This window comes from Camelus ferus, chromosome 8 (assembly GCF_009834535.1).
Source record: "Camelus ferus isolate YT-003-E chromosome 8, BCGSAC_Cfer_1.0, whole genome shotgun sequence".
In the NCBI taxonomy this organism is placed as follows: domain Eukaryota; kingdom Metazoa; phylum Chordata; class Mammalia; order Artiodactyla; family Camelidae; genus Camelus; species Camelus ferus.
In genome coordinates, this window is record NC_045703.1 from 2,142,930 (window position 1) to 2,215,018 (window position 72,089).

The 72,089-nt window shown below is 41.5% G+C and overlaps 1 long non-coding RNA gene across 1 annotated transcript; it reads right to left on the reverse strand.

The window, feature by feature from the left end:
* Window positions 1-33,304: 33,304 nt before the first annotated feature.
* LOC116665511 lies at window positions 33,305-53,037 on the reverse strand. Its single transcript, XR_004322184.1, has 3 exons — window positions 53,028-53,037; window positions 49,117-49,122; window positions 33,305-33,536 (listed from the first exon to the last, which is right to left on the reverse strand). It is a non-coding gene; the product is annotated as an uncharacterized LOC116665511 (long non-coding RNA).
* Between the last annotated feature and the right edge of the window lie 19,052 nt (window positions 53,038-72,089).

Here is a 72,089-nt window from a genome sequence, read left to right on the forward strand (position 1 = left end):
AAGTATCCAAAATGGACCCCCTTGCCTCCTCCTTCAGCCCCCTCCTCTCACCCCTAGCTCCGTCTCCTGACTGCCTTTCTGTGATCAGAATCGCCGTGCTTCCAATCACGTGAGCTCAAAACCTGGAGTCACCTTTGGTCCCCTCTCCTTTTCTGTCCCTCCTCTTGTGGAGTCCTTGAGACTATTGCCACACACTCTCTTCCAGTCTCTCATTTCCATTCACATTCCTTAGCAACCAGCTGGACCAGACTCATCACCCCTAGCCAGGCTCTTGCAATACTCTCCTTAACGAACGCTCTTGTCACCAGGCTCTCTGTGCTCCAAACCACCTTGCGCGTCACTGCCAAGCAATCTTAAGAAACAGCTTCAAGCCTGTCTTCCCTCTCCTACATCTTCTGTGCCTGTTACTAATGATATCTGGTCTCCTTCCCTGGAGACCCCCATGACCTAGCATTAGCAGGTCATCTTCTCCCCCGTGTTACTGAGCTCCCTGCACAGTGGGCCCTGTGATGGAGCCTCAGGGCGCAGCCCTCATGGCACAAGAGGTCGTGAAGGGGAGAGCAGAGCTCGCTGGGTTACAGACCCTCAGGCTTTAACCTGGCTCGGGGTTCTCATTAAGCCAAACATTAAAGAATTTTTTGGAATTAACCAGGAAGAGGAAAAAGTACATGCTAAGGCCTGGACATTAGAAAGAATGTGATTCATTCAAGGGTCTGGAAGAAAAGCACACGCTGGATCCACAGCGGGAAAGGACAAGCTCAAAATGGTGCCAGGGAGGAGCTTAAGGCAACTTTCTTAAGAACGTGGGACTTAATTCTAAGAGCAGGGGAAAGCCGTGGAAGGATTTTCATTGGGGATGTGAAATGATCAGATTTTCCTTTTGAAAAATTCATTCTAATTGCTATAGATTTTAACTATTAGTCATCTCTCTTTTATTTCCCCCTAAAACTTTCTCTAACATTTTTAGCCCTGGGTTAGTTTTTATCTCCATGGAAGTTGGCCATTCCAAAACTTACTTGTCAAAGAAGCTATTTCACATAACATCTCTCATTCATGCCCTGTGTGCTTTGGAACACAATTTTAGAAATGCTGACTTAATTTCCTCCACCCAGGATGCCTCATTGCCCTATTGAGATCCAGTGCGTCTCCCCAGATTCAACCCATCTTCCCAGTCCTGGCACCAGTGTCTGGAGCCTCTCCCAGATCTCACTGTCAAGTGTAAAGTCAGCTTTCTTCATCCCTTAAGGCGAGGCTCCTTCCAGATCTTAAATGCCTACAACTCTAGCGTATCAGAGAGCTCGGTCTTTTCTGAAATCCTATGGTGCGTCATCGCTGTATCTCCTGGACACTCGTCAGTTGACTGTGTATTAGTGCAGAATGTGTGTGTGTCTTAATTTCCCCTTGAAGGTGAGGGTTGAGGGGTTAGTTTCTGCATCTCTCTCATACTCTTATTTCCTTGTCCAGAGAAGGAACTTGATTGCTGTTTCATTAATCTTCATCCCTCTAGAAGCCATGCTCCCACAATTCTAGGCCATATATAAATACAGCTTCCCTGTATCGTCAGCAGTGCTGCAACCCTCCCCACCCTGTCCTGGGATCTGCCAGTGCCTGTGCCTGCAGGCGTGCTGGCGGGGAGAGCTCTCCCCACGCTCAGTCCACCGGGAGCCCGAAAACCTTGGCAAACTCCTGTCACCTCCCCCATACTTTTATCCTCAGACAGAGACCCTGGAATGCTTTCCAGAGATCCCCAAGGACACCGGGAAAGTACAGATCAGGATAGGCATGCGAAGGACACATTCCTCTCCGCACTTAGTGCTTTCTCAGCTTCCCAGTCCACGGACCAGGGCAGAGAAGGTCTGTTTCCTGCCGTGCCTTTGGGTGTTTCTCAGCTTGCCTAAGAACAGGCACCCTTTGGTCCAAAGGGCATCCCAGCTGCGTTTCTCCTTTTGTGCGAGCGCGTGTGCTGTGAAGGCGGGCGGGGAGCAACGGCTTTTGTCAAGGAGTCCGTCCTCCTCCACGTCCGCGTTGCCTCCCCTTACCCGGGCTTGTTCCTCTCACTCCTTGTGGGAAGGACTGTCAAAGGATGTCAGGATAAATTCTCTGCTCCTACTTGTGCCTTTTCTTTCTCTCTCCCTCCTCGCTTTTGATTCTGTCTTGATGTCATCTCTTCAAAGTATACTACCTGTAAAATATTGATTCACAGCAGGCTGCATCTGCCAGGATCAGATTTCTCTTCTGCTGGCAGCAGTAATAAACCACCCCCGACACCGCAGACCTGGTGCCAGCTTCATCGCCACTTCACACGCCTCTGTCTGTCTCCTGCCCGACTCTACATAATGAAACAGCGTCCAGAGACATTTCAGAAGTAGAGGAACCAAGTAACAACCAGCGGGGACATAAAAGACCCGGAGAAGCCTGCAAACAGAGGGTGTAAGAGGCATCACCCCAAGCAGCAAATGAATCGGAAGCTCCCTGGTTTCCTGACTGGAAAAATAGCAGCGGAAAACAAAGCCCCTAGTTAACTGCCCAGGGGAGCGGAATGGCGTGGTCCTCCGCCTCCTTCTGGCCTCCCCGCTTTCCCCCGGCATCTTGGGCCAGCTGGTGGAACTGCACCTCGAAACACTGATAACTTATGAACCCTGCCGGGAATATCAAACCTAGAGGAAACTCTGATGTAATAGGGACGTGAGTTTAGTTGATGTAGAAAAAGAGAGTTAATGGTGAGGCCAAGGGCAGGGTGTTGCAGAGCTTGGACTCTGGACCAGAGCCCGGGTTGGGTACCTGGTTCTGCCACTTACCATCTGTGAGATCTGGGGCAAGTCGCTAAATCTATGTCCCACTTTCCTTGTTGGTGTAATGGGATTGTTGTGATTAAGTTGTGAGGCGTTTAGAACAGAGTCTGGCTTATAGCGCTATTGAAATGTTTAATAAATACGCACGTACAACTTCCCCGATGAGGAGTCAGACGCTCCAGTTCAAGGGAACAGTGTGGACATTCCTCTTCCCTCTGAGGGATGTAACTCATCATCCAGAAAGGCCCCCGGAGCGGCTTGGCGGCCGGGGGCAGAGCACATCCCCTGGGGCAGCCTGCACGTTCTCCTCTTGCTTTGTCTGCACGTGTGTACTTGTTTGAAGGTGTCCCACTCTCTGAGAAGGTGACTCTTTATTTCCAAGCCCAGCAGGTGTGGGAAGAGTTTTCTGAACCTCAGTGGCGTGTGTCTGTGGCATTCGCATCCTGGCTGGGGGAGGAAAGTATTAAAAAGAGAAGCGGCCATCCGAAGTCAGTAAATCCGTCATCAGAGATGACAGCTGTGGGTTTGCATCCTTGTTTTACTGCGACTTTGAGCAAGTTGGTGAAGGTGGCAGAGGCATCCAGCTCCGGCCTGTGAAGAGTTATGATTTCCTAGTGTATTAGCTACTGAAGGGACCCTGCCACTTAGCACCCTCTGGGGAGCCTTCCCTTTTGCAGTGCGGGGAAATTTACCCCTTGTGACCAACTGTTAAGCTTCCTTTGAAGCCTCTTTTAATTCAGTTTTGGTTCAGCTCACAGTGGCTTCCGAGTCAGTGGGGAAAACGTTTACGATATGACAAACTAGCAATCTGTATTTTTTACGTACTGTTAGAGAAATCATGGGTCTTTTATACGTGCGTCCTTTTGCTTTTTGTTGGAAGAGATGTCCTCTGAGACCCTTCAGTTCCTCACTTTATATTCTTTCTCCTCTTCGAGCCTCAGAGCCTCTGTGCGCAGTGGCAGGCCTCCCTTTGAGGAGGCGGGCTGGGGCAGGTTTCATCGGAAGGCCCCCGGAGCCCAAGGTCTGCAGTCAAAAGGGAGACTGCCGAGTCAAAGGAAGCATCTATCCCACCCCTGGGAGGTCTAGGTCCTCCGAGCAGGTTGGCTTATTTCCCATCCCTAAAGGCCTTGACGGGCACTGTGATCACACAGGCCATGGGCAGCCCAGTGTGCCCAACCCGTCACCCTCACCACAGCATGCTTCCAGAACTGTCTTGTTCTTCTTTACGTTGGGATCCTGAATGACCGCGCATGGGTGTCCCTTTCAGAGATAAAGCAGGAGATTAGCACTGGGCAAAGCTTCTAAAGGTGGGGCTGTGGGAGACAGAATGAGCACAGAGAGGTAAGCGAAGTGCCAGCAGGAAGACACGGGGGCTCAGGTGTTGACCCTGAGCAAGGGTTTGTCAAAGACACGACGTGGAGTGTGAATGTCCCCTCTAAAAAGGAGGTCCAGGGAGGGTCATGTGGAAACCACATGCAGGGGTACAGTGGTGTGATTAACTGCCTGGGCTTGGGGATCATTTCTGCAGCCTGTGGCCTTGGGGAGGATGACTGCACCTCTCTGTCTCTCTAGCTCATCTTCAAAACGGATCGTTACGAGGATTGAACGTGATAATCCATGTAAAGTGCTTAGCGCAGAGACGGATATATATAGTAAGGCTCAGATGAATATCAATAACATGTTGATACAGAGAAATATTGAGAGTAAGGGTCTCAGGATATAACCTCTTGGAAACACGATGGGAAAACCAGGGTAAAGGGATCTTTTAAAGGCCTGTTAATTAAGAACTTAAAACACACCCTTAGCTTTATCCACACTCTTCCTCCTATTTACAGCCCCTGGTAAGCAGTAGGCACATCATAAATATTTTTTTAATAAATGAACAAATATTCAGTCTTATATTTCTATCTGTGAGTCCAGTGATCATCAGGCAACTACAAATTTCACCGTTGACTCCACTGACCTGATTGCGATTTTATCGCTCCTTTCAATTATAGAGAAATCTTCCTGTTATCTGTTGTGTTCTTTTTCACGCCTGAGCCTTAGGAGTCTGTGTTAATGTGTCGTCTGCATTAACCTGAACCGTGTTAAGTCCTTTCTATGCATTTACTTAACAAATATCCCATATTTCACTAGGTGTCATGGTTCAGTTTCTGCCTCCAGATCTGAAGTCTATACCTTGATAAGTATTAAGACACATATAAATAGAAGCTGCTGTGGAAATGCAAAGGGAGAGAGCTTTGCCCACCTCGGGACTGTGTATGCATGTCAGGGTGTAGGAGCTCAGGAAGGAGTTCTAGAGATGGTGGCGTCTCACCTTCTGATAGTGACGTGTTACATGTCAGTGCATAGGTGGATACTATGGAGAAAAAGTGTTTGTAGACTGACTAAACACTTAGTGAAATGCACTCTGGTACAAGGGAGTGAAAATCCTCAGAGTGTGAATTCCATATCCAGCCCTGTGAGGTGTATATGTATGTGTGTGTGTGTGCGTGTGTGTGTGTGTATAAATTCCTGACTGAATGTCCCTAGTGTGAGTTTCTGAAACACTGCTTCGTTTGTCTGTTCATTTTCCAGCCTGATTGAGATATAATTGACATCTTTAACATTTAAAAGCTCTTGGTTCTGTAATTATCCTACTGGAAGGTCAATGAGGATGTGGGGAGCAGATTGATGGGGAAAAGTGAGTCTTCTATGATGAATTCCAACAACAATTCCAGCTTCCGGTGGCAGGAACTAACCGAAAAAAGCAAGAATGCTACGTAGTGCATTTCTTTCGTAGTCTCTGTTCCTGAAGAGAGAGAACAAGAGAACTTTATTTTAGATTGACTGACGAATATCTGTCAAAGAAGAACAATGCCAAGAGTTAAATAGAAATATCAGTAGATCACTTTTACTAATAACACTGAAATGGGACGCACAGTGCCTGCCGTATTACTTAGGAAATTGCTTGGATAACAAAAGCTCTTTTACTTCACCAGTAAACACAGACAAGGGTATATGAGTCACGGCGAAGCTAGTTCGGGTAATGGCCTGGCATTCGCAATGGTAAAAAGGAATGATGAAGGGTTGAAAGGCAAAGGGAAAACTCATTTGAAGAGGGAGAATCAATAATGTTAGCTAGCATATTTGCTCATCTGTCAAATGAGGAGTTTGGGGCTGGATAAAGTCCAAGTTTCTTGCCATCTTTGACACATTATGGACCTATGGATCCAATAAGGATCAGACAGGCTGCAGAGGGAACTGACTGGCTTATTAATTAGAACCGAGTATGCTTTTCTTCTCAAGAACGGAAGGTTCTATAAACAATGTTCAATTCCAGGGCATTTTTAAAGATAAAAATGAAAATATAAGAAAATACAGGCAAAAATTACAGAACATAAGTAAACGTCATACTATCAAAATGATGCTTCAGTATGCATGCTGTATTCTCTGGGAGTGAAGCACATGGGAAGTTCATTAAATCTTTGGGATATTGGATCACATTTAGTACAGCATTTCTTTATTGTATTAAAAGTATCCCCCAAACCTCAAAGAGTGAAGAATTTTAGAAAAATTAATTTATAGTCATGGTGTAGCTTTGATAATGAGAGAATCTGCTTCAAAATAGAAAATGAGATCAGTGTTATGTCATGGGTTCATGAAAATTTCTATGTTCAGTTGGACATTTTGGAAGAGAGAGAGATATATGCTCCCCAGTCACAGGATTGTCACTGGAAAGTGCTTGCCCAATCATGGACATCTTTGCCAAGACCCTTGCTTCGTGGTAGGATCGTGTGACTATTCTTGTCAGGCGAAATGGTGTACATCATTTCTTGGCCCAGGATATTAAAAACAGAGAGTGTCTTCATCAAAGTCTCTCTGCCCTTATGATTGGATGTGGAGAAGTCTGTAATCCTAGGGAATGGCAAAATCATATGATGGAAGAAGCCTAAATCTCTCACTCACTGAATGGAAGAAATCTGCCCATCTACCAGAAACACTGCACAGTGCTGTTCAGTGAACAAGAAATAAATGTCTATTGAGCTTTTGAGGTTTATTTTTTATAAAAATTATCTGATTGATACAGGCACCAAATCCCTTGATCTTTACAGGATGGTAAATTAGTTCATTGGAGAGAAATACACACACACTGATTTATGGGTGATGGAGCCTCTTGGCAATGCTGGCATGTGCTGTGGTCTAAAGCTATGAAGAAAGAGAAATCAGTATTTTATTTATGTATTTGTTGGTAATGTTAAGCTCTAGTAAAACAACTGGAATGTTACGGCTTTTTTCTTGCCTAAGTCAAGGCAGAATATTTTGCTCCAGCCATTCAGAAGCATCAGAGGGTTGCTTCCTGATAATTGCCAGTTTGATTTCAGAGAGAAACACAAGCTTCTGACTTCTTTGGCCACACTTGGTGAAAGGGGACAAGTATGATTAGTATGAGGTAGGCAAAAAAAAATATGGTTAAGACTCTTGGGAAATAGCCGAAAATACCATTTACTTTTATACTTACTATATGAGCTGAGAAAAATGGGCCATAGAATCTCCAATTGTCAATAGCCACATACTTACATTTTCTGCTATTGGTAGCGTTAAAAAAACACAATGGACCAAATAACACATGTGATAAATATATCTGCTAGTCAAAGGAATTTCCTGTTAAGACTCAGTCTTCCCCTTTTTAATTGGTACTCACTGTTCTTTAGCTGTTTGTGGTCAGTGTGCACTTGAAGTACTGAAGCTGCTATAATATAAGCCCAAGACTTGGTGAACAGCTCATGTGGTCTTAAAGACAAAACTCTATATATTCTCGTGAAGTTTAAGAGGTAGCACCATTGTAAAAATTGCTAGAAATGGGTCATCACGAAAACCTGGGCAAGGAAAAATTAATCACTATAAAAAATATTGTGTCGTAAAGCTGTTTAATTAGTATGATGACAAGATGAAGGAAAAAGGGCAATTACAGTCCAATTGTTATATTCATGTCAATATATTAAATACACTAGCTAGTTTGGGCAGAGCTAATAAGAACCTATCTCCTGGGACGGAGATAAATGTTTCTAGATACCTCTCCGTTTTGAACACGTCAAACAGTCCTGCTCTCTCTGGGATGACTGTTTTGTGTGTGTAATTCACAGAAAGGTTTTATCAGTCAATGTCTACTTCACTCAACTCCCTGTTTGTGTGAAGATTAAATATTTAATCATTACTCTTTGAAAGTCTCCAAAACAGCTCAGTACACTTTCTGGTAGACTATTAAAAATTTATGTTCGTTTTCTTTTTTAATGATTGGGGATTACTTAGAAATAACAAGTTCCACCAGGGCTAGGGTGAGGGAGTGAGGCAACTAGGGTGTGAAATTGAAGGAGTCACTCACTCACACCCTTTATTTGCATGACCCTAAGAGTGAGTTCTTCCTTAAATTTGGTGCCCGAGTCACTTCCCTTGCCTTGCCCTAGTCCAATCCCTGAATGCCACTGATGAACTAGTGTAAAAAGAGCATATCTGAGGTGTGCAGAGCAACCTGGGAATGCTTAAGCCTAGTTTATGACTGAGTTTCGGGTATCTGGTAGTAACTTCTTAATGAGAAATGCAGGAAAATCAGCTCCAACGTCAAGGTGAGTTCCTGCTGAGCAAATGACACTGGGAAAGAAAAGCTCCTCTTTTGGTCCTCGCTTGAATAATAATAATAATAAAAAAGACCTATAATTGGATTTCCTTAAAGACTTGGAGAACTCACATCTTTATAACTTTTCAGATTGAAAGGTAGTCCTTTTGAATTCTATTAACTTTGCAGCCTACATTTTTTCAAAAGCAAGATTATGTAGCTTCTGAAGGAAACTAGGAACAATGAAGTGAGCAATATTTGCATTCACAAGTTGTTCTGTGTTGGCAGATTGTCATCTTTTGTAGAAATATCACAATTTTTCAAAAGGACCCCTTTGAAGATAAAGAATTATATTTAATCATTTTTTTTGTTGTTGTTAATAAAAAAAGTCATTTCGAACTCTCACTTTGACAATCGAAGTTCCCCTTGCTCTTTAACATGGTGCAGCCCACTTCAGGTAACCACACTGCAGTCAAGGGCACCATCTCCTGCCACCCTCAACTCCGAGTGAATAATAGCCCACGGGCACATCCCTGCCATCTAAGTTTCTAAAGATTCCCCTTGGTGGAGGAATAAGAACCTTGTCATCTGGGAAATTTCAGTAGCCCAACATCTAAAGAAATGGCAGCTAATAGCTACAGTAGAAAAGAGTAGCTACCAAATTTCATGGATGGGTCAGAATACTGTCTTTTTATATTCCTATCTTAGTTTAAAATCTTAAGCCTCAGTGACCCGTAACTTGTGAGAAAGAGTTGGCTACACTTGGGTCACTGACGAGAAAACAAGAGCTCTGCAGAGGATGCCTTTTTATTACTTATAAAAAGTTCGAGGGATCCAGATTGGTAGAGTGAATTTTCTCTCTCAGGAAACTGTAGAGTTTCACATCACATGAAAGATGGTGGCGGTTTTCATGAACATGTAACTAGGTATAGCGATAGTTACGGTCAGAGTCAGGGCTCAGGAGGTGATCATAAATGTAACTGCTTTGCCGAGTGCATGGCTTTGAGATACGGTAGAACACTAGTCTGGATTTGCTTCTACTGCTCTTTTAAAATCTAGGCAGTGAGGACAATCCTTCTCTGTCCTGGAGAGAAGATCCCATGACTTTTATGCTTATTCTAAGGTAAAAGATTGGTATATGATCCCTTTAAGCCAAAAATAAAGTCTTAACTCAGAAATTAGATTTTCTGGCCCAAATAGTAAATTATTATTTTTTAAAAAAAATTTTTATTTTTTATTTAAGTGCAGTTGATTTACAATGTTATCTTCAGATGTACAGCAAAGTGATTCAGTTATGCATATACATACATACATACATATATATATACACATATACATATACATTTTTTCAGGTTCTTTTCCATTATAGCTTATTGAATATAGGAGTTTGGGATTATCAGATACACACTACCATATATAAAATAGATATAAACAACAAGGACCTACTGTATAGTACAGGGAACTATATCCAAATGGTAAATTATCTCTTTTATCCTCTTGGAAAGATAAGACTTCAGTGCTGAAACCCCGCCCCCAGGCTCAGGTCTGTATTGATGGCTTTTGTTTCCTACTTGCTTTCTGCATTTCATCTCCACTGGGCCAAGTCTGTGGGGGGTGGGTGGGGGGTGAAGAGGAGTGAAGGCAGTGGTCTTGTCCCTTAGGGCGCTTTCCTGTTCTTTAGAGAGTCCCATCACTGGGTCCTCTCACCGGCAGTTCTCTCCATGTAGGCGGAGTTCAGGTGGCCTCTTCCTGGCTCCCGGGCAGTGGTGGGTCAGCTCCAGCCTGCTCCTGTTGAAACCTAGGACCCAATCTAATCTGGCTCCTTCGTGGCCTCTTTCCGGTGCAGGGGGAACAGTGACGCTGCACGTGCAGACTGACAGGCAGATGCTCATCCCGCCACCGCGGTCCTCGGGCCTGTCGGGCACGGCTCTCAGGAGCTCCCCGGGGCTTGTGTCAATGCCGCAGTCAAAACCGAGGCCGGAGGGTCCCCATTTTAACACCGTGCTACACACACAAAAGAATCATCAAGAGACTTTCTATCAAACAAACAGGATTTATAAAATGTCTTAGGATTGAATGAACTTTTTGTTCGCTTAATACGATCTATTTGTAAAAATCTTTGGCTGAATCCTTCTCTGTACCAGCCGGGATGCAGCTCGCGCTCCACTGGAAGGTGCGGAGTGTGCCCATCTCGCTAACGAACTTCCATCCAAACACCGAGTGCTGAGACACATGCTCCCAGTTCACCGGGGCCAGCCAGGACCCGGTGTCCCCGCCTCAGTCATTCCCTGGCTGATTTTAGGCAACTGTGCCCAGTTCTCAGAAACTGGAGGTGCTTTCTAAATGTCTCTTTCTTTTATATGGCAATAAATATTTCCCCCTGTTACCTATGTTAATCTAGAACTATGTTAAATCTCTGTTATGTTAAATGTTAAATCTATGTTAAATCTATAACTCACAAAAACCAATTTCATGACCTATTGGCCTAAAACCCTTCACCCACAATTTAGCCTCCTCAGGGAGGGATCGGGTCGACTACGTAAATACTCTCGCTCCATCACCGAAGCTGCCGCACTTGTGTGTAGGAAAGGAACGGCGGCCCCACCCCGGCGGTCCTGGGGCGGCAGGTGCAGCCTTCTCCTCTTCCGGCGTTCTGGAGGGAGCCCAGGTGTATGGCACAGAAGGATTATAATCTAGGAAACCTGAAGAGGCGACACTAGTAGCCGGCATCTAAAGAACTTTCCCCCTTCATACTTTGCTTCAGTTTTTCCCTCTTAGTTTTGGAGCAGTAAGTCGGAAGACAGGACTCGAGCGTGCTGGGGCTGAGGGAAGAAGCGGAAAGTGCTCCTGGCTGGAGGCTTTCAGCAGGCGGTCTGCGTTTTCTTACCAAGCTGTTCCCCTCGGCTCACCAGGGTGGGAAGTTGACGGTACTGCAGAAACAGAGAGAAGCGAGCCTGGCCTAGAATACAATTTTAAGGAAAACTGTAATTCACATCAGTATTCAAACCATATACTTTCTGCCCGTGAAAGCTTTAGTGCAGGCAAAAAATCTTACAGAAGCAAAATATTTGCCTTAAAAGGAAAGTATGAACAAACCAAATGAAGTAATTCCTTGTAATTTTCTATTCTTTCCAGTAGACAATTCAACACATTTTACTGAATATCTTCTCTATGCTTACAAGGGAGACATAACTTTAAATAGGATGCAGGCCCTGCCTTCCAGGAGCTTACAATAAAGAGGATGTTAACTGGTATTTGATAGTTAACCACCTATTGCTTTAAACCCAAACTGGTTTTCAGAGCAGCAATGAAACTACCAGTTTTCTCTTATGTGATGATCATGACAAGGGAAGCTATTTCTAATGTTAATAATTTCTCCTACCCAAAGAATTTAGGATTGTTAACAGCACAATGGCGTCTAAAACCAAAAGCCACTTAGTCCCTTCTTTTATTCATGAGAGGAGACTGAAAATTTACCTGAGAAGAAGATGCGTAGTCCCTCTTTCCAGGCACTCTTTTTATTATCTTTTAATTCCAACAGAAGCTTCCCTGTCTCTGTGATTTAAGCAGAAAGTTATTTCTTAAAGCTCATCCTCAAGGCTTATTCTTTCATTTACTTGGTGAACCTTGTTTCATGGCACACAGCCCCCTTATCCATTCTACAACTTAGCATGTCATTTTACTCTTAAGCTTATCCATCGTTTGTTTGGTGTAGAGCAAATTTGTCTTTCTCTCCAGCACAACCTTTTTTTTTTTTATTGTAGTATAGTTGATTTACAATGTTGTGTTAGTTTCTGGTGCACAGCACAATGATTCAGTTATACATAATGCTGATGTTTCCTTATTCAATTCACTTCAAAAATGTATGCTGAGATTCAGTCCAGTTGAGCCTTCAGATGACTGTAGCCCTAAGCCAGCATCTGACTACAACCCCAGGAGGGACTCCAAGCAAGAACTAAGTAGGAAAGGGGGGTTTCTGGTCACCTATTTTCTCAGTAGCCATGGAATTTCTTTTCAAAGGAGTCACTAATATCTAAGGAGTTGTTCAAGTTGGAAGCGAATAAGACAGAACTTCTTGGCTGACGCTGTGAAGGCTGGTGTTCCCAGGGTTCTGTTCTTGACCATCTCCTTTTCTCTGCACATTCTCCCTGAAAGATCTCATACTCCACCATGATTTCAATCACAAATTTTGTGTCTATGACTTCCATATCTTTTAGCCCTAGGAAGTCCTGAGCCCTTCCTAAGTTCCTGGCTTGTGATATCATTAACAACACAGAACGATTACTTTTCACCACAAAGTTTTGGAGTAATTTGTTATGCAGCAATAGTAACCAGAATAGGGGATGATCTTCATTCCTCTTGTCCCTTCCCTCACTAGTGCTGCTCCTGCAGCCTAGGGGCTGGTGGCCTCCCCTGACTTTATCCTACAGCCCCTTACTCTTGGCCCTGTCTTGACCTTGACCCATCCTGACCTTCCCACTGAGAATCTTGATTCTGAATAGGCTGGATGGCATCTCAGATGTGGGTGGATCTAACCAGTCCTGGTGTTCTCAAAGCTCTTCGAGTGGTGATACACACTTTTGCTCTTTTTCAGGGTATTACAATGAGAAGAGGAGAGGCATTGGCACAGGGAAGAATCTATACAGTCCTTGATTTTCCCTTCATTCTGATGGTAAAAAACAAAAACAAAAACAAAAACACTTTAGAAAAGCTTTTAAGAATCCATGTACTGGCTTCAGATTTAGGAACATGGCAGCATGCCATTGCTCTGGCTAATTAGCTTGCCTTGGCAAAGAATCAGTGCTGATGGACAGTGGGAAATATTGTTAGGATAGGCTGTGGCCAGGATGGGAAGGACTTTGAAGATGAGGCTAAAACATTTCAACTTCATCCTGTGGGTGGTTGGGAAACAACATTGTTTTAAGCATAGGGAGACATGACTATAAGAAAGCAGAACTGGAGTTAGTTGTGGGGTGGGGTGGATTCTAAGGGTATCAAGACTGGGGTCAGGATACTATTGCAATAGTCCAGGTACCAAGGTGAAGGGAATCTGCAGTCAGACCTGGCAACAGGATGGAGAGGAGGGCAAAGATGTGAGAGGCTTTGAGAGGACAAAGAGGACCTAGTGGCCTTCTACGTTAATATATGGGACAGGCAGTGGTGGAAAAGAGACCCAGCATTACACCTCAATATACATATAACTATTCCTACGAGTAAGCATTTGCACAGTATGTACTATGTGCTGAGAACTTTACACGGATACTTTTATTAATCCTTATGATAATCTTGGAGGCAAGGACTCTCAATATTACCATTTTACAAAATAAGTCACTCAAGCAGAGAAGTCAGTGTCCAGAGTTTTACAGCTTTGGGCAGAAAGCTGGTAAGTGGTGGAGCCAGGGTTTGAACCCAGGCCATTCACCTTCAAAGCTGATGCTAGTCACTGTCATTCCTTATCTCCTCTACTTATTTTCAGAACTCCCAGCCTTCTTTCTTTTAGTCTGATCACACTTGGAGGGCTTAATAAAACATTATTTGATGCTGAACCTCATTTTTCAATTGCTAATAAATGACCACCCTTCCCTGACCGAGGAAATAAATCAATTATATTCTGGGTCTATAGGAGCATTTTCTGAAATAGGGTCTGTGTGGGTCAGCCAAGAACATATTAAGTGGTATAACAGTATCATTACCAATTCTTTCACCACTCTGATTCCGTATTGCTAGATATTTGCAACAATAATTGCTCTATAAATCCATATGTGAAATTTGCTAGAAAGACACACACACACTCACAGAAGAGAGAGAACCTCAAAAAATCTGACTTCCATAGAGTTCTTTGTATGGAGTACAAACTTCCTTTTCAAGGTGACCTACTCCAATAATAGAAATATCATTCATGAAAAAGATGATCAAAAGCACAACTATACGACAGAAACAACCTGAAAACTGTGTTGTTAAATATAATATAAGGAAATACATTTCTATTGTTCCTTGAAATTTGTGAGCTGTAATTCAATAAACCAAAGCACCTTAATGATGAGAATGTATGTGTTTTTTTTTTTTTTTTGGAAGTGGAGACAGGCGAGAAGTGAATTTTGAAAATGATTACATATGACTGCTTTACATATGCCTGCCACCTTTGCAGCGAGGGCTTTCACACACTTCAAGAATGACTTACCAAACATGCATTAATCATCCCGATGCCCTCAGAGTATGAGAGAAGTAAATAGTGTTTATCAATAAGTTTTGTTCTCTTGCAAAAAAAGAAACCCACCTTGGCAACTGAAAGGTGGTTGAAGTGCCTGTGAAAATCTCAGTGAGCTCGTTGACTGTGGCCACAGCTGGAACATCTGGACCGACCCTGCCAGACTCAGATAGATATTTGAATGAAATGAGGGGAGGGGAGCTTCCTTCCTTCCTTTCTTCCTTCCTTCCTTCCTTCCTACCTTCCTTCCCTCATTCTTTCCACCGCCCCCCTCGCCCCTTCCTCCCTCCTTCCTTTTCCCCTTTTTGGACATTTTCTGAAATGGCTCAGATTCTGACTAAGCATTAGGATGAACTCTAGCTCTTGATTTTTCTCTCTTTTCTTCCTTCATATTTAATATGAAAACAAATTTTCATCATAGTAGTCCCTGATTTAAATTTCTGCTCCGTTGGTGGATTCCTCCCTCTGTGTTCAGCAACATCTCACTCCTAATGACTATTTATAGCTTCCCAGGGTTTCTGTGGCCCTAAGTATCACCGCAGAATTTTTCAGAGTTCTTGCTTACCCTGATTGCTTAGCGCACCTGCTGTGGGATTTATAGCCTTGAAAATAAGTACCAAACACCTAGTGGCTTCTAAACTTTTTTTTAAATCAGTCTTTCAAGATAGGTTGTTTCCCACCTCTCCCTCCTTAGGTGGTCCACAGGAGCTGTTTCTACATGATGTTGAATCATCCAGATGAAAAGTGAAAATTCTGCCAATCTCCCGTTCTCAGTTGTAGTTTAATGTAAGAGGTATCGGTGTGGTTGTTACAATGAAAACAAGATTGGGAGGAGGGGAAGGAGCGAGATCTGTGCCTCCAGGCCCTCAAGCCTCTCATCCCGAGTTGCTGGGTCCCTTTATCCCACTGCCAACACCTGGAACCCCAAACAGGTGCTGTCTGCTTTTGAGACCAAATTCTGGGTACCAAAGTCTTCTGTCCCTAAAACTGCTCCTCCTGTCCCGTGCACCCGGTCCTCCCACACAACCCCATTGTAGTCCCTTGCACAAAGGCTGAATATTTGTTACATGAATTTACTCCCTTTTCAGTCACAAAGAATGGGGATCATTTCAGCCAGACACCATCTGCATGCAGCCTTCTGCTGCACTGGTCAGTTCAGAGCGGGGCATATCTGAGGAATGAGGGATTTCTGATGAGAGATGGTAAACACGTTGTTTAGTATTGTCTGCTTCATTTCTCATGTGAAGATACGGGAGATTAAATTAACAAAATCCCCAGACCAAGCTGGTGAGGGGACTAGTATGGCAATTGATGTTTTGAGAAATACCAATGAGACCAACTTTGCTTTTCCACGTAGCCCCAGGACCACGTATGCCCCTGGGCATAGTCAGGTAGTGTAGCTAGAATTGTTTGAGAAGAGCTCACTTCCATGCATCACCTGTGTTTCCTTTCAAAGCAGCTTCAAACCTGCAACCACATTCCTTGGACTGAGGGAAGGAGCTCCTGTTTTTCCTGTTGAGCTGATGTACAGAGTCTCATTATGTGCTGAGGTGTCAAGAATGCTTGATTTTATGGCCCCTGCATATGGAAGGAGGGCACTAAAGCAGTATGGCTGTTGAAATCTGAAGGTCTCTATCCTGTAACTCAGACCTATTTGGGGCCTCCTATTACATTCAAGTTGACATGACTTGGCCTATGACCAGGTTGTCTGACTTGTTTTGTCTTAAATAGGCAAATCTTGAGGTCCTTCCTGTCCATTGACCTCTGAGTCCTGTAGCCGCTATAATATTTCTCAGAGTAAATTCTTGCCATCGTGGGTATAGACTTAATCCTTTGGTTTCAGGTCAAAGCATTACCCACTGTAGGTACAGTGTGGTTCCTGGCACCTGGAAAGAAAGAAGGCTTGTCAGTGCCTCATGGCTCAGCAGTGGCAATGTCCTAACTCCACAACTTGTGATTTCTTTGTCTTTAGTATTTAGGGAAACTTTGCTCTCCCCACTATTAATATTTCTCTGGCCCAGTGTAGGCTCTGCATTCTCCCTTCATGCTCCCTGTGTGTTCTGCTCTGCTTTTGGTATTGTGTCTGTCAGAGCTCTTCTGCAATACTCAGTGCGCCCTACACCTGGCTCTTGCCACCCAGAATAATCCCTTTCACCATCCCCAAGCTCTCCCTCTGCACTTTGCTCTGCTTGCGCAGTCCTGGCTCATTGCACTGATTCTGCGTTCCGCATCTGGGAAAATGTCGTCATCAACAAAGGCAGTCACCTTCATATGGGAACGTGAATGATTGTGTGTAGAAGAGCAGTTTCTTCACCAGGCTTGTAAAAATGCATTAGCACCAACACAGGTCTAAGCGACCACTGGACACTGTCACACTGGAGAACATCTGGCAGGTGGGCTGTTGAGGGGGTTTATTTTCGTTTTTTAACTGCAGATTTCATGCTGCACAGTCGTAGACACAGCAAACAAGAATCTGTCTGAAGCTGCCTGCCTGATTTGCTTTTGTCCTCTGGGCCAGACAATGACAGCAAATGACACCACGGAGAAGGACATGTTGTGCTTTGGACTCTAGTTCCAGGCAAGACAGACAGATTTTGGACTTGGGGAGCTCTCTGTGGAGCTGTTCAGTCCACATGTGACTAAATTGACTAGTTCCCTGAAACTGATAATTTGGGTGATTTGACTGGCTATTTGGGTGATTTGATCAAATGTCTACTTTGGCTTCAGATAACCATGGTAAGCCTGAATCAGTTCCATGTACCACCTAATACACTGTCCAATGTTTAAACTTCTGACCTAGTTTTTCAGCAAAGTAGTGGAAGTCCTTGGCACATGAAGAATGCTTTGGGCCTCCTGGGATATTTCAGCAGAAAGATTAGGCTATTTGGAATTAATCTCTCATCCTTTACCTCTATTTCATTTTATAAAGCCAGGGAGGTGGGAATGTTGGGGTATTTTTTGATCAGTGTTGAGGACAGGCAACATGACACTTTGAACTTCCTGCTCTCCCCAGCAGTCTGCTCTTTGTGCCGTTTCTCCATTTCACTAACCCTTTCTGCCAAACATGTCATACTTCCCTTCTGCAATGCCCGATTCCTGCTCCGTCCTTGAAAGCATTCTTTGATCTTTCTTCTTGTTGTCAGCATTTCATTTTGGTAGAGTTGCTCAATGAATTACTGCATAAATGCTCTTATCAGAATTTGATATTATATCCTGGAGATCTTTGTAGTTTTTTGGATTCAATGAATATTCACGTACTTGTCCAAGAAGTCTTTTCCCTACTGCTGAGGAGTTCACATTTTTTGCCATATGTATAACTCAGTTCCATTTACACACACACACACACACACACACACACACACACACAAGCGTGCAAAGTGTAATCGTTAGTGAGAGGGACACTCTTCTTCGATTAGCTATTGACTTCATTCACTCACTGACGATCTTAATTCATATATTCACATTCCAATATGGTGGATAAGCTACTTCAAATGGTGATTATAGCACCATATTCATTCAATAGATGATTATTGAGCATCCCTTATGTGTCAGGCACTTGTTAGTCACTGGAGGTAAAATGTCGATCAGATATGATAAATACCTACATTATTAGAAAAGAGGGAACTGAATCCAATGGTTACACTAATAAAAATAAAATTATATCAGTGATGATAGCTAGAATGTAGAGGTAGGTCTGACAGCCTTCTGAAAGCCTACAAGAGAAGATTTGATGTAGCCAAGGATGTAAGAGACGGGCCTCTCTGTAGAAACAATGGTTGAGCCAGTATCTGAAAGAAGTGTTGTTACTAAACAGGGGGGCAAGGTGAGACTATGTTGTAAAAGGGGAGAAGAGCATGTGCAAAGGCCGGGGGTTAGGAGGAAGTGTGGCCTATTTGAAGCGTGAAGAACTGGATTAGTTAAAAGAAACAGTGTTTGAATGCATCAAAGAGCCATCCAGAAAGCCCGGGTTTGCGGGGCCAAGGTCCCAGAGAGAAAGAAAGCATACTCAGATGAGCCTCACCCAATGCGTCTGTTTTCACCTTCAGGCATTTGCTGATCCAAGAAATGGAGAAAAGAAACTGGACAGAAAGTGGTGGCCTGAAGCTTTCTGCAGTTTCACTGGACTGAGAGTTAAAAGTTGGAGTTTAGAGTTGCCAAGGTAGCCAAGACTTGAAGGTCTAGGACAGAAAGCAACTACAGAGATGTGGTCCAGAAATTTTCTATGCAGTTTATCTTGAAGCATTTGCTGAACTGGAAGCTATGAAGATAAAAGGAGAGATGCCAAGACACCTGACAAAAAGCAGCAAAGATAAAAAGCTGAACAGACATATCATCAGTTCCCTGGGAAAACAGAGGGTGAGGTTGAAAGCCACCAAAATAGAGGAACACTGGTAGTGAACCCAAGATTTCAACTAAGACCCTAACAGGACTACACTCTAAGAGTAAGTCTGTGATCAGAGCAAGACTAAATCAGAAGCATATTAGCCCCACCAAAGCTTGCAACTTCAATTTTACTGGATCTAGGTGGTCTGTCCATACTCTGGTTGTCAAGAAAATTAAAGCTTTCCTGGAAAAAAAAAAAGTTATTACCTAGAACCTCTATAATTTTAAAAACATATTGTCCAGGATACAAGAAAAAGTTACCAGGCATGCCAAGAAACTAGACCAAATGTCCAAAACCAAAAAACATTAGAAAGACACCTATAGTTGATCCAGATATTAGGATTACCAAGTAGGGACTTATAAAAATAGTTGTGGTTAGTGAGTTCAGGAAAGAAGAGAGAATTTCACAAGAGACCTGGAAGATAGTTAAAAATAATCAAATGAAAATTTACAACTAAACAATAAAAGAAGTTAAGAACTCAATAGGTGCTTGTGTTAATTTAGGTCTTCCTAGAAGATGACACCAACACAGTCATAGATGTGCAGAAGGTTTATTGCATTTACTCTAATCTTGGATGTTCCATTTCCATTTTATGATAGACTGGTGCTGGGCCCATCCAAATTTATGATTTAGTGGGTCTCACGAAATCCAGCTCATAATTTTCAGTTTAGATACATGGTCATTGGTACCTCATTGTTAACATTCTGTCTCTTCCAGGACAGAACAGGAGCCATGTTCTTAGGATTTAGGGAAAGAGAACCCTTGTGCATTATTGGTGGGAATGTAAACTGGTGCAGCCACTATGGAAAACAGTATGGAGGCTCTTCAAAGAATTAAAAATAGAACTACCATATGATCCAGCAACCCCGCTTCTGGGTATATATCTGAAGGAAGTAAAATCACTATGTTTAAGAGATATCTGCACCCCATGTTCATTGCAGCATTATTCACAATAGCCAAGACATGAAAACACCCTAAGTGTCCACTGACAGATATGAATAAATAAAATGTGAAATATATTTTATAGAATATTATTCAGCCACAAAAGAAGGGAATCTTGCCATTTGTGACAACATGGATGAATCTTGAGGGCATTATGCTATGTAAGTTAATTGAACAGAGAAAGAAAAATACTGTAATGACATCACTTATATGTGGAGTCTAAGAAGATCCAAAATCAGAGACAGAGAGTAGAATGGTGGTTTCCAGGGGCTGGGAAGATGTTGGTCAAAGGTACAAACTTCCAGTTATAAGATGAATAAGTTCTGGGGATTTTACATACAGCATCATGACTATAGTTACCAATACTATATTATGTACTTGAAAGTTACAAAGAGAGTAGATCTTCAAAAAGTCAGACAATAACAAATGTTGGCGAGGATGCGGGAAAATTATGCAGAATGGTTCAGCTACTTTGGAAAACAGTGTTAGCAGTTTCTCAAAAAGTTAAATGTAGAATTACCATATGACCCAGCAATGCCACTCCTAGGTATATATCCAACAGAAAAGAAAACATGTCCACACAAAAACCAGTACACAAATGTTCACAGCAGCATTATTCATCTTAGCCAAAAAGTGGGGACAACCCAAATGTTCACCAACTAAATGAATGGCTAAATAAAATGTGGTATGACCATGCAATAGACTATTATTTGGCAATTAAAAGAAGTACCAATTCATATTACAACACAGATAGAACCTGAAAACATAATGCAATGAAAGAAACCAGACACAAAGGACCACATGTTTTATGTTTCCACTTATGTGAAATGACTGCTAACGGGTACCAGGTTTCTTTTAGATGTGACGAAATATTCTAGAACTGATTGTGGTGATGGTTGCACCCCGCCGTGAGTATACTAAAACCCACTGGGTGAATTGTACGGTATGTGAATTATATCTCAATAAAGCTGTTATCATAAAAAAAAGAGAGAGAGTAGATCTTAAATATTCTCACTACACACAAAAATTGTAATTATATGAGGTGATGGATGTGTTACCCAATCTTACTGTGGTAATCATTTCACAAAATATGTATGTATCAAATCACCTTGTACACCTTAAACTTATGCAATGCCGCATGTCAACTTTATCTCAATAAAGCTGGAAAAAATAATAAACAAGAAAATTGAAAAAGAATGGGAAGGATATATCATGCAAAGTTAAACCAAAAGAAAGCTGCTATGGCTTTACTAATATCAAAGTTGGAATTTGACCTACCTTGTGCTGAATTCAATGCTTAGAGAAAACCAAGTTCGCTAACACCGAAATGCCAAAATAACTAAATGTGTGTTTCAAAAATATCTTGAAAGTTATTTCGATTGATGATCTAAATAAAAGGTCAAATAAAATGTGATTTGAAGCATATTAACTATCTGAAATGAACTTCGAGTAAATATTGATAATGTTATTAATGATATTCAGCTTTGAATGGGATAATTTTAGGTAGGGAAGATTTGTGAAAGTTGAATGATTTAGTGTCCAAGTGTGCAAATAAAGGTAAAATTATAAAGCAAGCTATATAATTGGCTCCCAAAGCACTTTTTACATTTTAATGATAATGCATATGGTGAAACCTCACGTTAATTTAGAAAGGAGCAAAAATCTTTGGAAAGCTCTGAATGAATAAGATTTAGACCATCTAATGCTTCAGTAAAGAACAATAGTTCATTTAATTGGATAGGAACTAGCGATTGCTTCAAATTACCCTGTGTTTTAGCGAACCATTATCAGACTAACAAGGTATAACTCACTTTGTGTGGTGATTAGGCAACCAGTGCTAGTATTTGGGAATTTGTTTCAAAAGTTAAAGAAGGTTAATGACCATGACAAAGGAGGTCAGGTCGATGTTAGCTTGAGATGATCCTCAACTTGAAAGTGCTTTGAAAGGCACAAGGATACTGGCACATTTTACACATTTATTAACCTCGTGTGAAGGCTGTTTTCTGTCATAAAATTGTCCTCGCTTGAATAAAGTGGGCAAGAGGCACAAACGCTTCTCTCAGGTCTTCATTTACAAAGAGAAACACAAAGAAGTCAGAAAACAGAGCTGTGTCACCAGTGCTTTTGGATTTATTAATTAGTTGACTGGCTTTGGAGTTGGACTGCCTGGCTTCACAGCCTGTTCTGCTACTTGCTGTGTGGCTTTGGGCAAGTTACTTACCCCCTCCCTTCATTTCCTTAGTGTAAAACAGGGAGGGTAACAGTCACCCATAAAACCTTCCGTGATCAAGGTCTAGGATTTTTAAAACATGGTGCCTGGCATTTAGTGAGTGGTCAGCAAGTATTAGTTCATTGTTATTAGAAATACCTGGTAGAAACCGGCCTAGAAACTGGGCAGACGGCTTTGTCCTAGAGACCTGCTCCACTTGTGCCTTGTCATGGATTTAAAAGTGTCCGAATCCAGCCATAGGTTCTCCTCCAGAAAAGAAGGGGCAAAAACAGAATGCTGTGATTTGCCTCTGAGTGTTTTCATGGGTGTACAAATGTGCAATTAAATGAGTCAAGCCTGGATGGGCTTACCACACATAGCAGACTCTTGATAAAGATTGAAATGGTTCATTTTTCTGGAGTTGTTGTAAGCCTAGTTTTAAGAGAAGTTGTTCTCTAAGACTGGCTTTCCACCAAGACTTTCTCAGCATCTCTCTCTCTTTCCTGCTGAATTTTTCTGCCCCCGTGGAAGTCGGCAGTGTGTCCTGTCCTCTTGTCCTGGTTTCTTCTGTCTTCTCTGCAGTAGTTTTTTGGTCGTCTCCTCCTTAGCTAATATTATCTCTATTAAAAAATCTTTTTTTCCTCACCTCGGTTGAATGATTTAACGTCCAAGAGTTCTGATGTATTTCCAAAGGTAGGCATTTATCAAAAAACATTCTGAAATTCTCATGTGTGCTAATAAAAATTTATTTGTTAAGGAAAAAAAAAGATAAAATACCTAGCATGTGGTAGACCATTAAATATGCATCTGCCACCCACATAAATCATATATATGTATATCAATTAATATATGAATCAATATTTAATATATATTAATCAATATTTTAATGTATTTTAATCAATATTTTATATGTTAATCAATATTTTAATATGTTGGGGATAGCAAAATTACCTCAAAATGAGACAACACATGTCGAGCACTTAACTACATTATCATGACCAGTGGAGAACCTATGAATTGCTGAGATTCAGAAATCCAGAAACTTAGAGATAGTCTGGAACAATGGAATATTTTTAGAACCCACAAATCATGCCTCTTAAGAAGTTATCTGGGTAGCCACAGTTAATGCTGACTTCAAAACTATCATAATATATGGCTTCTCACCTGCTTCCCCATTGTGATTACGTTGGACATGATAGAGTCTGACGTTCATTTACCAATATTTATTTAGCACTTACTGTGTGTCCAGCATTTTGTAAGGTACTAACAAGAGATATAAAAATGAATAAGACCAGGAACAGATAATTTGCAATTCAGTGTGATCCATGCTTTAAGATCCTGCTTCCTCTCTTACTGCTTAAGCAGCTTTAATTCACCGAAGAGAGACCCCCGGAACAACTTACTTGGTTTAATGGAGACATTTTTCTGCAATTCCTTTAGGGTTGGCTTTACCTAAAAAAAAAATCTAGATGTATTTCTTTTCATTTTTCCAAAATGGCAAAGCCTTTTCTCATCTATTCCCAAGTTGCTGCTGGGGTACGACCTCTCCCCGCCTAGCAGAGACCCCTAATGAGGCTGAATTGGCCGTGTCTCATTCCGATGAATAATGGGACTCGTCACCCCTCAGTGCTCTCCAGATTTACTCACAGGTCCCTGGGGACGTCGCCAGCAAATAAATCCCCTGATCTGCTGCAGGATCCTTTACTTCTGCTGAGGCCCTTCCAGGGGCTTCTCAGCCGACTTCTTAGCTGGGCCGCCTCAGCCTTAACCCACCTGGATGTCAGACCCAGAACACCCTCAGTCCCTTGGGTGCATGTCTGCACCAGTGTGATTTCTAGATCCTTTGGTCTGTTGTAGACAGAGCCACAACCCCGTGAGTTTTCCCTTTTAATGTCAGCATCTCCTCCATCTGTGACGTGTTTGTTAACCTGCAAGAACAGGTTAAATCCCCACACGGGTGTGCTCTTCACTTTGACTTATGCCCAACAGAGTCAGCCATGGCTCCGTACACGCTGTATGGTCGGTTGAGTCCTCCTGGCCCCTCTGACAGCATCCTTGTTCCGTCTTGACTCTAAACTGCTGCTCTGATTCCAGACATAGCCTTGGGTTGGATGTGAAATGGGAGAAAAACTGATAAATCATGGCAGGAGCTCTGATGAATGGCTTTTTCCTTGCTTCTGGTTGTCTCAGGAGCTCTGTGATGATCCGTTGGTGCCAAACTCTGCCACTGCTACTATCAGGCCCTTTGCAAGTTAAGTATTTTATCCTATCATTTCAGAAGAATACTTTTGCATTCAGAGCAGAAGTCTACTGAATAAACCAGAGGTATCCCAAAGACATCACATAAGGTTGCTTGTTAGGTTTGTTAGTCGTTCTGTGGCATATCATCCCATGCCCCCTACGGATGATCTGAGAGCGATTTTTGGCTTTCAGCGCAGTGAGATCAAAGAAACGCCTATCAAATGTTGCCTCTAATCGCTTTAGACAGTTCAAGATTCTGGAATGCCGCAGTGTTTCAGTTTAACATTTATTGTTATGTGTCTTGTGCAAACAGATGCATTTGAAATTTAAGCCTGTTATAATGGGGGGCTGACCACGTGGAGAAGGGGGAGGAAGATTTCTTCCCAAATTTTAGATGGCCTGATGCCAGCTGCATATTTTGCCCTCGTCCTCCTGGGTAACCTCAGGGCACCAGCTCCCATTCATTTCCTTCCGCTCCAAGCCCAGAAGCCCCTGTTCGCAGTGACTACAGACTGGATATTATCTAAACTCTCAGTGAATCACAGCTGACAGTGCTGCTATTTCTAAGCCACGGAATCACTCTTTGAACAAAATGCAAGCGCTGTGTCTTTTCAACCTGTTCCTCGGCAGCGGAAGCAGCAGGATTCCAGCACTGTATAATAACTGTCAGAAACAATTTCTGCTCTGTAAGTGAGGTGAAGCAAAATGTCAAAATATTTGAATACATTTCATTGAGGATATCTTCTTTTAAATTAGTGAAGGCTAGAGAAGAAGAATCCCATTCTCTCACATAATAAATATGCATGGAACTGGGGAGCCACGTGCATTCTAATAAAGCCGAGTCCCGGCTGGCTAATGCGTTATAGGTCCCCAACAATAAAACACAATAATTACTAGTTAAAGAGATGCCAGTGTTGGCCTTTCACCAACATCCCTGAACATATAATTCATAATAAATTTAGTAAGGCTGAAGTCGGCTTGTTAATTAACCTATTTTCTGCAATGACTGGGATGGAGGAAGCCATGGTGTAATGGAACAAGGCACCCTCCCAGATGCGCACATCTCACTGCTGGTGGGGCCCTGCAGTTTGGACTCACGAGCCTCACCGCGGGCTCCTGGCTTGTGTTCATACAGGTGAGAACGTTGCTGGAGAAGTAAGGGGATGTCTTACTCTGCAACTTCCGTATTTGGGAAAAGAAATTGCAGGATGGTTTCTCACTGACTGATGGGGCTGGGGGACTTTGTTTTGTTTTTTTTTGTTTTTTTCTTTTTTTAACGCCAATGGTTTAAGCAAGGAAAACTGAGGAGAGGGACTTGGAGACCTAGGGGACGGGAGCAGGATGGTGGACTAAGGACATATGTTTTTCCTTTTTTTAAACTTAAAACCCATTAAAATGACAGAAAAGATATAAACACGTCACAGTGCTAGTAAACAAGAAAGGGTATTATTTTCTGCCAGAAATTAAGAAATTTCTGTACTATAGGAAAGAGAAGGGATAGGATTGGCCACAGCAGAAAGCATCACAGTCTAACACAAACCAAGAAGAAAACCACCCTGAACTTACATTTTTCTGAACCTGCTGTTACCACCTGGTAAATTAATAGGAAGAGGAAAAAGAGGTCCTGGGAAATTATCAGATTTATTTTTTCTTTTTTGAAAACCTGCTTTAGAACACAGCCCCCGGGTGAGTACCTTGATGAGCCGGGTCACGAGTGGCTCTCCCATTGATCGTGCTCTTGTCGGCAGCCGAGCCGCAGGTGATGCTATGGACACTCCTGATTCCAAAAGCATCTGTGAACGGCTGGCATTCAGGCGGCTGCTTGCTCAGAGTAAGGGAAAGCTACGTAGAGAAAGCCCAGCTATGAGATGATGGAGCCAGCTGTTGGCTGAATTGCTCAGCAGTTTTTCTGAAGCCCGGCTGTGCTCACTGTACTGTGGGAAGTTCTCCAGGATCTTTATGGTGAGCCCACCTTCCTCACTGTGCTCGGTTAGAATGGGGATCTCAGCCTTCATCTCCCCAAAGGGGTGAAAGTTGGCTCTTGCGAGGGGAGTTAAAAGAATCTTAGATATAATAAAATCTTATTCCATAATATTTAATCCCTCTCATTGGGGAGAAATTTAATTTAATCTAAATTGTAATTAATTAAAATGATTTAATTTAAATTCATTGATTAAAATAAGATTTTTCTCCAGAGGGGAATGGTAGAGAAAAAGACTGTTGAGAAATATGCGACATGACTTGACTGAGGCATGTACACTTTTCCCCAAATGTTTTTAAAACAACAACAACAACAACAAAAAACACAAAGGAGAGAAGAAAAGCAATTCTTTTCCTAAAAATTCCTAAGATTCTCTTCTAATATCTGCCAAAGTGAATACTAAATTCTAGGAACCCAGTCCCTTCTTAGAGCAGCAGGCAGTAATCTGCATTCTTACCATCCTGCCAGAGAGAGGGAACCTAGAATTGTCTTCTGTCCAATAATCAATGAGCCATCGAGCATAGGCTTAAGTTACCTAAATGTTGGTCACCACTTCTCTGATTTGCACCAAAAATTTCAGAAGGTAAGCAAGCTGATTATGACAAGAAATAAAAATTGGCTATAAAAATAATAAGGTAATCACATAACTATTTTACACTTTTTTTTTGTTTGGAAAATAATATTCTTGCTCCCAATATTGATGAAGCTTTAGAAAAAGGGACTTACTTTTCCTTGTGTTACCATCATTTTCCATGTCATTCTCCTCAGTACTCTGAAAAAATTATCTGCAAGAGTTTGGGGTTTCTTTTAATGTGTGTGTTGATTTAAGCTAATAAATCTAAACTGATAAATATAACCTTTGGTAAGAGCAACTAAACAGATACTGTATGGAAGAAGACAAAAGAAAATTTATAGTTAGAAAACTCTCTTCTTTACATCACAATAATACAGGAATTATTTGAATTGGAAAGTAAACCAGGTAATGAAAGCTATTCTTCTGCCTCATTAAACATCTCCATCACTGGAAGGGATATAGGTCCTACCTACTTCTACGTGATCTTAATCATTTTATTGTTGTACCATTAAAACTCTTACACTCTTATGCATTTAAATGGCTGCAGAACCTCTCTGATGATATAAATGAGACTACTTGGACCTCTCATATGTCTGGGTAATTTTAATTCTAAAGTGTAGTGTGGCTAATTGGCTAAGAGGCTCTTTCCCTTTCTATTCACTTCTTTTAAAATTACCTTGAGTTCTGAAAGCAGTAAGAGTGATCTTTCATGTTGCCTTGTTCACTCCTCCTGAAATAAACTATAAATATTTACCTGAAAGAAACCTGAAATATAGGCTGTTATGAATTTTGTAGGAGACACAACAGGAACACTAATTGTGGGTTGACTTCTTGATTCATTGGCTTATCCTGTTTCCCCAAAATAAAAATAGCTGACTAATTTTTCTTTCAAACTTTCACTTCTTTGTAGGGTAAATCTGAATCCTACCTGTACTCATCTGTATTAGTTAACATAAATGTCACAGATATTTATTTATAAATTAATAGGAAATGTTGCCACCTTAAGCCAAAAAAAAAAAAAAAAAAAGGAAAGCTTGATTCAAGAATGGAAGAGATAAGACTATTGCATATTTCAGGTCTTTCTCTGACATTACAGATCAGGAGTTGCACTTATTATCCATCACCCAGACCCTAAGCATGCATCACTTTTGCTTGTAATAAGACTCCTTCCTCAATAATAAGATGCGGATGGAGATGCTGCCTTATTCCAATCTGACCGATCAGGGTCTCTTTCAGATGCAAGTAGCAGAAAATCCCAAAGTGTGAGCAGATTTATTGGCTGCTATAAAGCCCAGGGGTGGAACTGGCTTCCAGATGCTTCAGGTAAAAGTTGCTCTTTGTCTGCCAGCTGGGCTCTCCTCTCCTCTGTGAGTTGGCCTCTTCTTCTTCAGGCTTGATTCTGTGGCAAGAAGACAGGAGAGAAGATTCTGAACCACACCTTTCTGGACCCACAGCAATTGTCCCTGGTCCTCCTTGACCTGCCTTGACCCCCAGCAATGTGACTTCATACTATGCCTGTTCAGACTTATGGTACCTTCCAGTCCTGCTTAGCTGGAATCCTAGACTATTTCTTATTGACTAACTTCCAGAGAGATGCATCTGAACTGACACCTGAAGGATGAGTAGGAAATTGATGAGAAGGGGAGGAAGGTATTCTGGGCAGAGAGAGCTGCACACTGACCTTCCCCACGACAGACTCCTGTTGTCATTTGACATAGCTACCTTCCTGGCTACTAGGCATCTCAGGGTTAGCACAGGTAAAACAGGAACTGGATTCTGCCCACATCCCTATATTTTACATTCTTCTCTGTCTCAGAAATAGCTCAACTCTCCATTCACCAGTTGCTAAATTAGGCCTCATCATTTTTTTCACCTCCAAATCCAGTTCCTCAGTAAGTTTTATTTGCTTTACCTGAAAATACACCCTGAAGCAGTCTACTTTTCCTGACCTCCCCTGCTACTCCCCTTGTCCAACCACTGCACGTCCTGCTTAAATCAGAGCAATATCCTTCCACGCAGCCTCCCTCAAATCCTTTTCCCACGTAGCCCGATGGCTTTTATAAAAATAATCAGATCATATTTCTCCTCTGCTTTAAGTCTTCTAATTGTTTCCCATTGCATTGAGAATAAATACCAGCTCCTAGTCCCGACCTATAAGTCTCCATGTGACCTGGACCCTGGCCACCTTTTCTAATGTGTCCACTGCCAACCTTACTTCAATCTCCACTGGCACTGACTTCCTTTCCATTTTACCAACACACAAATCCCCCTTCCCCCTCCACATTTCCCCCCACTCCCCAGTCTTAGGACCCTTCATATTTGCTGTTCCTCTCCTAGAATGATCTGACCTCAACTCTTCCCCAGTCCACGCAGACTCAATTAGCCGTCAGCCCACCCCCCACCCTCTTACTGGCCATTGTATCACTCTGTGCTGTTTCCTTTATAACTTATCACTATCTGAGCACTTACTCATCCATCCGTGTACTCCCCATTTCTCCCCCTCCCAGCCATAATAACAGTGTTCATAAGTGCAGGGATCTTGTCTGCCTTGTTTATTCCTATTTTCCTGGCATCTCAAAATGTGCCTGGAATATAGTAAGTGCTCAGTAAATACTATGGTTGACAAATATTTACTGTTGAAAATGTCTTCAAAGACAGGGACAAGAATAAAGCAACTACTCTATATGTGTCTTGTTCAAATGACTTGTGTGACCACAAGCAATCAATTATATCCCTTCTTTACTTGATTCCTTACTCTGTAAAATGCAAATAATAATGTTTCCTGTGTATTTGCCAATGTAAGAAGTTTAACTATGTCTGAGAATACAAAGTATTTTTGTAGCATAAATATATGGTAAATAAATACGTGGCAGGGACCCAACTATTAAAGCATGATTGCCTACACGCCATCCCCCGCCCCCAAACCAGCTTCTAAGGAGCCCAAGTCTTGGCCTGATCACATAAGTCAGAGTAAGGAGTGAGGAGGAAATTGAAGAGGAAAGCAGGTTAACGGGATTTATATTGCAGATGAAGGGTATTACTCATTGAAGAGAGAAAAAGGCCAAAAGGAGAGAGTGGAAAAAAAGAAAAAGAGCTAGCAAGACTGCTCTGGCTAAATGGGAGGGTGGGTTTTGGAGAGCTGGGAGCAAGGAAGGAGCATGAGGATTGGCTCTGGCACCAAGGAGCTGTGCATGGGAAGAGAGGGGAGCAGGGAGGGAAAGAGGATTTCAAAAAGATTTGCTGTGGTTTATGAGCTTTTTTTTTTTTTTTTTTTTTTTGTCATTTCCAGGAGATGACAGTAAAGACTTAATTTGATTTTCAATTAATTTTTTGGCCACCACCTTGTCTTCTTTCCCTGCAAACCCACAGCCCCTTTCTGGGGCTGATCTTGGGGAGAGAGCAAACAGGCCTGGCTTTGTGAGGGCGACAAAGGGAAACGTAAGCGTCATTAGCCATCCTCCGGGTTACACCTCCCATAGATTTAGACGGGAAATTGTGTCTCACATGCAGCAACGTGCATGCTGGATGAATGGGAAGACAGAGACAAAGAACTTAAATAAATGAACCTGTCCAATGTGGAAGGCACTGGTAGAGGAGCTTTGGGACTTTTACTAACTTGCCACAAGGTTCTACAGCCAAGCCAGGATTTTACTGGGCTCAATCTGACTCCAGAAAAGCCTTATGACACAGTGCCTTCCAGCAGCTGGTAAAGTTAAACACCCTTAGTCTTGGCAGTGGAAAGCTGGGTGATGGGTCTGACTTTGGCTATTACCAGCCATGCCACTTTGGGAACATGGAACCCATAACCTCATTTCAAAAATGAGCTGTTGAAACAGGTCAGTGGCTTCCAGACATTAGTTTGAGAGGCAGTGTCAGTCTGTAAGGAAGTTTTCATTGGTCAGTGAGTGGTGAATAAGAAAAAAATACACTATTACAGCTACATCATTATATATTTGTTACTGGAAGATTGCTAAGTGCCTTTTCTTGGAAACAACTGTTCTATTTTTTATTGTAAAAATAGTTTTATTTTATGATAGCATGATGATATAGTAGTTGTTATTTTGGAGGGAAAAAAATTGTCTTATTTATCAATATAAAAATTCCTACCCTTTTGTTGGTCCATCAACAGCTGTAAATCTGTTAAATTAGATTATTTCCAAAGTCCTTTCTAGCTCTGAAAATCTTGACTAGGGATGAGAGTGTCAAACTCAAAAGTTTGAAGAGTCTGTTCAAGTAGTTAAGTATTGAATCAGGCTGGGTGTAGGACAACAGGTGCTAAGCTGTTACAGCAATCCTGCTGTACGATTTACTAGTTGACTGCCTTTAAAAAAAGACTGCCCATCTCAAATAAATCATAACCGAATAATGGCATTTGTGGTTAGTTTGTGAGTGTTGGCTACCACTTTGCAAACCCTCCTTAGTTAATTGCTAACAGTTTTCTTGCACTTCTGATAGTCTGAGTTTCTGTTTTGACCAAAATACTTAAGCACATGTTTATTTTTATAATTTCGTTCATTAGTTAGCATGGCAGTGAAACTGTATTATGTTGTGGCCTCTAAGTGCTTCACATCATTATGGAGATTGACAACAAGAACTTGTCTTTATACGCTGCTACGCGCAGGCTTTTTGCTCGGGTGAAGATGTGGAGCCAGGGCCTGTTGAGGGTATTTGACAAAACGCAAGCTGAACTTGTATAGCGTAGCGTGTGACCGAACAGCAGAACTGCCTGGTCTCATTCTGTACATTTTATTTCATGGTTTCTTTATGGATATTATAATAGCATCCCCACAAAATTAATGAAATAAGCAGCTAGGCGATCGCCTGCGTTAGGAAATCTCAAAATCAAGAATTGAAGCTCCTTTACCAATTTTCTAATTTCAGGAATAGCAATGCAAGCTTTTTAACATCTTCCCCAAAGTTTCTAGTTTTGTGGATTTTCAACTTTATGACCTATTGGAAAGAATCCTGTTCTGGAATAGAACTTTAATCCATCTTCCTTTCTCGGGGGGGAGGAGAAAGAATCAGCTACAAAATAAATGATTTCCTGGAGGTATGTAGAATTAGAAGCCGTGCTATCAATCTACCTACATCGTTGTTTTGACAAATGGCCGTGGTCAGCGCTACAAAGGGGAGCTTCTCGACATGGTAAGCATCCAGCCTCTTTGATGCAGGTTCCCACAAAAGTCCAATAAGGGGAAAATAAAAAAGCATGATGGGTTTGAGCACGATTTGAAGTAACACTGAAAATCAAGAACAGGAAATTTGGAGAGATAAGTGACCCCAAGTCTCCTGTTTAGCAGGTGAGGCCTTCCTTAGATTGGGGAGGGGGGTCTTTGGAGGCCCCTCAGGGGGCTGGAGGCAGAGTGAATATGAGAGCCCTCATCCCCCTGCCATGTTCTTCCTACTACTCCAGATTAATCACTGAACAGTCGTTGTCCTTAACCATTTATGCAAGTTTCAGCCTTTTCAGTCTCCACTGTGATAACATTATCCTTCACGTTTTATCCTTGGTCCTATGCCCTTCGATCCATCTTTTACATTTGAGCTTCTAAGAGAAGCCCTCTGCAGCCACGCCGTCTCCCCTTCCTTGCCCTCGCCTTGCTACAACTTGCAGCGGTACGCGCTGATTTCTGTGTGCTCCGGGGTTCTCAGTTCTGAACCCACTTGCCTCTTGCCATCTTGAGGCATGGCGATCTCCAGCTGCTCAGGAGCCAAGCATGTTGACACTTAAGGCCACATTTCCCAAAGTGAGGGCCACAGATAACGATGTTCTGTGGGATAATCCCATGAGCTTCTGTTGTGGTGGTGGTGGGGGTGAGTAATAAAAAGGATTCCATGATTAAATACATCTAAGAAACACCAATTCAAGTAAGTTCAGACACTTTTTCCTAATGGCTTCTCGGAGGGAGATGTAGTAGGCATCTGGTACCTGTTTTACTTCAGAATTTTTTTTTATTCAAGGAATTTACTTAGGAAAATTCTAGTCTGATGATAATTATAGCCAAATACTAGTGCGTAGATCCTAATGGGGGAAGCTTAGCGAATATTCAGATTTGTAGTTCTCAACTTCGCAGGACGTGATGGAAGCTCCTACAGTTCTCTTCTTGTCTATGCAGTGCTTGTTTCTCTCTGGAATTCAGTGAATCAAGGCTTCTTTGCATCCTCTGTTCTTTGCTAGCCCCACTGACAAGTGTAATTTTGAATTTTTCCAGGCTGTGTTGTTGTTGTTGTTTCTACAATGGGAACAAAGGTCTTTCGCTTCCTTTTTCATCCTAACCATTTTAAGTGATCACAAAACAAGCAGATCTTTCCACCACTTTTTATTTGAAGTAGGTGAATCTAGAACACGTTTTAATTGTAAATAAAAGTAAATAATTTTCACCAATAAACTTTTGGAATCAACTCCTATGATTATGCACTGGATGATGGTCACCATTCAATGTTCCTTCATTTCTAGTTAACAGCTGAAATCTTTCCTGAGGTGTATGAAGTCCATGCTGGCTATGTTAGGTACCTATGGCCATTGCTGATTTTGTGTGCTGGCTGGGTACTTTAGCTGGGATAATTTCCGTTACTACTTACTCAAGAGCTTCCCAAGGAAAGAATTCTCTTGAGTATTTCCCCCTTTGTCATTCTTCCTTTGCTTTTTCTAGATAACCAAAATAGAAAGAGAAATCATTATACCTAAGACAGAATCTCACCCCAAACACGCTTCCCTTGATGACCAGGAACCTTTCATTTCTTCTTGACTTTTGTAGAAAAAGGTAAACATCTCTTTTCTGATGTTTCCCAGCTGGAAATGACTACCATTAATGTCATTAAAATTCATTTATGACTTCTTCCTTGGCAGATCTTTAGTGGTAATTCGGGTAGACTCAAAACTTCCATGGTTGTTTTCTGAAAGAATTTGTAACTCTATTAAAAAGTACACATTGAATGAAATTTAAACCTATTTTTAAAAAGTTGATTTAAAATGGCTTTGTAACATTGCTGTTTGAATTATATTCATCATTGTTGTCTTACATTTAAATTGACTATTTATGTTAATATCATTCAATTTCTGCATAATAGGAAAGCAATTTAAAATGGAAATCAAACACATGGATATATTTTAATGACAGTGGCTGCAAACAGCAAACCCCACAAGTTCTCTATGACCATCAGATGATTAGGACTCCTCTTTCTTTCCCTTCTCTCTTGAGTCTTCTGACTGCTGAATGACACTTGCAATTATTGCTCCATATATTCTTCTGCAGTTTATGTCTCACTGTGAGCCAAGGAAAATGCAAAAAAAAAAAAAAAAAAAAAAAAAAAAAAGGAGAACCGCGACAGAAGGGAACATTTTGTAGCTGCCTAGTACTTAAAGTTACAAGATAATTGGCAGGATTCTATCTCTTTTGTTTTCTCCTTTGTAACTTCTCCAACCAAATCTTTTTTTCCCATGTGTTTTTATACTCATCGCCTTCTAAGAAATAGTCATACATTCACACAGACCCCTGAGATCATGAACATCAGTTTATTTCTTCTCTCAACTCATCTCTTTGACATTCGCTTCAACTTCTGTCTTTGTTTCAACCAAACCATCCTGCTTTGGACAATTACAGAGAGGATTAAAAAGAATTTATTAGTTTCCAAGTAGACTATTGTGATAAGCTCTGAGTGTTTAGTATATACCAGACTAGGGTGTTAGTTGAATACAAGGTTATAAGGATTATCACACAAATCAAGAAATTTGTCTCCAAAACAATTGATTATGTACTTTGATTATATGAACTTTATATGGCTTTCTTTGTTGACAGGGTCATTATTTTGTCTAGTAAGAGTTTGTCATATATGGAGGCAAGATCCTGGGAGGGCAGGAATAATTAATAATTATTCTCAATTAGTACTGGTGGGTATGACCCCTGTATCTGGTAGGAATTGCATTAAGCAATTAGTAAGGTGAAAAGAGTAAAACTATTTTTTAAAAAAATCCAGAAACAACAGTGCTTACATAAAATAGAGATTTATTTCTCCCACACCTGAAAGAAGTCGAGAAATTAGGTAGTAGAACCCAGGAATGGAAGGTTAGTGGTTATTAGACACTAGGTTTCCCTTAGCACTCAGTTTTGCTATCCTCTGACATGGCTTCCAACCACAAGATTACCTCGCAGTCCTGGTGAGGCCCCAGCCAGCATGCATTGGAAATAAGAAAGGGGAAGAACAAAAGGGATGTTCATACCAGATGAGTCAACTCCCATTAAGCTGGAAGTTCCACAGAACACTTCCAATTACATCCTGCTGGCCAGCTAGCTGCAAAGGAAGTTGGGAAATGTAGTTTTGTGTCTGGTCACAATCTTCTGTCCCTAGAGAATAGATTAGATAGTGGGGGAAATCCAACAATCTCTGCCACATCCACCCAAGCCTAAAAATAAAAGACGGCCTTTTGGATCATTTTTGCACATCAGTTGAAATCATGCAACATTTGAAACATATGAAAATGTACAGCATCTGTGTAACTCTACCTCATCCTTTAAAATGTCTGAAGAGAGAAGAAACCACCAGGGAATCCCCAGAGAAAGGTCATCAGGAGGTGGGAATGTGGAAAGCATATTTTTTGAGTAATTGTAATTTTTAGTTGTCATCAAGTATGTAAAAGCTCTAGCCCCAAAGTGGAATTAGACTTATTCTACAAGAATAGGGAGCAGCTGGAGGGTGGGTACAGCTCAGTGGTAGAGTGGGTGCTTAGTATGCACAAGGTCCTGGGTTCAATCCCCAGTACCTCCATTATAAATAAATAAAAACCTAATTAATTCTCCCCACAAAAGTAAAAAATTAAGAATAGGCTGCAGCTTTTATTTGAATTGGACCTTTCCAATAATGAAAAAGTTTGTCCCAAGATGTACAGAATTTCCCACCAGTAGAAAAGTTCTAAAACAAGCTGAGCTTCAAGAAATTTTTTCAAAGAAATAACTGGAAAGGTTTGCAAAGATATATGATAGTGATTCCAATGTTTAAAATATCAGGAATATGGAATAATGTATTTACTTAACAATAAAGGATTTGGTTGAATAAGTTATAGTAAATCCACACACTCTACAGGCTTTACAGTGACTATGTAAGTACATATCGGCAGAGAAAGAGGTTCATGATACATAGTAGATTAAACAAATGTGTAACAGAACAAACCTTATAGGATGGTTTTATATGTGTCTATAAATAGATAGCTATGCACCAAAGGTTAATCTAGATGGTGAGAGTGTAGGGACATTTTTTCCCCTCTTAAGAGCATATTACATACGTAAAAAAGGTTATCTAAATATTTGGCAATGAATATGAATAGTAATAGCTAATGTATTTAAGCAGAAAAAAAGGTGAATAATCATTTGTTGGGGACAAGAAAGAAGAGATTGGGTAGAAGGTTAGGCTGGCTGTCCTTTACAGTTTCTTCCAACTCTAAGATTAGAGGACACCAAAACCCATGTTTATGACTCAAGTGCATTGGATGAGCGCCAGAATGAGTAATACACTGACCCGCGTGGAATCCAAGAAAGAGCCTGTGGGTATTACTGGTAGAGCTCAGAAGAGCTCAGTGCCTGATCTCTGAGCTGATTACAGCCCGTGATCTTGATTGTATGCCTTTCCACATTCTTTCTTTTTACTCTCAATTCTTCAACAACAGTGAATTCTTCCACAACTGACAGCTGTCATTTTGTAAGAAAACAATCTACCTAAACTTGTTTTATTTGTGCATTGTTTCCTTTTTTCCTTCAAAAGCTACAACCCAACACCTAACTGGGTAGAAACTGACATCTTAAAATAGCTCTCTTAGCCACAGCTGAAGGGAACCTTGGCAAGAGATGGCTTATCTAAATCTCTTACTTTGAGAGGGGACAACCACAATAACAAACAAACCAAAACCTGAAAAACTTCTGAAGGCTGGATCAAAGGGTGATTTTTGGAAAATTTAATGCTCTCTTTAGAAAATTTAGTAGTTTGGGTTGATAAAGAGTGTACTACTTATCTCCTTCTTTAAATTGTGAACCAGTAAGCGTGCCCCTCCTCGGGCACCCTGAGGTTCCTTCCCTGGGGTGCTGATGTGTTTCTTGACACACGAGCAAGATGACTAGTGGGGCTTAACATATATATACACACATACATAGTTAATGGAAAAGGTTCGTACTGATCCCATCTCAGTATCTCACCCACAATCTTGTGTAACAAATCGGATTCTTGATAGCAAGTAAGATTGTGCTTTGAATCAACACACACACATATACAAAACAGTTAAAACTGCTAAACGTCTAAGAAAATACTAAAAAAAAAAATGCCTAATGAGAATATTTTAGCAAGGATAATTTTAAGCGTATGAGAGTAAGTTGCTCTGAAGTCAAAACATGGACATCACTCGGGACTATTCTGAGATGGAGACAGTTGTTATATTATTGAGGAATTTTAATGAATAGTGAGCCCATTTGTTATTTATTTTCTTCCAAATGTTAATAAACACCCCCCATTATAATTGCTGACTTTCTATATTTATGGAAAACTGGCATTTCATAAATATCAAATTGTGATATCATCTACTTGTATGCTGGTTTTTCTATGAATATATAAATTTAGTAATTACCTCTAGAAGTGTGAGTTAATTTTTTGTGTGTGGATAAATCAAGAAGGAAAATGACAGATCTGTTAAAGTGGTAGAATCTTAAACACCCTTTTCATTGTTCTTTTTAAGAATTTATCTAAAATGATGTCACGGAGTGGCAGAGAAAAATCTAGGATACAAGATTTTCTATTAAAGCCACCAAGATGTTCATGAAAACTAAGTCAACATGCAGGCATTTGACAGGGACAGAGAAAAGAGCTTTCTCAAAAGACCGAAAGGTTAGGAAGACTTTCTAGGTCCCAAATAATCAATGTTTAAAGGAAAATAATTGTACAGAGGCTATATTAATTCAAACTAGTAAAAGATTTCTTCTTAAAAGGAAGTTTTAGTTTATTTTAATTCCAGGGAAAAGACATTCTCACTTGATATGTTTACTATTATAATGTATTCTTTTGGATAGTATTGGCAGAAACTCTCCATTAATATTTATCTTTAGAACTTTGTTCCATTTCATGGCTCAGTAGAGAATTAATATTTAGCAAATGTGTGATCAGCCTTTTTTTTTTTTTTGTCTAATGGCTCAAATTCATCCAAGTCCTTCATATGCAGGATTTATTTTTATTGTTAGTTTTATAATGAGTATGTATTTTACTTTGCATTGTGGTAAAATAATTTATTATGGGCTGCAACTTTTCTTTCGAAGTTAAGTCACATCAAAGTGGAATGTTTTAGTAGCTAAGGGGAAAAGATGAATCCTTGGCTAGTAGAAACTTGATCTCCTATTTATGGGTTTGATGTCTTAAAATACACAAAACTTGCCAATAATAATCCCAAACCATGATAACACCTTAAAAAAGGCCTAAAAGAAGTAGACCCTAATTTGAGCAGTATCAAAATTTTCTATACTAGATATACCATACATATCATCAAACCACAGTTTTAAAGTTGTCTTTAAATCCACTGGACATTGACATCTGTGCTGTGAAAGGTAGATTTGGCATTGGTGAGGGATCACCTACAGTAAATAAATTCTGTCTGTTAACAGAGAGACCACTAATTGGACAAAAACCATGCAGTCATGAATCCAGGAAGCAATTCCAAGATCAAAATCTCCCTTAATCAGAGGAATATGTCCTCTTTGCAAACAGTTGATGAATAACCTGGATGAGGCCTGTTTACAATCCCAGGTAATGATGCCAACATTATCTCCCAGAAGCATCTTAATCCGCAGTGGGAGCACCAAGGTGTTCAACAACCTCCTCGGGTAGAGTTAGAGCCCCACCCAAAGAGCTGGCCAGACAGGAGTCCAGCATGAGCTAATAGTCAGAGGCTTCCATGTGTTTTCTTATTAGGAAATTAAAAATAATTATTTGTGCATTTGAATAAAATCCAATATGGCCCAAGTGAAATTTAGAATGCTACAGAAGACATGGTTGCTGAGTCCAGTTTTCTGTGGCTAGAAATTGATCAAACATTGGCTCTGGCTTTAGTCTTCAGTTTTTAAAAACAAGTCCATTAGATAGTTTCCTGAGATGTATATGAAGATAAGGTGTACATTGATCGTGCCTCTGTGGACCCCTGCACGATACTTACCACCTCAGTGTTTTCAGTAGCAATCAAGTTCAGGCTCTAGAATGTGTACTGAACACAGTGGGGGCCGACTTTTGACTCTCAGAGTGCGTTTGTGCTCAGGACAGGTACAGAATTTTCCTTCAGTGGACTCCTGAATCCTAACCCACGTGCTGATTCAGTAGGGGTTTCTTCTGTTCTTGGTGTTTTCCATTTGCTTAAAATCTTTCAAGTTGCTACTGGCCTTTTATATTCCTTTTTTGTTTTCGGGCTCTTGTCCTTAATTTTCTCCTACCCTTTGGCTCTGATTTTGGGGGATTTTTTTTTTTTTTTGAGCTTCAGAGTTACACAAAATGGTTACTAGCAAAGTTGTTCATTATTGACAGAGGTAGCTTCTACACCTAAACACTTGACAAGCAGTCCAAACTTCTAAATGATCACAGAGGCGATTCAACCTGATTTTATCATAGGAACTTCCTTCCTGTAAAGAAAAATCATAGCGAATACTTTCCCAAGTATATAAAATATTCCAATAATTATTTTAATCTTCCTACTTCTGTGGGTGACTGTGATTCCACCAAGTGGGCTTGGTTTGGCAGAAATAATCACAACCTCTAATAAACATCTTCTTTGTTGACCACTGTCTTCATAGACAATAAATAACTGGGACAGATAACTGCCTCACCCAGTCCTCAGGGCATTCTTTAGGGCCCACTTTTTCAGACTTCAATATTGCTAAAATATTGATTCGCTAGTTGGCATTCTGATGTGAATCCACAAACCTTCTTGAAGGTAATGATGCTGGTTTTTTAATCCTGAAAATTCATGGGGCTGCACGTAAGTGAGATATCAACTTTTGAACCTATATTCATGTATGGATTTTTAGCTCAGCTTGCCCTTAAAATTGAATATCACTAGATAACTCAGAGTATTGACTGCATCTAAATGACAAGTTTTCAGGAAGAGGCGTAAGGCTCATTTCTCTTCATTGACTGTGAATCGACGTGGGACCATGAGTGTGTGGGACCCCGAATAACAATAACAATAATAATAGTTACTAACACTTACCAAGGACTCATTATAGATTAGCTCTTAATGCTCAAACCACTATTATTATTCTCATTTTAGAAGTGAGAAAATATTACTCATGGAGGTAAAGAAACTTGTCCAAATCTGAAGAACTAGGCAGGGGCAGACCTGGCATTTAAACCCAGGCCGTTGGATCCCAGACTGCAGGCTCTTAAACGCTCTGTCTTCTTCACAGCTGAATCTTTTTGTGAACCGGGTTCTGTCTGACCCGGAGGTCCTCAGAGAGCAACGCACCCACTTGAACTAAAGGAGTGTTTATTTTGTGCCCTTCATGTCAATACAGGAGTCTAGGCAGAGCTTCACTACAGGAAGTGGGGTCAGCAGAATCGTTTCTTTGGGTCAGAAGGAAGGATGAGGTTGGTTGGGTTCTGCTTTCAAAAACAAAAGCAGAACAGGATACAGGTTTCCAGCGCCATCTTTATTTGGCCAGGATATTAGGAATTATAGCATGGGGCTCTATTTAAAAACTTCCTACGATTTCTGAAATTCTGTACTTTTCCATCTTTCTTGTATTTAGCATTTCCTGTTTTCCTATCATTTTTGGTAATAAAATCCTTAAAATTAGGAAGACCTATTTATTGTTATTTGGATGCATCAGGAATCTAGGGCTCTGGAAGGCAGAGGCAATAATTCCAAAGGATAGTGTGAGTGATGAACAGCTTTAAAGAAGAGGATATACATGAAAAGATTAAAAAAAATAGTATTGATTGAAAAAAAGCAAGATGCAGAATGATACATACAGAACGATTCCATGTATTTAAATATAAATCTATAAAATAGCACTGTGGAATATTTGTGGATTCATATATGTATGGAAAGAACAAAAAATGGAATGGAAAAATATACAACAAACTCGTGATGGTGGTTGCTTCTGGGGAGGGGGAAGGGGGACTTTAGTTACAGTTGCAATATTTAATTTTTTGTAACAGAAGGAAATGTGATATGTGTTATTTTTGGATGGTAGAATGTGATGTTATATTTTTTGAACTTTTCCATAATTTAAAATTTTCTCAAAATAAACTAACTTTTAAAAATAAAAGGAAACAAAAAATAGAAGGAAAGAAAAAAGACAAAGTTACTGGGAACTTCAAAAGAAAAGCGAGGACGTGGAGCGTGAGTCTGGGTTTAACAATTGGTCCCGCTGTTCTTTGGAGCTGATGCTAATCTAGACTTTCAATAACTGTGAAAATTCCTAGGCATGTTTCATATTATTTTATAGGTTAAAAAGTAGGACTTTTGTTTGTCTATGGGGTGGGAGTGGGTTGTTTTTGATGGGGAAGGATACTTTTTGGAGGAGGGGCTGGGTCACGGGTACACAGAACATTACTAACCATCCAAGTCTTTACTCTTGAAATAGACAAGTCAAAACCAGTGGTCTGATTAATGTTTGATTTTGATATATGAACATTCTTGTTCTTTACAGCCCTCTTTTCCTCCTTAAATGATAAACAGTGCATTCCCCAGGGGTCCACTGTGTGGTGGAGGATAGTAAGTTCCCTGAGAGCAAGTGGATTCAACGAATGCCATCAATTGCCCTGGGTCTATTTTGCTTCAGTGGATTTATACAATTCCTACTCTGTTTCTATATTCATGCAAAATGCTTTGCCCTTTCATTTAAATCCCGATGAAAGAGCCAGCAGAATCTTAGGAAAGGTCAGGCTGGAAAAATTAGATATGGCATCAGAGAACAGTGTGATCAAACAAACCATACAGAATATTGCATTTTCATCCCAGTGCTTAATTCAGTCACATTTGGTAGAAAGTTAAGGGGCTTTTCCTTTTATCTTTTTTTTTCTGTATCTCCTAAAAATATACAAGGAAAACTCCCTCTCCCCCAAACTAAGCAAACAAACAAAAACAAACAAAAATCCCACAGCAGGATGTTTGCAATGGGAGAATGTTCTCTAATCTGCAACATGTTATGTATATAGACACCTGCCCAGGAAGAAGTCACCATCTCAGGGGTTAAACTGTGACTTTCATTCTGAATATAATAATCCAAGTAAGATGGCCTTAAAACTCTCAGAACATTGCAAGAAACCAGCCAGCAACATTTTCTAGCTTTTTGAGGTCAGTGACACTGACAATAGGAAGGCTGGGAATCCAAAGGAATACAGAGACATTTGCAATGAGCATCCTTCCCCTTCTCCCCAAGCTGGTCATTTTCAGATCAAAGTTGATCCAGTGTTCTCACAGGGCCAAACTAGACCAGCGTGTTAGCAATCCGAAACCAGCAGCACCCGCACTGATCTCCCTGGAGTGACCCTACAGAAAAGCGTGAATCAGGGGTCAGCCAAACACATCCTGTGCGCCAAGTCCAGGTCCCCTCCTGTTTGTGCATTTGGCCCATCAGCAAGCTAAAAATGGTTTTGACAGTTTTAAATGATTGATTTAAAAACAAACAAAAAGAAGATTTATGTGTGTGTGTATGTGTGAAATGTAAACATTATAAAAAAAATTCAAATTGCAGTGACCATAAATAGTTCTATTTTAACATGGCCGTGCCCATTCATGTTACACCTGATCTCCGACTGCTTTCACACAACAGTGCGAGAGCTGAGTAGTTGTAACAGAGACTTATGTGGCCTGCGAAGCCAGAAGTATTTACTTCATGGCCCTTTACAGAAAAAGCTTGCAGCTCTGTGCCCTAAAACGCTATTTCTATCACTGGAAAGGCTTTAAGTAATTGCAGCCAATTAGACTGGCCACTTTGTGACTCACTGGCTGGCTTGGGCATGGTAGGGATGGTGTCCTGGAGTGCTGCAGAAACCCTCAAGCAGCATCCTGCTCTGTGAGTAGAACATCTGCCAGCTGGAGGACAAGATGGCGGAGTAGGAAGATCCCAGGCTCGCCTCCTCCCACGGACACGCCAAGATTACAGCTACATATAGACAAACTAGCTTTGAGAATGACCCGAAGACTAGCAGAAAAGATTTTCCACAACTAAAGATAAAAAGCAAGAGCCACACTGAGACAGATGGGAGGGGCAGAAATGTGGTCTGGGCCGGGACCCACAACCCAGCGCTGCAAACCACAGACGGGTGGGGTGTCACAGGCTCTGAGGTCCTCCCGGAGGAGAGAGGGCTCCCAACCCCGCCTTGAGCTCCCCAGCTTGTGGGAGCTGCGCTGGAAAGACCAGCCCCCAGTAACCTTTGTCTTTGAAAACCAGCAGGGCTTACATCTAGGAGAGCCAGAGGGATGTAGGAAGCTGAGACCTCACTCTTAAACATCGTGCACAAAAATTCACTTGCCCCAAGTCCCAGGACAGAGGCGGCAAGTTGGAAAGAGCCTGGGCCATACACGAAGGAGATCTTCGACCAATTTTAGGGCATGCGCCCAGGAGCAGGGGTCTGTTTGAACTTTCTCTTTGCATGGAGGAGTTGGTGGGTGCCAGCTTTTTAGTGTTTGTTTATTTTTGCTCATCTTCTACCTTGCTGGTCCAGTGTTGGCAGGTGTCATTTCTGACTCTTCCCATCTAACTTACCAGAACGGCTCTCCCTGCCCCAGGTTTACCTATGGACCTAATGCAACCAGTGCTCCTTCAAAGTGGCCCCCCACCCCACCAGACCTGACAGGTTCCCCTAGCTCTCATCAGCATCCCCCTAAAGTGGCTCCTACCCCAGGGGAAGGCCCTGTATACCAGAGCAACAGCTGCAGTCGGACCTCACAGCCAGTCACACTGAGCGCCAGCCCCTCTAGTGCTCATAGCAATTTGGTCCAGTCACAACAGGAGGGTACATGCAGCCCACACAGGGGACACTTCTGAAGCATGTTGAACTGGCTTCCAGGGAGCACCATGCTACTGGGCTGAATAGGACATCTTCTACACAAAGCCACTTTTCAAGGCTGGGAATGTAGCTGATCTACTGACTATATACAAGCACAGGGAGTTAGGCAAGATGATGAGACAAAGGAATATATTCCAAAAGAAGGACTTAGAAAAAAGCCTCAGAAAAAGAACCAAATGAAATGGGGATAAGCAATCTATCAGATAGAGTTCGAAGTAATGGTCATAAGATGTTAACTGAACTGAAAAGAACGGTGGAACATAGTGAGAACTTCAACAAAGAGGTAGAAGATGTAAACAAGAACCAATCAGAGCTGAAGAATATGATAACTGAAATGAAAAATACACTGGAGGAAACTAACAGCAGATTAGATGATACAGAAGAATGAATTAGTGATCTGGAAGATAGGCTATTGGAAATCACATGATTCGAACAGCAAAAAGGAAGAAGAAACAAAATTGTATATACCTACGATAATTAGTTAAGGGATACACAAAATAAAAAGGTATAAAATATGGTGTTAGAAACACAAAACTTAATGGGGGGGGTAGTAAAAACATAGTGCTTTTAAAACATGCTCAGCCTTAAGCAACCATCAACTTAAAATAGACTGCTATATACATAGGTTATTATGTAAGAACTTTATGGTAACTACAAACAAAAAACTGATAATAGACACTGAAAAAATGATGAGAAAGGAATATAAATGTAATGCTAAAAAAGTCATCAAATCATAAGGGAAGAGATCAAGAGAAGAAGAAAGAAATAGAGAAAAATGACAAAAATAACTAGAAATCAATTAATAAAACAACAGTAAGTATGTATCTATTAGTAATTACTTTAGAAGTAAATGGATGAAAAACTTCAATCAAAAGACATAGGGTGGCTGAAAGGATAAAAAAAAGATCCAAATATGTGCTGCCTATTAGAGATTCACTTCAGATCTAAAGACATACACACATATACACAAAATGTTATGATAACTCACAGAGAAAAAAATGTGACAATGAGTGTGTATATGTCCATGAATGACTGAAAAATTGTGCTGAACACTGGAATTTGACATAACATTGTAAAATGATTATAAATCAATAAAAAATGTTAAAAAAAAATAAAGACATACACACAGACTGAAAATGAGGGGAAGAAGAAAGATGTTAGATACAAATGGAAATATGAAGAGAGTTGGGGTAGCATTACCTGTATCAGACAAAATAGGCTTTAAAACAGACTGTAACTAGAGACAAAAAAGAATATTATATAATGATAAAGAAAACAATCCAACAAGAGCATATAACACTTGTAAATACTTATGCACACAACATAGTAGCACCTAAATGCATAAAGCAAATATTAACAGACACAAAGGAGTTACTGATAGTAGCACACTAACAGTGGGGATATTAAACATCCCACTCACATTAATGGATAGATCATCCAGAGAAGAAAATCAATAAGGAAATATTAGCCTTAAACAACACAGTGTATGTATTAGCTATATACAAGACATTCCACCCCCAAAACAGCAGAATACACATTCTTTTCAAGTGTACGTGGAACATTCTCCAGGATAGATCATGTTAGGCCCCAGATAAGTGTCAATACATTCATATAGTTGGTGATGTGATTGGTGCCCCCTTGAGTTGTATACCACAATGGCCTTCTTCCTAAAATTTGTGAGAAGAAATATCTGTAAATTAGGAGTGGGACCGTGAGTGAATGTATTAGTTTGGGCTTTTGGAAAAGCAGATACCAAGACAGACTGAGATGAGCAGGAGATTTACTGGGGGGAATCACCCATGAAGGACACATTTGGGAGGGAGCAGGAGTTGGTGGGGAGACCTTCAGATTGAGATGAAGGTTACAGAGAAAGAGAAGAAAAGTAGACTGGGGAAGAAAAGCCTCAGACTGCAGGCAGCTTAGTCTTGACCAGGCTGATGGGGAGCCCTGGAGCAAAGGTCTCCTATTAGGGGAGTCCCTAACTTACAAGTCCCTGGACCGACTTCTGCTGCTGTGCTCTGTCATCAGTTGGGAGCAGCCCGAGAAGAACATAATCGATTAGCATGAAGACCAAAGTGGATCCAAAGGTATCGAAAGTGGATCCAAGTTCGCAGCTGGAGCTGCCTACCCTCCACAAGGGAGATGCTGTTGAAGGGAGACCTAATGGCACACTCCCAAAGCCACCACAGGGGCTGTGAGCTGAGGGTGTGTATGCAAGTGTGAACTGGAGAGTTCGAGAACTGATTGGTGGGAAAGAGATGTGAAGACACAGTTTGGGGCCACCCTGGTTCCATTAGTTTGTAAGTGATTTATGCCATCTGCAGTTCTGTGGAGCACCCTCCGGCACCAACACTGTAGCAGGTCTGATAGCCACAGTCCTTTTCAATCAGGAGATATTGTAAGAGCATCCATACTTAACCATAAAACCCCTAATGATATCAATAGTTTTCCAATTTTCCAAATTCAATCCTAGATTTCCCAGGTAGATTTCCTTTTCAACAACTCCTATTCAAGATGATCAAGAGGAAACCTTCCCTTGGCAGGCCAAAGATCTCTTAAACCTCATATGGTCCACGATTCCCCTTATGTTGGAGAACGCTACTGCTTTCTCAAAGCGTAAGCATCTCTATGATATCTACAATCTTGAGAGAAAAACAATAAATATTATTTTACTCATTCTACAGATAAGAACTTTAAGCCTCAAAGATTAAGTAATTTTTCCAGAGTCAGAACTCAGATATTTGATCCCTGGCTCTTTGCTCTTTTCATGAGACCAAGCAGCCACCTGTTGAAATAAGCCCGAAATCAGGTGATGAGGGCAATGTGTAAGGGTTTGTGCTGACCTAGTTAATGCTGTCTAACTTAAAAGATATCCTGATGCAATGCTCTCTGCCTTTCTCAGGAAATTTCATTATATTGATCTGCAAAGTGATCCAAAACTGTAGCCATATGTGCATCACTTAAAAATTACAAAGATAGAATTCCTAGAAAAGAATTTCATACTGGCAAAGAGCAAACATGGTGTGAAAGTATGCCCCCACTCCCAGAAATGTATCCATCAGGGAGAAAATAGAAAAATAAAAGTATAATGAAATGAATAACCATTTAAGGAAAAAAGAAAGCCGAATGCCTTAAGCAAAATGTGTTTTAGAGGAAGTAAAGATTTACATGTGAAAAATAAAACCATAAAATACTAGACTAAAATATGGGCAAATAATTTGACAGCTCTGGGTAGAGGAAGCTTTTTCTACGCATGACAAGTAGCCCAGAATCAAGCAGTGATGGAGTGAGATTCTCCATCAGGTCCGTGTTTCTCTGATTCCCTGGTCACCACACAGTCTGATTATGGTTTCTCTCTCCACACAGCAGTAGTAGTAAATACCCAGTCAGCATTTACTTGTCTTTGTGATGAACATTTACATGAATTTTTCATTTAATACTTGCAACAGCCTCGTGAAAAACACTTGTTACTACACCAACTGCACCTATTTGGCCACTAAAGCACAGAGAGTTTATTTGGCCAGGATCACACAGCCGCTGAGTGGCAGGTAAGACATGAATTCCAGCTCCACCTGAGATCAGGTCACCTGCTCTTTCCTACGGGAGGATTTGCTGAAGAGTGGTGCTGAGTTCCTGATCCATTGCGAAGTTGGGCTTCTCATGGCAGATTAATAACCTGGCATTCCCCAGATCATCATCTCCAGCTCAGTCAAGGCAAGCTCAACTCCTAAGGCCAATCGACACTGAGCGCACAGACTGAAGTCCTGAGGCACAGAACTCAGGGTGGAGAGAATCGTGGAAGGAAATGACTGTTTGGCCCAGAGTGGCTATCTTGCCTCTCCTGCTGACAGCTTTATATCATCTTTTCTATGATTGAGTTGTAGATTAGTGCTTCCAAAAGGGCAAAACACACAGCAGATAAGACATAACATAGATAGCAGAGGATGAGCTTGCTAGTCTGGTCTGTTACAGCCTTTCAGTGGAGTAAATTTCTGGCTTCAGAGGGGGTGTAATATCAATTGAATGGTCCCCAAACTTACTGTAAAGTGGCATTACACAGAGCACGTGCATAAAGTTGCTTATTTCTGTGGACTACAACTAACATGCGATCAAGTTTGAAGTTTGATGAACCTCCAAAGAATCAACTAAACGGCAAATCTGGTGTGCTGTAAAGCCACCAGTTTCTGGTGAATTCACGCTGACAAGTCAATTGAGAGCCGTAGGTGATACCCTGTATTCTGACAATTTACTATACGCGGATTCATGGTTGTTGGTCACAGCTTTCTGGAATCAATAAATAGCACTGGCAAATTTTCCTGGCAGGGGAATTGTTTTCAGTAAATTCTAGAAGGACAGCTGCTGAGCAGCAAGGAGGAAGCCAGAACCACGGTGCTGCCGTTGACCTCAGAAAAGGGTCGATTTCCAAGCCCTGATCCTGACCACAAAGAGTAATTGCTGTGCAAGGGGTGAATTGATCAGTTTGGTGGGAGAAAGGGTGATTTTGGAATATATAGCTAGGAAGTTCCCAGGATGTCTCGAAACAAAAGAAGTGTGCCTATTATTTTACAAAGTGAGCAACATTTGGGATTCCTGGTTGGTGAGTATGCTACAAACACGGTTTGTGTTCTCTGCGCTTTTTCCAGAACATCGGACTTTCTGAAAGCCAAGCCTTCGTGCTCATTTCCCACTTGCTTCCTAACTTAATATCTGGCTTCTGCCCCCCCCACCCCCAATTCTATTCACAACATTCTCTTCACTTACATTGCAACTGTCAGATTCCACATCCCTCTCTTTTTTTCCCTGCTGGTATCCGTGACCTCTCAGCGGCGTCTGGTAACGTTTAACACTCCTTTTTTAAGTGTCTCTTGCCTCAGGTTTCATGATGCGATACTCTCCTATTTCTGTCCCTCAGTTACACCTCAGTCTCTCTCTAATTTCTTTTCTGCTTCAGATCTCCTGAATGTGGCTGTCCACCCAGAGCATCTGTACTCGACCCTCTTCTTTTCTCTCTGCACGTTCTGCCTCTGCAGGTGCATTGCTCACCGTGGCTATAATAACACACTAGTGAGTGTCTCCTGGTCTGGATCTCCGGCCTCTGAAACTCCTGCCCACTCTCCAGTGCCAAGCCTACCAGATCGTCACCTGGACAGTCCACCCTGTTCTGTGACTGGTTTTGCACTTTAGTTTAACTTCCTATCTGGTAAATATCCTATTAGTTTATCAATATTACAGCATTTCTATCAGCATTTTTCTCCCCAGTCGTCTTCTCTGTATCTGACTCCCACGTTTTTATGACAGCTTAAAGCAGCTGGTGGTACAATCAGAGTAAAAATTCCCTTCTTCGTCCTTTTTTGAAAATATAAATAATGGAGGTACTGAGGATGGAACCCAAGACCTCGTGCATGCTAAGTGCAAGCTCTACCACAAAACAGTTACCCTCCCTGTCTTTGCCTTTTAAAATAGCATATGCCAGATAAAACATCCAAATAAACTTAAAAACAGCTATATGAAGCCTGTCAATTTCCCTCCCTTCTCCAATTTAAAGAATTACAAGAGGAATTTATTTTATTCTATTTTACTCTAATTTTATTCTGTTTTGTTTTAATTATTTTATCGTGCAGATACTAAGCCTACTCTCATCTAATCTTTGGGCATGACACGACCCTCTACAAAGTCTTTCAGTGCCGGGGAAGATCCCCAGAAGTTATGATTGATAAGCAAGATCTCAAGGCCTGGATATTCGAAGACAGAGTCCCTATCTGAGGGCTCCTTCACCAGCTCGTTCCATATACAGATTGTCAGTGCTTTTTAATCCTTCATTATTTGCTTTATTTCTAGTTATCAAATGCATCTGGCAAGCTCATACAAAATACGGAAAAGAAGGTAGACCAGGGGTAGCGGTGGTTATCACTGGAGGTAACATGGTGAGAACTGTTCATTTTTAGCCTCGAGTAGACCAGGTTGGGCCAGAGCTGGGTCAGTCACTGCCCAAGACCCCAGGTGAGGAGCAAAGGTATAGCTCGTGCTGAGAAGATCCTGTGTGCTTGGGACAGCAGAGGCTGGCCAGCTTCAGACGCAGCCATGAGGTGGGTTTCTGCTTCAGGTCTTTAATGTATCTCAAGATAGCCCTAGGCTTCTTTATAAGACAGGAAGTTTGCGGATACCTGGGGGTTTAGAATAGGTAAATTATCCTGGGAATACCATATTTTCTTGAAACTAAGAAAGAAGAAATGTTGCTAATTAAACTGATGCCTCAAACATTTTAAGACGCAAAATTCAGAGATATTAAATTGTTCAGAAAACAGAAGTCTAAGAATTGGTGAAACATGGTAAAAGCATTCAATCATGAAAAAAAAAAAAGAAGACTATCCTAAAGAGAAATTTCTTTTTAACTCCCCGCCACTCACTTCAGGTGGGCAACTAAGATAAAACAGTACTGTGGAAAATCTATAATTCACGGAAGGTGACATTCTTCGTTTGACACTGTGAGTTAACTGAATCCTTTCTCCACCTGTGATTTTTAGGCACCTTCTCATCTTAAAACAGAAGATAAATTGTATTTTTCCCCCCTAGGGAGCACAAATGGACGTGTATCTGAATATAACTTCATTCTTTGGTTTTTGAGGGAATTTAGGTTTCTTAAAAAAAATTAAGAGACACAGGAGACCTTTTCAAAGGTGTAGTCAGTGTCCTATTATGAACAGCGTGCTTCTCCCCCGTGACCCCGCTGCGACTCGGAACTAACCTGCTCCATCTGTGGGTACCACCCGGGAAGGGTGCCCTCTCCACACCTCCTGACAAACCCGGAATCACCCTATATGGTGACGTCCATGGTTTTGACTGATTTCGAGCCAAGGTGATAGTAATTCCCCACTGGGTCAGGTGAGAGTGAGCACTGCCACAGATCAGGCGAACACACAAGCCATCGACGGGCAGAGCCTGCTTCTAAATTGGAAACCATCAAATACACAAGAGTTTTCCTGACTGATGTGTCTGCACCTGATTTCGGCGGTGCTTGATTACAGCAGCTCTCGGAAAAATCCTTCCAAATGCCGCCGATGCTACATTGCAAATTATCTGCTTGACTCCTGGTGGGGGTGGCCTGAGTTGAGAATGAGCTCGCAGGGGACCAGAGGCGCCCTTGGTCGTCCCCTCTCAGGCCCAGCAGAGCTCAGGAGTCACATTTTTGAACCATTCCTGGACTCATCACCAGGTTCTTTAAAAGAGAGAGTTCAGGGAACTTCCTTTGCAGAGAATGGTGAAGAGATTTGTGACAAATCATACCTTTCCTTCTAATTGCTGGTAAAATTTGGAGGACCCTTGTTGTGTGCAGACACATCTTCCCCTTTCAAATCTCCTGCCTCACCAGGGGGAGAAGCACAGCAAGTAGGGCGATGATTTGTTTTGACAACATCAAAGCAAGTCAAGAAAACTGTTACTCTTTTTTTTTTTTCTCTAAGTGGCACACATCATAAAATTATAATCTTGCACCTCTTCTTGTTTTGGTGCTGCAAACCCAAGAGAGATGCTTTTATTGAAAATATAACTCCTGAACATTTGATATCAGAGAGAGATTTTGTTTTATGGCATTTTGCTGAGCTATGGCTTGCAGAGTCATTTAAGTATATTCCCCCCCCCCCCCCACGTTCTGCTGGATGAAAGAGAGGATTACAATGCAACATCCAATTCCATTTTTATGCAAGTGTCCTTAATGTTCCTGATAGGTACCATCGCCATATTTATGTTTGGGGACTGAAAATATAAATGAAACTGAATTCTTAAGAAGGTGCTTTGATCAAATTTTCAGACTCTAAACCAGTAGTGATAAAGTAATACAGAAATTGCAAGACTGTTTCAACCTTCTCCTGTTTACTAATAAAAGCAGCATTTTTATGCAATCAAGCTTTTGTGTTCTGAGGTGAACATAATATAATGATTGCATTTGCATTTTCAAGTATTGATCATGGTAGCGTCTTGTGTGGCACACCTGTGAAATTTCTACTTTGAAGAAATTGCTTTGCAACGTGAGGAGACTCCATTCTGGTTTATTTATCTGAGGTTAGCAGCACAGAGTGCTGGTTTAGAACACAGGCAGGCTTTGGGGCCAGGTGGACCTGGGCTAGAATCCCAGCTTTGCCACACCAGCTCTGTGACCCTGGACACATAAATTAACCTTTCTGAACATCAGTTTTCCCATCTGTGGAATGGAGTTGATAGTGATACCTGCTTATGAGGCTGTTGCGTGATTAAGTGAGATCACACGAATACAGCATTTAGCACAGAAACAGGCACTCAATAACACCGCCACTGGTTTGCGACATGGCAGCTGCTGATGGGATTACCACAGAGTGTTTCCTAGTCACAGGTCAAGTGGGGAGGGGACAGCTCAGCGGTAGAGGGAGTGCTGAGCGTGCACGGGGTCCTGGGTTCGATCCCCAGTACCTCCATGACATATATAAATAAGTAAACAGAGTCAGACTAGTTGTCTGACTTGTGTGTGGGAAGCTACGACATCTAAACCCATGGAAGGAAATGGTCCGCAGTTTGGGAGAGAGAGCTGGGGAGGAGGTATTCTGCATACATAGACTTGGATTTATTTGTTCTGCACCAGCACAGCAAAAATTTTTTCTTGCAAAGGAAGGGGGATCAAAAGAAAGAGACTATCCCAGGACGCACTGTGAATAGGATGAGGGTTAAGGGGTTCTCAGTCTCAACACCCATCTCAGGGCCCTGCACGTGGAAGTCACCCAGGGACTTCTGGTTGATTTAGACCACACCATCTTATAATTTTTTTGCAATAGACAAAATTTTCTCATTTCTTGTTTTCAAAAACTAGATTGAAAAAAAAAAACCTTGTTATCCCTTTAGCAAACCTGGCTTCATTTTGTTGGACTAAGGTTGCCAGTGATTTTGATCCACATTCTATTTCCTCAAGTATAAAAACAAGAGAATCCAGTCCTAGAACCTCTTTATTTCAAGGGTTCTTAATCTTGGGAGTGTCACAGACAACTTCGAAAGTTTGATGAAGTTAAAGTGCTCTTTCTCCAGAAAAAAATGCAAACATACAACTATAAATACAGTTTTGTGTGTAATTATGGGAGTCCCAAGCCCACCCACAGGACTTCATGTTAAAAGCCTTTGATGTAGCTATTTCCTCACCTCAGGTATCAAGAAGGATATGGTCTTTAAAATCCATGACTTTGATTCTGGGAACCATTGTAGCCTTCCAGAGAGAGCAGCATCTCGCACAAAGGTGACACATCAGAGCTGTGATTTCTGATTCTAGAATTGAAACCAGATTGAAGGGGAGGCAGTCAGCAAATAATAGACAACTGTGATCAGAGCCCGGGAGACGGTAAGGTGGGTAAGGTAGAATAACTGAACCACGGACTCAGGATAGGAGTAAGAAAAGAGGTTGTCTTCTTCAAAGGGTGGTTGGCTGATGCTTGAATTCAAGATTGGGTTCAATGTTTGTGTCTCAGTGAAGGAGCTAATTATAGTTTAAAGTAGGGAGGCCCGTCAAAGCACTGGTTGTTTTGCTTAGGTTGTGTTAATTAATACCACAAGAACTTTGTGAAAGCGAGTGCAGGTCTCCCCAGGGAATATTGCAAAATGAGCCCTGAGGGCGATTAAACTGTATGTCTAAGGTTACAGGATGGAAGAGACAAGTAAAAATAACAGCAGAGTACTTTTCTGTATTCCTCTGAGTATGTGCTCCTTCGGGAAAGAGGGCAGTTGGACTTGTCAAGATCTTCTTCATTTCCTGAGAAAGAAGGGAGATTGTTCAAGGGCAAAGTTGCTCCATGAAGAATGCAGGGAAAAGAAGTTTCTGGAGTCTGCTGACTAAGACGGATTCCTTTTCCCTGTGAGATTAGAGGCAGTACCTCCTAATTTCTAGGTTCAATTTTAAAAATTATTGTTTCTTCCTCTTTGTAAACTATTTTCTGATTATTTCTCTTAGTGTACTGTTTCAAGTAGCGTCACTTCAGATCTTCAGGGTTGTGTGTGTGTGAGGAGGAAATGTGTTACCATTGTGAGTAGATCTTTTTCTTCTGCCTAAAACTGGTCTGGACTTGCCTGAGGGGACAGGGATGTGGGATTTTGCCAGGAAAGGTGAGGTTGCATTCTGACTGGGCTATAGTGTCAAGTCCTGTGGTCCTTGAGGAAGACTAGGAGGTGCATGACTTGCTGTCTCCCACACTTAGTCAGCCTGGAGGAGGCCTGAGATCACCGCACAAGAGGTCCGTGCCCTCAGGACTGCAGTCACCCTCTTACCCCTGGGCCCGCTGAACCTTTTTCTTTTCCTTCTCCATATTGAGGTTCTGTTTTTCCCAATGGGCACTTAAGTTCAGACATATGTAGATCACCTATAAATAGATCTTTCTAGAATTTGTATGCACCCCAAATCCATCTACTTCTCTAAAATTCTTTTTTCCAAACTGTGCTCCTAAATTCTACCCATGTCCTCCTATAGCCCTTTCAAGAGAGAGACAAGAGTCACTCGCAAGGACTCACTGTTTTTATGATAATACTATAAAGCTCACAGGACAATACCTCACAGACCTTCCACAGCAAACCTCCAGGCAGCAGTTGAGAACGCCCATGGGGTCCATATTTTCATTTTATCACAGTGGATTTCTTTACATTTATTTTATGTTTAGACCCAAAAGAGATATTCTGTGTTGTTTCTGGCCCATGCTAATGTAGCATTTTTGAAAGCTTGAGAATCCCAATGCTATGGGAGACCTGGAGTTCAGTTCACCCCTTGGGGGAAGCTTCCTTGTGGCTCCTGCCCTGGCACTGCGGGCGCTGACGCTTTGTGACTCCCGAGGCTGCATCTCTGCATCGTGGGTAGCCTGAGAAGGGGCAGGAGAGAGGGAGGGCGGGTGAGGGAGAGGGGGAGGGGAGACCACAACGCCAGGAAAGATCTGATATCTGAGACATGGAAAGACTTGGTTTGATGGCGTTGTCTCCAGGAGAAAACCATGCTACCCTTGGGGAGAAAGAACCTATCGATGAAGAAGCTCCCCGAGTTTGGGACTAACAGACACGCACTACTGTATGCAAAATAGATAAACAAAAAGAACCTACGGTATAGCACAGGGCACTAGAGTCAATTTCTTGTAATTTTTATTAAAGAACAAGAGTTTCAACACTAAGAAAAGTAATATTAAAATATTACTTGGAAACTTAAATATTAAATATTAAGAAAGAAAACATTAAAAAGAAACTTAAAAATTTTTTAAACAATTCAAAAAAGAAAAAAAGAACCTCCTCAAAGCAAAATTGTTCCCCACATACCAAACAGGGTGACCATGCATGGATTTAAGGTAGTTTTTTTTTTTTTAAACAGGTATAAAGTATAAAGAAATCTAGAGATCAATGATCAGCCTGTGAACAGGAGTTCTAGCTATCAGATTGGACAAGCTCCTCGTCTTCTTGGCCCTTAACATTCCCGTCTGGCGGTGGGTTACACAGTGTCCCGTGTTTGAGTGTAAAGCACTGTGTTGGGCTCCACTGACTTTCCACTTCTGTTCTCCAGGCCTTGCCTGTCTCTCAGTCCAGCCACTCCTGCAGTGGCCTCTTCCCGGTGGTTCACGTGCCCGGTCTGGGCCTCAGGCCTCCTGCCCCACAGGCACCGAGTCAGCACACAGCATGCGTAACCAGCAAACGCCCTGTGGGTGCACCATTGACTCGACCTCTTTCCTCTCTGCACAGCCGCTCCTGAGACACACTGCCCGTGGCTCCTCAGACTGCGCCCCGGGGCCAGCACCCGGAGTGCCCAGAGCCGGATGCAGCTTGGTACCATATGCATATGTTCTCCCTTCACCGTCTTGCTCCCCAGTCCCTCAGTCTTGCTCCCTGGACCACATTCCCTAATAAATAAGGTGACCCTAAACAAATAGTTTTGTCCATGGGGATTTCTGTTTAAATCATTGTCACAACATAATTATTAATAGCTTCTCCATTTATTCTCAGAATTGTCCCTGTCAGATGGTCAGCGATGATCACAGAATGGTTGTGATGATGTAACCATGTACTTTATCTTTGAGCATCACAAAAGTTTAGGCAGGTAAAGTCTACGCAGGTAAAACTGGATCCAGATTGTGACTGACTGAAAAATGTGCAATAAAGAGAGGGCATTGAGTGCTGACCACGAGGTAGGCAGGCGTTATGTTAGGCACTTAGGGTGAAGCAGTGAACAAAACAAAGCCCAGACCAGGGACTTATATCTGAGGGAGGGGAAACATGCAGCGATGAACATAATAAATAATCACTTTAAATAGAATGTTCCAAAAGTATTATGGAGCCAGGAGGGAAAACAGGAAAACAAAGAACTCCAGAGTGATGAAGGAAGGAGTTTTATGTAATTTCAAATAGGATGGTCAGAACAGGTCTCACTGAGAAGGTGATATTTGAGCATAAACTTGAAGGAGACAAGGGAGTTTAGGGAGAGTCACTCCAGGTGGAGGGACCAGCACATACAAAGACCCTCAGGGTGTGTTCATGGTCCAGAAATGACCAGGAGGCTGGCGTGGCTGGACTTGAATGGGCAAGGGTGATGTGGCAGACATGAAGTCCCAGGGGTTACAGGGAAGAGTCAATCCCTGCACGAATCATTCCCTGACATCAGACTAACGCGTTATGCTGATTGGCCCAAGCCTGGACGTCCAAACCAGTTACTGGCAAGAGAGATGAGAAGAACACCACAATCCCACACTTGGCTTTGTGTCTCAGAGCCTCCCCTTGGAGCTGAAGCTAAGCCCCCAAACCATAGGCTGCTCAACATCTGGGACAGGTAGGATAAAATCTGAGACTCCACCACAACGTGCTCCACTATGACTAAGCCTTAAGAAAGAAGTTCCCTGGATGGTCTCTAAAGTTTGAGTCCTATTCTTGGCCAAATAGTTTCTCTGTGTTAACCATTATACCACTGGCTGTCATCCAACATTTTTCAGCCACATAAACTGGAAGAAAAGGAGGAAGGCATAGATGCTGTGGATGGTTGAGGAGAAGTATCAGGGAGAGCTTACTGGCATAGATAGCCGTTTCTGAGAAGGAAGTTGAAGCTTCCTTCTGGGAGTTGACTGCGACTCGGGGGCATGGCTGCACGGCTGAGGTGAGACCCTGTGGGGCGCCTCCGACCGGAGCCCCACGAGCTCTCCAAGGTCTCCCCAGCTCTTATCTCGTGTGACTGGGAACCCAGGGGTGGTGGTTCAGAGGTGGCAGGAGCCTGCTCTGTTCCCTTTATTCCTGCTGGCCTCCCACTGCCTCTACATTCACAGCTTTCTGTTAGATCTCAGCCCAAAAGAACAGACTCATAAAATGTGAGCAGTTAGGGATGATCTAATGCTAGTCCAATGCCCTTGGATTTCAAATGTGAAAACTGAGCTCAGGGAAGGGCACTGACTTGCCCAGATGTACACTGTGGGGGATTCATTTTCCACCCTCTTAATCCAGTACTCTGTCTACAGTAACACCAAACAAGCTGTTATTCAATTTCTTAAAAGTTGTCTTGTTACTACAGATTTGCTGATTCCTGGCTATACCTGTCAAGAGCAACCTTAAACTGATTTAGAAAATGACAGTGACTCCTGTAGACAGAAGGGATTATCTAAGACTTGAGTCATCAAGGTTGATTAGGTGGTTATTACTTACTTAAAAGCCAGACAGAGGACATGGGAAAGTGTGTAGGATAGATACCATTATGAATGTTTGCTTCCGGAAATGAAAATAAAGGAAGGTGAAATTCTACCTTAAGTAACATCATAATCGCCAAGCACACTAGAGTCTGAGACAGAAAACTTGGGTTTTAGGTGTCAAGTCTGCCGTTTCTGTATAACCTTGAGCCAAGGCACTTCACCTCTCTGAACTGCAACGTGCTCATCTGTAAATGGGGACAGTGGGGCTAATCTTACAGGGTTTTTGTGAAAATTAAGTTAGAGATGGTTGTGAAAGCACTTTGTAAACTTGAAAGCTCCCCACAAATGAAAGCTACCACTATTTCCAAGTGCAGACTGACACCACGTTGCTCTGGTGGAGGTAGACAAGTGGCATGGTCCTCTTCGACTTAGGCTGGAGAGGAAATAAATTATTGTCAGTAGTTTATTATTGTAACCTCTGAGTCTGATGATGTGATAATTTACAAAATAATCCATGTAGTTCAAAGACGTTCGGGGTGATGTGCTTCTCTGGAGGGCAGGCAACGCCCTCCCTGGGAGGTGTCATTATATGGTCCCCTCTGTGCTACTGCAGAAGCCGCTGGTGGTCTGGCCAACAGCAAGGTCTCATCTGGTTGGAAAGAGGAACTGCTGTCTCACAACTAAGAGGCTTGGCACCATTTTTATAGAGACCTAGTAGCCGGTGCCACCGAAAACACTCTTTTTCCTTAGAGGCATGGCGCTTAACAGTTAAGGATGTGGCTCTGGAATCAGATTGTTTAGATTCTAATCCTGATCTTATTAAATTTTAGTGGTGGGATCTTGTGCAAGTTATTAAATGCCTCTAAGGTTTAGTTTTCTCATCTGTAAAATGGGGATAATAATAGTCCTAAGGTTTATTGTGAGGATTAACTGAAACAATTCAGGAAAAGTGCTTAGGTCAGCACCTGGCATGTAGCAAGGAAGCCGTCAATGTCCCTATAAACTCACTCAAGCAGGTTTCTTTCTCTCTATATAGCAGCAGATATGAATACTGTATATTTAAAAACCGTAATTATTATTCCTTCTTGAATTTGAATATCTAGTGTAAAAAGTTGACCCTAAGGCTAAAATTTAAAATCTCTCCTTTAATAGAAAAAGAAAAAATGATAAATAAGAAAATGACTTTTTAAAAATCCATGAAGTTAGCACTGCCTGGCTTTTTACTAGACTGACACCTGCTCATGCAATGCTAATCATCTTTTGTTTCTGTTTTTCCTTCTGTTGGCCTTAGTTGGGAAGTCCCACTGCAGAAAACGTAGGCTTTATTTTCTGAGAATTTTAGCTGGGTGGAACCACCTCTTCCACCAAGCCTCCTGGGGGCCTCCATAGGCCCGTCACAGAGGAATCCAGAGTAAGAGGCTTTCCAGGAAAGGGACTCTGTCTGTCATTCAAGAAAACCCCAAATTTGTAGCGAGGGCTGATCCCAGGGCTGGGCGTCCTGGGGGCTAGGATTTCTGGAGGTGAAGTCTCCAAATCATTCCCTTTCACCCCAGCAGGGGTCTCAGGTGGAAGTTATCTGCATCCCACAGGTGCCTCTCTGGCGCCTCCTGGGCGAGGACAATGAGCCAGACGTGCCTGGTGAGTCTCCATCCTCATGATCAACACGGCGACTAGGAAGGTGGGTTGGGGGCCATTCTAGTTAGCTAAATGCTGTCTTCAGAGCCTCAGTTTTGAAAAGTGGGAGAATCCTAGCTACCTTCTACAATCAAATAAAGTGAATTAAAGGAGAAATGAAAGATGAACTGTCTCTAAATTGGCTAATTGAAATTGTTTTTTAACTTCCCTGGAAGAGACAGAACAGGAAAATGAAAATAAGTTAAAGTTCCCCTGAAAAGAAAGGAAGAAGAAAGAGGTGGACTTTCAGGAATCTGGGATGATACAGGTACCAGGGAAAGCATTTGTACCCTGCAAGGAAAATCCCGTGAGAATCAAAGGACAGCCCATCATTCCAGCTCATTCCCAGGGGGCTACCCTGTCACCTTTTCCTGAACCATAGCAAGCTCCACTCTGGGGAGTAATTCACATCGTTGCCCTCCCTTCTGGAGCTAGTGACTCGGAGACGCTGCTTGCAGTGAAAAGCTACAAAGTATGACTTTGCTCAGATTATGGTTAAGCAGAAGCAAGTGATCCTTCATGACACCAACAGCCTCTTCCTGGGCAGAACCATGACCGCAGCAATCTTTACTGCCCCACCCGTGGGACTTCAGGTCACGCTGCACACATCCTAACAGACCTCCTTGAAGAGCTTCTTTGTAATACACAACGCTCCGAAATACTGAAAGTTTCCATCATAAAGTCCAAATAGGCAGCTCCTCTTCAGCTTTGTAAACCCCTTTAAACTAATGTCACAGAGAAGATTCTAAGGAGTTCCGATTAAGGTCTCTTCTTCCTTAAGGATAAAGTCAGGATCAATCTGGTGCTGCTTCTCTTTAAATTAATCACCTTCAAGTGCAGTTGGTCTCCCCACTTCCTTCCTTCTTGGGAACATTTACTGCCTACCAGCAGAAAACTGGAGAGGAAGGAAGATCCCTGAGAAGCAGATTCTAGGTGCACACAACTGGAAGAATGAGATTTGCCAGCTTCTACTGTAACCAGCAGCCAGTCAAGCCACTGTTTCATTATGCAGCCAGAGAGTTTTTGTCACAGTAGATAGAGTTGTAATCAGACCTGCCTCTGGTCCTGCCACAGATCATTGGCTTTGTCCAGAGTTCTTGGTCATTCTTTTAAAGTTTGAGTTGCAGAAATCATACATTTATCATCCCTGCCCAATGGCACGTTCTGAGTTGTGGCTTCTGCTGTCTTTCATTCTAAGGAGAGCACACACCAGCCACGAGGACAGGGGAGAAACAGCTCTTTGGTTTGAGCACATTATTACTATTATTATTATATCTCATTATATATACAGGCAGCAGCTAACATTTTGTTTTGGAAGCTTATTTTCCCTAGGCACTGTGCTAAGTGCTTGTATGCCATGCTTGAATTTGTTTCATCTTTGATAGGAGTTTTGATGAACTCCTATAAGAAAGGCAGATGCAATTTTATTATTCCTACTTTTATAAACAAGGAAAATGATTTTTAAGGTTTTAAGAAACTTGCACAAAGTCCCTCAGGTAGTATGTGGTGGATCCAATTCAACATATGCTTTCTGTCTCCAAACTTTGCAATCACTCCATTGGTCTCTGTTCATTCAGCAAAGTGGAAACCACTCTAAGGTCCCAGGGAATCAGAGGATTACACAATCATGGGAAAGACTTGGGGAGCAAAGGTAAGGAAGGCTACTCCTGATTTTCAGAAGATCTAGTTGGGCCGGAATTGCAGGAAAGTCACCACTGGTGATTTCAACTTTATGCAGCACCAGTTGGTTGATTCTTAATGGATGCCTGGAAGCTGCCAGCAAAACCCCATGTGTTTTGCCTGCTGATGCCAGTGCATTGGCCATTGCCCGAGAATAACGTTTTCTCTTCTCCTTCACTCTCAAAATTTCACGGGAGTGCATCTCACTGACAGAATCTAATCTGGACCCCTGCAGACAAAGAATTTTGGAAAATGTAGTTCCCCAGGCTTCTCTATGATGCAAGGGAGAGGTTAGAAGGAACTAGGCATACTGCTGAGTTGACCAGAGTCTGTTCTGATCACTGCTTTTTACTGCCTTCCCATAAAGAAACTTTTCCACTGTAGTGATCAGTACTACTACCCATTCTTCTGGCAAATCCTTACTGAGCATGCACAGATGACAGATGCAGGGATTTAAAATCCAATATTCCTGGCCTCAGGTGCTCATCACACCGCCTACTAATCTTACTCAGGTGACTGAAAGTTCTTCCTACTGTATCATCCTTTACCATAGAATTTACTTTATTTAGTGAAATGTACCAATTCCCATCAAATTGTAAGATTTGGAACTATTGGAATTGTTGTTTATTCTCTGCCCTCCCCAACCCTGGATTTATCTGTTACTTGTTTATCTTGAATGGACTTCTCCAGTGATAGAGAAGCAAATTCAGGGGTTTCTTCTGTTAGGGTTTTTAGTGTTGGTGCCTTGTTGGAGGTTGTTTTGTGGTTTACTAATTTTGATGCAATCAATGGCTCTGCCATCTACATTAGACCCCTCATTTGTGAGATTGCATTATTCCCACAGGGCCTTCAGGGTTCTGAATTCTGGAAGAAGAACAAAGAGTCAAGCCATATCTTAGGTGTCATGGGTGGACCTGGCATGAGTAACAGAAGGAGCATTGGGGGGAAAGAATAGAGAATAAGGTGAGTGAGAAATACAAGGGGAGGAGAAAGATAAAATCATGTGTAATGGAAAAGTGGTGCAGTAACACCACCAGTTGGCTTTAAGTTGACCAGATTTTGGGGCAATAGATTCTATCCCCTTAATAGGTCTTCACTCTGTTGTTCCTCCTCCCCTTGAACCACCATCCATCATCAACCTCTTGAATTATGACAACAGTCTCCTTATTTATTTCAATGTCTCCAACTTTGCTCCCACAAATGCATTCTGCTGAGAACAATCTTACAAAATAGGAAATCTAATTATTTTAACACTCCCTGCCCTCCAGCCAAGCCTACTCTATTCATGTTTATAAAAATTTTGAATGGGGAAATGTTTATGGGATTCATTTTAAAAAGTTGTATAGAAAATTGCTTTTACAGTAAAATCTCAGTTAGGTAAAACAAAAAAAAAATAGAAAATATTGGAAGGTACCTGCCAAAATGTTCATTGTATGCCTCTGCATGGTAAGGTGATGGATGTTTTTTCCCCCTATTTTCTGCAATGGGCACATATTACTTTCATAATCAAAAAAAGTGAAATTTTTCTTTAAGTAACACAAAAATGTTGTATTAAAACTCAGCCATTATCTCTTCATTAATACATTATAAAGAGAGGCAATCAGATTTACTGAACAATTCCTCTTGGGAAAAAGTAGGAGATATTAGAATAAACCTATCCATTTGTGTTATTTGTTATCAACTTTCTAATGAAATTAAGACCCATGCGTGAGAGGTTAAAAAATAAACTATATATATATGTATATATATACACACAGAGTATACATATATGTATACCTGTATGTGTATGTTTGTTTATGTGTGTTATAGACTTGTTAAAGTCATCATATAAATTTTGTGTATACAAAGTATGAATTCCTAATAATAGAAAAAATGAAGGCCCAGAGAAGTTCTGTAATCTTTGTGAGGTTTCCTAGTAGCTACACCCTCATGAACGTTACTACCACTGACACCAGCCCGTGTTAGTTCACTGATCCTTGCTACCTGTCAGGCAAAAGAATGGCGGAGTTCTGTAATCTTCAAGTCACACTGATTAGGTTAAAATTTATAAGCAGTACTTATTGTTTTGGTCAGTCTTTAAAATCCAGGAGATTAAAAAAAAAATCTGATCTAATTAAAAGGATATTCCCCTTCTACTGTGAGAAATTAGCATTTTTTCTTTGTTCCAATTTTCCAAGAAGTTTTACAAGAGGTTCCAGATGTCGGCCAGTTTATGGCTTTCTAGGTACTTAATTGATTCCAACTGGCAGATAAGTCAGGGTCAGAAGTTCTTCCTCTCTAGGCAGAGTTAATAAGGATTCATCCTTTCTGTATCAATTCCAATGCAATTCATTCCATAGTGGTAAAATTGAAAAGATACAGAAAAAAGTAAGACAATGTTATTACTAACCAAATTCACAGTGATATATATATATATATATATATATATATCTCAATTATATAAATATATAAAATCTTAATCCCCAAATATCCCTAAATTTTTCTCGTACTAACCCAGTCTAGTATAGACATGCTTCCACTCTAACTTGTTTTCTCTCTGTATTTGATGACATCTTTTATTTTGTCTATCTTTTTTTCCCCCCTGTAGTAGAAGTAACCAATATAGGAAATGATTTTTAAGGTGAATTTTTAAGGTAATCTTTTATTCGCTTTATTTCCCAGGTTATTTTCCATCTGTAGTTGAAAGTGAATGAATTATTTTAAATGAAGTTCCGAACTATCACAATGTATGTTTCTGTCAAATGACTTATTTTCACACAGAACAATCATAAGTTAGTGCTGCTTTCATCTCAGTGCTGTTGGGTACATCTTTCTTCCTTCAGAATTGATTCTTAATTCATAATAACAGCCACATCCACCTGTTCTAATGAAGTTATCAGTCATTTCATCAGATGCTTCAGATGAAAGATGAAATTAAGATTGAGTTTGTCTGCCCAACAGCAGAGTGGGTTCCAGAAATGAATCTGACTATAAATTTTCATAGAATTATTTTATCACAGGGCCCTTTAGAATAAGACATTTTGTCAAATTAATTTAACTTCATTTGACAAAATTTTTATGTTTATTCTATACTATCAAAACAACTTGTATTTTCAGGCCTTGACAATTTGTTGCTATGTGAAGGGTTCTTAAATTATTTACTTGATATGAAGACTAATGAAAGAATAGCCCTGGAACCCTGTCCTGAAGGTTGATTTACTGGTCCAACAGTAGAAGGAAAATAAATTCCCAAATTCTGAGGAAATATTTGGGATTTTTCAATATGCATGTTAGGATTATTATTTTGGATTTTAAAATATATTTTCCTCATTATTCTACAGTTTTTACTTTCATATTTTCATTATATATTTGTCAAAATGTCATTGGATTAGGGAAAAAAATGAAGACATGAAGGGAACAGTAAATAGTGAAGAGGTGGTAAAGTCAATGAATTGGGGGCCCCAAATGAAATGATAATGAAATCAGAGTCCTAAAGGGAATAAGCAGGAAAGATAGAAGAATAGGAGACTTGTAATTGAGACTATGGAGACATTTCAGGTATTGGTAATGACAAGGACAATATGGGGGTTGAGGAGTGGGAGGTACAAACTGCTGGGTGTAAGATAAGCTCAAGGATGTATTATACAACACAGGGAATGCAGACAATACTTTGCAATAACTGTAAATGAAAGTAACCTTTAAAAACTGTATAAAATTTTTAAAAAATAAATGACAAGGTCTAGAGTATGACTTGAAGAAAAAAATGACTGAGATAAGATAGAGGACAAGGTCATTGGAGATAGAGGCCAGTATATCAGAAGTATCATCCTCATAGACATGAAAATCACCAAGAATTAAGAATAATGTAGTGTGAAGAGGTGACAGCAAGCCTGGTGTCACAGCTTTGAGGAATGAATGGGATGACTAGGGGTGGGTGGTTGATGACACCAAGTAGAAATTCTGGTTGGTATGGCTGATAGCAAGAGCCTCAAAGGAGCTAAGGGCTGAAAGGCAGGAGAGAGGGCGAGTGATCTGGAAGGAAACAAGGAGGAAGGAGGCTAGCTGTAGGTCCATCTGTAGGTAGAGTGCAAGTTAAATAGCTTTCACTCCTTAAGGTTGCAGGGGAGGCAATGTCTTTAGGGTATGCTCAGGTTTTAGTTAGAATAAGGAAATGGAAGCAATGCTGGGAAAGAAGGTTAAGGATAAAAGGGATTTGGGCATGTTCCAGAGAACACAGTGGAAGGGTTTAGGGTTCCAGAAGAGGTGAGGGATGGAGCCCAAATAGGGGATGCACAGAGGTCAAGGGGATGAGGACGGTTCGTCCTCCTATGCAGTAACACCATGACGGGGTCATCCACATTAGCAGACTAGCAGTGCTAGGTTGATACTCAGTTCAGAGCTGAGGACCCTTGGAGTTGACTCTTCACCTTCTGTGCCCTCAGAAGCCTTTGTGTAGCTCTGCTAGTTGCCCTGACCCAGGACTCTGGGCTAATCCAGAGCCGGGGGAGCTGAAGAGGGGCTGGCTCACTGCCCTCACATCCCAGCAGTTTTGCTGTTGCTCCCTCACTTGTTTATTCACTCAGTAAACCTTCTTGCACCTCCACCATGCTCCATGTATTAGGCAAGTGTTGGAGTTATGCCAGATCCCTGCCCTCAGGGTACTCATACTGAGACAAGCAAATACATGACTGCAATCTAATGTGATAGGTGAAAGATAAAGAGATTAGTGTAACTTAACAATTTAGTTTAATTTTTTTGCATGTATTTTATGCACGAATGGAATGCACAGGTAAGAGTTTGTTAAAGGGCAATTGGTGTATGGATCTGAAGTTCAGCAGGGAGTAAAGAACAGTAGTATAGGTTTGTATGTTAGGAGGGTTTGAGGGGGTCTGATAAAAAATAAATAATACCCTTCTTCTTTACCTGAGTTCTGAATCAATCAAGAAATAAAACAAAGGGGAAAGGGAGAAAGAAGACCAAACTGATAAAACTCACAGTGGCGAGTACGGCTCCTATCTGCAGACAAGTAGACTCTGTAACGCTGAGCATAGAATTAGATGGAGTTACCCACTGGGTGCTGTGCAACCACCTCCTGGCTCAGGCTCTTCACCAGGAAGCTTGTCATGTGCTTGGGAGCTACAACGACACACGGCACTGAGACCAGGCAGACCCAGTTCATCTTTTCCACATTTACCAAAGTAAACCTGACTCCACCTACCAAAGGGCCGAGCATGTGAGGAGAGGGAATGGGACCAGGAGGGTTTCACTGGTGCGGACATTTCCACATGGAAGGGCGCATCAGGAGTGGGGCAGAAGCATCCTCCTGACCACATTCCCCCTTAGTGGAATCAGGCAAATCAAGGAGAAGGGCGCAGGCTCCCAGGAGAAGACAAGAAGCTGGAGTGGGAACTCTGGGTGCGAGACACCAGGAGCGGGGCAGCTGGGTGTGACTGGGTGGAGGGGAGGGAAGAAAGATCTCAAAGGGAATAAGATTTTCCCAGTTAAGGGAATAAGCCTGACTGCCTGTCACTCCAAGAGCTCCTTTAACGTGAAGATTTTATGGTCATGAAATTTTGACAGCATCATTCTCAGGGTTTTCTAAGAGTTTCCTCTACATTTTAAAATTACTACTCGCCCCTTAGGAAACTCTAAGATAAACAGTATTGCACGGCTACCGTCTAGATGAAGTCGCTGGAAACCAGGGAACCTGAGTCACTTATGCACGATCACTCAGCTGCTCGGAAGAATGCTCCAGCCTGAGTCCGGGCTCTGTTGCAGCCCTCTCTCTAGGTACGGACAGACTTGGAAAAATATATGTAGATGATGTCTTTTGATCTGATAATTGTTTAAAAGGATGACCAAAACTATCATCTCTTATTAGTCGTGGCTCCTCAGGTGCTAATAGGACAATTAAAAAGAAAACGCAGGATCTCTCTTCTTTGTAAGAGTGAAATAACTACCATAAGTTACTTGTTTGTCTGACGTCAGATCAGTGTTGCTTTAACTCTGCGACATAACCGGGTCCTTTGGGGCCCTTTGGTACAGGGGGAAACTCAAAGCTGAGGCAAGAGTCATAACACATCTGAGAAAACATGTACTTAGCATCAGCGCGAAGTTGTGATTTGTATGGTAATTTCACTTAATAATTCAAAAATAGGATTTAACATGAAAAAGCAGACCCTCAGGTTTTTTCCCCCCCCAAAAGTGTACTTGTCCCAGTCTTCACTCCCTACAACACTCCTTAGGCCTTAATTAAATGAGAGCAGGAGAGAGCATTGGGCTTGGATTCAGGATAAATATCCCCAGCTTGAACAGGAGATGCTGCTTTAATGACTTGGAATACATCCAGGAAGCTCAGACTGGCTAGCAGCATATCTGACAGCTACTGGATCTCACAGCAGTAACATTCTAACCAATTAAAAACGGACCCAGAAATAATGGTTTGTCACTGAGTGGTGTTTCAGAAACCAATTGGTCCAGATTAACCAGAGGATTAACTTTTCCAACTGGATTTAAAGGTCACGGGAAGCTGACTTTAATGAAAGAAAGAAAAAAATCATTCAACGAGAAGGGGGAAACTTACATACAGAAATGAGGTCAATAGATCTTACTTTATTATTTACAGACAACTAACCAAATTGCCATCTTATTTTATGGCAGGAGTTCATGGTCCAGGATAAAAATATTCATTATAAAAAAGAAAGTTAAATGAGCAACCACGTGTTTCTAAGGGACTCTTCTAATGGAAGGGGTGTAGATGGGCTTCCAACATCCATAAATATGTACCCTTTTGAAAAAGGATTCCCGCGAGGTACAGCACCCTACTTTTGATCGACACTTAACTCTAATGGGATCAAAGTCAAGTTAGTGACTGACCTGACCTGTGGGGGCACCTGGGATCAGCTCATCAGATGGCACCTGCATGGATAAGACCATACCAGTAGCCTGCTACCAGAGCCACTGAAACATGTGTGTGAAGAGAAGGCTCTGGTGCCACTGGTAAACTGCACCACTGTCTGATCGATGATTTTTCCTTGCTGAGAGGAACTTTCCCTAAGATTCACTCTTCCTGCAGTAACCTACCCCCACAGCATCCATCCTGTTCACCCATAACCTTCTCACACACAAAGTGAAACTAATTTGCTATGGGTGGGAGAATCTTGGGCCAGACCTTCCTTGAGTTAGTAGTGTGCAGTTAAGTGTTAAAATGATCTCCTGAAAGGCACCTACACCCCAACATTCATAGCAGCACTGTATACAACAGCCAAGACATGGAAGCAACCTGAATGTCTATCGACAAATGACTGGAAAAAGAAGTTGTGGTATATTTACACAATGGAATACTACTCTGCCATAAAAAAGAATAAAATAATGCCATTTGCAGCAACATAGATGGACCTGGAGAACGTCATTTTAAGTGAAGTAAGCCAGAGAGAGAAAGAAAAATACCACATGATATCCACTCATATGTGGAATCTAAAAAAAAAAAAAAAAAAGAGAAAAAAGGACACTATGAATTCATCTACAAAACAAAAACAGACTCACAGACTTAGTAAACAACCTTATGGTTGCTGGGGAAAGGGGGTGGGAAGGGCTAAATTTGGGAGTTTGAGATTTACAAATATTAGCCACTATATATAAAAATAGATTAAAAAAGAAGTTTCTTCTGTATAGCACAGGGAACCATGTTCAATATCTTGTAATAACCTCTAATGGAAAAAAATATGTAAACGAATATATGTATGTGTCTGCCTGACTGAGATATTGTGCTGTACACCAGAGATTGACCCATTGTAACTGACTATACTTCAATTAAAAAAAATAAATACAATGATCTCCTGTTTAAAGTTATTTCATGACTCTAGAACTTAGCAGGTTTCAATAAACAATCTGGAGAGAAGTTTGTATGTGGGGGGAAGGGACGGAGTGAGGGTCGGGGGTTGAGAATGAGAGGAAGGAAATTTAGTCTGAGAGAAGCAAGATACTGCTGCTGACTCTAAGGGTACGGTTTGTAAGGCATTTCAAACCTTCTCAGCCTTAGCAAAATTCCTTTGTTAATAGTTTATTTTTCAAAGCCATCAATTTAAGTTTTCTTCCCTTTTAAATGAGTTTTACTCAGATCTTAAGAAATAATTGTGACTAAAGCCTTCATATTTTAAAGTCCTACTTATGGTCGAATAACAGTCAGTGTCCATTCCGTCATATATGGGTAGAGCTTGCATTCTAGAACTGGGTTTGAAGAGTTAGGTTTTGTTGTGAAGAGTATCATGGTGTCAGAGGCATTTGAAAGACCTTCCAGAAATGTGACACCCCGACTGTTCAATGGGAGCCTTCGGGTCCTTCTCTGTGATGTGCATTAGGAACCCTGCCTCCCGGCACTGCTCGATCCTGCTGGAGCCTGGCAGGGATTCGCATTTTAGGCAGGATCTGACATTTTACACTGGGTCGAGTCACAGACATACAGGGCCCACTCAATTTTCTGGACTCTTTCCTCTTGTTGGTTGGTCTAATGTCAAGTCTGGCCGGGATGTTCTGTTGAATGGGCTTGAGCACTCATTAGAAGCTCCTCGTGGGTAGAAAGCAGACTTTATGCCAATCATCAAGGATGATTTTCCATTGGCGTGCACTTGCTTGACTGTCGGTGAAGAGATCAAAATGCTTTTGTCCTGGTGGTGTCCCCACACCCACCGCTCCCCATCCCTGCTGCCCAGGCCTGTCTGTCACTCTCCAGCAAGTAAAGGCCTGGCCCAGAAGGGGACCTGGGGACTCTGAGCCACCACTGCAAGCAGTACCCATTCGTAGGGTTGGTGTTGAATACTTTGAATATTGCTCCTGCTTACATCAGAGTGATGCTCTTAGCAGTCACTGGTGAGTGATCTGGGTGTCCCCCGCATTGTCCCAGTGTAAGGAGGTCACCTCACCGACTCTCTTCACTCAGAAGCACATACGTAAACTACCTGCAGCCATCGACGGATGAAAGTTGGTTAACGTCTTTAACCACCACTGGGCCCACATACCCCAAAGGGAAGCTCAGAGTTACTGCTGTCTGGCTAATTTAGACGTGAAGGCAGTCAAACGAGGTTTCTTCATATAAAATACACTTTGCTGACTGAATTGTTTGACTTGGCTAGTTAGGGGGACTGAAGGAACCAGACAACGTCACCTTGTTCCAGGTCTCACTTTCGTTAGAATTTTACAGCAAGAAACACCAGCGTTTGAAACATTCTCAGCGTTAGCACAATTCCTTTGCTGATAGTTCATTTCTTGAAGCCATCAGTTTAAGCTTTCTTCCCTTTTAAATCAGTTTTTACTCAAATCATAAGAAGTAACCCTGACCAAATGTTCATATTTTAAACCCCTAGTAAAAAGCTACTGTTCTTCTAGCGACATTTCATCTCAGACTGAAGTTCCGTCCTGTATGGGGGCAGCACGAGGCTGAGCAGGCTCTGTTCCACCCCTGAGACTCGGCCGAGCTACGGTTGATAATGTTTTGCTATGAGAGCATTTAAAAAATGCTGATGGAGTTCCTGTTATAAGCCATGCACTCTTCTGAGTTGCAGGGGTTCAGCAAAGAGCAAAACAAAGTCACTTCCCTCCTGGCCTTAAAATCATCCTGAACTACTGTGCTGTTTGCGGGAAAAGTATCAGACATTCCCTACAGTGTTTTGAGGATCATTACAAAAAAAAATTCTGCTCTTTTTTATCTTATTTTTTGTTCATCCTAGTGATCACAATTTTTTTTTTTTTTTACTGTATATTATATCCTGGCTAGAGATAAGCAAAGCTGGAAAGAAGTAAAAATCTTAGAAAAATACTTCTGGTTATATTTACCACTTATTTACGGTGTTAATCATTAGGTGTCATTCCAATAAATTACTAAATTTTTCACAAAAGGAGCACCTTACTTGTTGGCTTTGGTAAAATGTCCAGTGCTCGGAAGGATGTATTTGTCCCAGAATCCTCCCTGCCCTGGACTGGATCAGCACTCGTGCTGGAAAGCTCTTCCCCAAACACCTCCACTGATGCAAGATCTATCTGCCTCGTCATTTACAAACACAATCCTTTGGTGTATATTTTCCCCTCCATATACGCTATGTCCTTTAATGTTGAGGATTTACAGCCATGTGAAGACCACCCTTTCTTCAAAGCCTTGCTGGAGGGCTGCCCGCTCCAGGAGTCCCTCAGCGTCCCTGGGATGGAGCGATCTTGCTTTTCCCTCTCCCACAGCTCATTAGTTAGCACTTCCTCCAGTCTATCTTGAATTAGGGCTTTTTGCATATGCATCTGCCTCTTCCTATAAAGCATGAGCTTCTAGAGGACTAACACTGTATTTGAATCATTTTTGTATTTCCCAGAGTAGCTAGCGCAGTGAGTTACACAGGGTAGTCACTTAATAAATGCTTATCAAATTGAATAGAATAAAATAATTTAGTGTCACTGCAATCCTTTATCACTGACTTGAAAAGATGGAGAGGGAAAAAAATTGGGTTAAGCTGAACCATACTCATTTTTGTAATATACTAGATCAGACATAAAGTTTGTTCAATATATTTGTTTCCAGTTTCTTACAGAAGATTCCTTCAATTCATAGACTGTGTGCAGAAGTGAATTACACACAAGGCACCCTGTCTAAAGAATATGGAGTTTACAGAATTGCATAGGCTTTGTGGGACCCCCCAAATGAGGGAAATAAAGCCCATCAAACTTTTTTTGAAAGCCACTGGAGAGGAATAAAATACAAAAAGGTAATCATGCAGTAGCAGCAGCAGCGACTGGGCCCCCTAAGTTGTGTCAAACTGCTTGACTAGTTAGATCCGTGTTCAGGGCGTCTCCCGCCTTCTTCCCTACCCCTCTGCATCCCCTCTGCTGCCTTGGGATGCTTGCTCTCTCATTAAAAGGGACGGGAAACTAGCCACATCATTACATTCACTTAAGGCAGAGTTTAGCTGGTCAGTACTCCCCACTGTCAGCAACCAATGGCCACTTTGGGATTTTTAAGCCCTTATTGGTATCATGGTTTAGGTTGGGAATTTATATTTGTCTTAGTTTGCAATTTACATGTCTTTTGAACAACTAAAATTCACAAGAACAAACTAATTAATGGATTCCATTTTTGACAGCTACAAGAAGACGGATGAGAAAGTAACATGCT